This window comes from Mustela nivalis, assembly GCF_964662115.1.
Source record: "Mustela nivalis genome assembly, chromosome: 2".
Classification (NCBI taxonomy): domain Eukaryota; kingdom Metazoa; phylum Chordata; class Mammalia; order Carnivora; family Mustelidae; genus Mustela; species Mustela nivalis.
The window spans coordinates 81,776,094-81,848,182 of record NC_139021.1 but is presented as its reverse complement, the minus strand read 5'-3'; the positions used below and the strand labels follow the sequence as shown (position 1 = coordinate 81,848,182).

At 39.6% G+C, this 72,089-nt stretch overlaps 1 protein-coding gene and 1 pseudogene across 2 annotated transcripts; both read right to left on the bottom strand.

The window, feature by feature from the left end:
• Nucleotides 1-3,981: 3,981 nt before the first annotated feature.
• On the bottom strand, nucleotides 3,982-9,423 carry PENK (proenkephalin). The gene is made up of 4 exons (XM_082719005.1): nucleotides 9,006-9,423; nucleotides 8,865-8,921; nucleotides 8,183-8,323; nucleotides 3,982-4,977 (listed from the first exon to the last, which is right to left on the bottom strand). The coding sequence occupies exons 2-4, from the start codon at nucleotides 8,901-8,903 to the stop codon at nucleotides 4,315-4,317; spliced, it is 843 nt and encodes a 280-aa protein (XP_082575131.1). The 5' UTR covers nucleotides 8,904-8,921; nucleotides 9,006-9,423; the 3' UTR covers nucleotides 3,982-4,314.
• An 11,768-nt stretch (nucleotides 9,424-21,191) lies between these two features.
• On the bottom strand, nucleotides 21,192-34,568 carry LOC309859305 (small ribosomal subunit protein uS8 pseudogene; annotated as a pseudogene). Its single transcript has 2 exons — nucleotides 34,185-34,568; nucleotides 21,192-21,274 (listed from the first exon to the last, which is right to left on the bottom strand). The product of its transcript is annotated as a small ribosomal subunit protein uS8 pseudogene (transcript).
• Nucleotides 34,569-72,089: the final 37,521 nt, after the last annotated feature.

Below are 72,089 nucleotides of genomic sequence, written 5' to 3'. Positions count from 1 at the left end.
AGAATGGGGAGTGACGAAAGTTGTTTTACTTGGCAGCAAGGAAGATTGAAACACATCAGCTTATCTTGCCATTTACCTGCTCTCAAACATGAATTGTTTTCTGTTGAATCTAGTCTACTAAAACCCAGAGCCCTGGAGGCCTCTTAAGTCTCGCTCCTCCAGTTACGCACGTGTTCCCATTCTGGGACGTTGCTCTCATTGTTCTCTCAGTCTGGAATGCTTTTCCACCAATTTTAATGTAGTCAACTGTATTATTTATTGAATGAATGAAATGACTCACGTGGGGCACTTCGGTATACTTCGAGAAAAAAGCCTGTAAATATTCACCATAGTGATAGTTTCAAAGCATTAAAGCTGTATGCTCTTCCTTCACCTTCTCCTACGAAGAAACCTCTGGGGGCTCCTGGATAGCTCAGTTGGTTAAACAACTGCCTTTGGCTCAGGTCATGATCTCAGGCTCCTGGGATCCAGCGCAGTATGGGAGGAGGGGGGGGGAAGTCCTTGGTCAACGGGGAGTCTGCTTCTCCCTCTCCCTGCTACTCTGCCTGCTTGTGCTCTCTCTCATCAAATAAATAAATAAAAATTCTTTAAAAAGAAGAAAAGGAAGAAGAAACCTCTGTAGCTCAAGACTCAGTTTCTTCATGCCTTTGATTTTGGGGTAACTTTCTCATTACACAGGTTTTCCATGTTTGTAGTAGAAGATTGAGAAAGTGAAGATGAGTATTAAGGGCCACTGCAATCCTTCCTGCTCCGTGAGACACAAACCTCAGAAGAGAAAACACTGTTGTTGGGTTTTCTCAGGCTGTCCTCAGACCAAAGCTCACAGAGAGTTCCCCATCCCCGACAGTTCTGACAGAGCACCTTATTCCTGAGAAGCCCAGGATGAGGCAGGGTGGGGTAGGGAAAAGCCCAATATTTCTATATAAGAACTGGGAGTTATCCCAACCACCTAATGAGGGAAGAGCTTCAGATCACACAGCTAGCTGGAATTTCCACCTAGGCAGCCTGGGTCAGAGTTGATGCACAGAGTTCGTAGAGCTATCAACTCTCAGAAGGAACCCAGACCAGGACTAGGCTTCAGGTGGAACTGGTGCCCCTGGAGTGAGCAGAGGGAGGTGCAGGGGAGTTGGGTGGGGCGGAGGACGGAGGGAAAGCGGAGTGCTCGGAAAGGTGACGATGGAGCAGCAGCGCCCTCTGCAGGGAGTGTGCCCCTTCACGCTAAGGGCTTGGAGAGTTTCGCCACTTGAACTCCAGGTGCAATCAGGCTAGCTAACCCTAAATGCTCGTCCTATGCTAGTTCTAACCCTAGTCTCTCCCATGTTTCCGGACCCCTGAACACCTGTGTTGAGCGCACATTGAAGTCGACAGTCACAGTTTTCCGCGTTATTAGTTCACCATCCACAGTTCTCTGCATTTAAAACACATCCCTCATGACTCAGGCAGAGGCTGCTGGGAATCTAGTTAGTACATTTTTTTTTTTTTTTTTAAGATCTTTATTTATTTGGCAGAGAGAGAGAGAGCGAATGCAAGCAAGGGAAGCAGCAGGCTGAGGGAGAGGGAGAAGCTGACTCCCCACTGAGCAAGGAACCTCAGCCGAAGGCAGATGCTTAACCAGCTGAGCCACCCAGGCATCCTTAATTAGGACATTCTTGAAAATCAAAGCCTTTAAGGGTTAAAGCACAAAATTCTAATGATGGATTTCAGACAGCAGACCAGACAATGTGAGAGATATTTGGGTACACAAGAAGACCTGTAGAGCACCCCTCGAGTCATATTTCCTGGACAACTGTGATACTTACTGTGAGGTTCTCAGCTTCATTTGATCTTTCATGCTGGAGCAGGCAGCCCCATAAGCAGCCAGAGAGAAGGTGTCCTCACGGCTGACCAGCTTTTCCTCTTTCTTTCTTCTTTTCCTGTTTCCCCTCCTTCTTCTCTGTTCTCTTCCTCCCTAACCATTTGTAGCACATGCTCTAGATTCTTCATATTCCACTAGGCATGAGGAGAGGGAAGAAATACAAGAGTGAGTCATACTGTCCCGCCCCAGGCATTGCTGGCCCCTTAGCCAAGGTAACAGGTGGCAAAAGAGGTGACAGGTCTGTTAACCACTCTGAGAGTTTTTGTCTGATCTACACAGCTACCCCAAAATGCAAAAGAAGGGGCTCCTACTTAAAGAACTGTTCTTTGTTTGAAAAATACTGTGTTCATTTGATTGTGAAAATTGTGATTTTTCTCAAACCCTATTGTATGAGGTGTTTATACGTATGGATACACATTGTATTATTACAATAACTATGTTATTTTCTTACCACAGAGGGAGAAGGACATTTTACTCTTGCCATCTCTAGCGCGTAGGTTGGATTCCTGTTTCCAAGCTTTGGGAATCCTTTGCTCTAGGGGAGAGAATTAAATGACTTTTTTTTTTTCTCAAAAGACTAGCCCCATGTTTCTCCAATCTGACCTGCAGATGGGTTTTATTTGGTCCACATGGTTTTAAATGGAATTAATGACCCAAATTAAAAACTTGGGCTATTACTTCAAAAATTTGGGTTTTAGGTTTCTTTGGAAAAGCTTGGCTATATGGTCTTGGCATTTCCCAGGGAAACAATTGGCTAAGGCTGAGTGGAGACCTAGTACCTCCAGAGTGCTACAGACTTACCACTCCTTATTGTTCACGACACTGGTTTCCTAGAGTCATGACACTGGTTTCCTAGAGCCAGCTGCTCTTTATCACCTTTCTCCTGATTTGCTTCAAACACTTCCATTACTCCCAAGTCTAGGTCAAAAGGAGAAGGCTCTCACCTGGAAGAAAAAGTTAGTTTTCCAGGGATCAGGAAGATAGTCTGTGGTGTGGCTCTGAGGGGTACTGACTAATACCTCTTGCACAGATCAGGAGGAGAAGAGTCTTCTAATAGTGCACAGCCATGTATGGTGTCCCGGGAACCTCAGTAGGGCTGGACTTAGTGGGACAGACTGCCCAGGACAGAGGAGCTGCCTCATCAGAATGGAACACACAGGCTTGCACACTGCTGGACTGCAGGACAAAGACCCTTCCTCTATTTTTCTGAGTTGCTAAACTCTGAATTTGGGGGGAAGCACACCAAAAGAGAGAATAGCGGAGGGTTCTGGAGAAATGACCTAGTGGATGGGAGTTTAGCTGCAGGTGGTTTCTATTAGAAAAAGGAGGACATGTTACTTTTTTGATTGTTGTTCCTGAATGTTGCCCCAAGTGGTTTAATTAATATGAAGTAGCCATAAGCGTCTTTGTGTGATAATTTGCTTTCTAAAACATCTATAATATCTTTTCCAGTAATCTGATCAGCAAATTCCTTCATTCTTTTATTCACTCATATGTCCGTTTGTCAGATACTGGAGAACCCACCATTCATGGTGGTGTAAGGATATACACTAGTGAACGAGATACGGTCCCGAGTTCTTCTAACTCTTGCTAGTGATCTGAGTGAGAGACTGGGAGTGGGAGTATAAAGGACATTGCTCAGGAACAAGAAGAAGTTTGGGGTCTTCATTCTATTTCTATCCTTCAACTGCTGGGCAACCTTGGTTCAGCAATTTAACCTCTCTGGGCTTCATCTGCATTTGTGAAATGGGGCTAAATTATCTTTCGTTTCTTACTAACTTGTAAAATACTTTGCTGAAGAAAACAGACATGTACCTCTGGATGTAAGTACAGATTTCCTTCTGTATGAGGGCATAGTTTCTTTATTAGGCTTTAGTTTTTCTTCCTGTATCTGATTTCCAGAAAGAAGAGTGGAAATACACTGTACTTTGCTCCAAGTGTTCACTCATCTAGGACTTATAAGGAATTAAATGAAAAATGCTTTTGCAGCCTCAGCTGTTGGAAGTGAAGGATGCCAGCGATGACTCTGCCCAGAGCAGAGGGCTTCAGTATCTTCAACTTTAGGATTGACCGTGGGAACAGGAAAGCCAGCGAGGGCCTCGGAGAAGAAGAAACTTACAAGAATGTCATGCAGCTGGGGTAATGGGTTTATTGTCTCTATTTACAATTAAGCATTTATTGGGGTTTTGTTAAAAATAAAGGACAAGGGAAGGATAGTGACTGTAGCATGAAAGCGACACAGCTGCAATAGACGGATACTGAGCAGAAACACTGTCAAGCGAACACAGAACCTGAAGCGAGCACCTTCAGGTTGTATAGTTAGTTATCCAGACAATAAAGGCAACTCTACAATGCAAGCAATGCAGATAATAAGACACTATTGACCTGGGGCGGGGAGGGGTGGAGGGGAGGGGGAGAGGAAGGCTTGCTGGGGCCTGGGGCCGCTGGCTGCCAACGGGTTAAAATCTCATAAATCCTCCATATCTTTTCTCCATCTCAGGAACTTCTTTGGAGTAGCTTTCCCCTTCTTCTTCAGAGGGCAGAGAGTCGGCAAAGCGCTTGAGGAAGCCCCCGTACCTCTTCTGGTAGTCCATCCACCACTCGGGGCGACCGACTCTCCTCATGAAGCCCCCGTAACGCTTCTGAAGCTCTTTGGCGTCTTCTTCCAGTTGCGGGCTCCTCTTTAAGGCTCTCATGAAGCCCCCGTATCTCTTGCTCACTTCTTCATCCTCACCAAACTCTGAGTGGGGGCCGCTCTCTCGGTTCTCCCCGGTTCCCAGCAGCTCTTTGAGCAGGTCTGAGGAGTTGGCCAGGGCATCCTCCTCCTCCGCGTCCTTCTTCATGAAGCCCCCGTATCTCTTGGCCAGGATTTCCCCTCCATTGGCCTCTTCTTCCTGCTCCTGAGGATAAAGCTCGTCCATCTTCTTCATGAAGCCGCCATACCTTTTCATGAAGCCCCCGTACTTTTTGGCCAGCACGTGGTTCTCCTCGGGCTTGCTGCTCTCTCTGAGGGCCGCGGCGCCATCCTGGGGAAGCTCCAGCTTGGACAGCTGCAGGAGCTCCTTGCAGGTTTCCCAGGTTTTGGGAGAGGGCAGCTTCCCTTCACATTCCAGGGTGCAAGCCTGGAAAAGAATTCCATTTAGTGAGAGCAAGAGGCTTTTCTGATTTCATTAGGTAAGCACGTTTTTGTGAACCGCAGCATGTGTGCTGTGATATGGAAAGTCTCATATAATAAAGTAATTACCCTTTTCTTAGGACAACTTTTCAATATAAGGAACAGACAAATCAAAGGACAACGGAATCACTGTGGGTAATTAATTGAATCAAGTTAGGATTTTTTTCTTTGAATTTTAACAGATTGCATCTGCCGTGCCATTTCAATATTGTAAAAGACTTTTCCCACCTAGTTTTAACCTAGACTGGCTGCAGGCGCAATCTGATTTCACTGGATAATTTTCCACTGTTGATCGCATTTTGTTTGAACCTTTTCTACCCAAGAGGGAGAAATTTCTCTTTATCTAATTAGGGATATCATCCCCAGATCCCTTTTATCTTCTTGTCTTACTGATACAGTCAATATTAATAATATAAGGTTTGTTTACTTTCTTATGTTACTATTCTACCTGGAATGGCATCGAGTATTCTTGCAAACACTTCCATTCTTTAAAGAAAAACAACAATTTCAAAGTAAATTGGAAAAGAAAGACATTCTAAAACTCAGTTTAAGTCCTGTGAATTATTTGGATTATGACGTACTGATTTGCTGAATAGAGAGATGCTTTGCTCCTTCCTTTGATTGAAAACAGATTAAAACAGATTTAATCACCTTGAACCAAATGTTTGTAATGATGAGCTCTGATATGAAATTATCATATGCAAATGTTCACATATTATTCATGTTTCTTAACATTTAGTTATTGGTGTACAAGAAGTTTTTAATTTTTCCCAATGGAAATCATATTATTTGACAAAATGGGAATAAGAAATGATCTGTATATAATTTTTTCTTTTTATTATATAACAAATTCTAATTATTGTAGAATTTAGGCTGTATGTTCTAATAATCTTGTTAAGATTCTCTTCTATTTGACAGATCACTTGGGTATGATAAAAAGAGAACTAATATTACATGAGTATTTATAAAATTTATATAATATTTCTGGACATTTCAGGCTTTTGATAGCCACTTGAAGTATACTTATAGAACGCAGGTTACAGACACTTGATTTAGAAAAATGAGGTCCTTTCTTGATATTTAAAAATATATTGGTATATTAATTTATATAAGATACACACATAATATTTTCCCAATGCAAGAAAGCAATTTATGAGCACAACAAAACTCCTTAGGGTATTTTAATCAGCTCTTAATAATTATTTAGGCTTTGTGCCTAAGAAAATTAAATGTATGCATGTATAAACATCTAAAGATGATGCAGTGATGCAGTTAAAATGATCCCATGTTATTCTTGATATCTAAGAAATAAAAACATTGTTAAAAATGTGAGATCTTCAGGTGTCAATCACATTTACATTCTAAAATGAAATGTAAATGATTTCCTTGCCAAAAATTACCATTGAATATTTTGTGTACTATTACCAGGAGGCTTTTTAATAAGTTGGGATTCCTTCAAAAAGAAATAATGGCAAATAAACAGAATAAAACTAAACAAGTCAAGTTAACTTATAAGCTCCTGTATAAGTCTATGCATTTTTTGATAGTATTTATCACACTCTGTGTTCTGTGGTCAAGATCATATCAGAGAGCAAATTCAATTTGAACATCAATCATGGCATGCCTGCTTAGCTTTTCATCCACCAGAGAACTAAGCACAGGTGTCTTTCAGGTGGTAGAGGTCAATATTAGTTACATTCATTCTACATAGTTTGAGTTAGGCGGCCTCATTTCTCATGTCTTCTGCATCTGAGCTGAAATTCCAGAACTGCTATAATACCAGCAACATAGTCATTAACAAAGCATTTAGTCATAGAGAAAATAACAACCCTACATGTAAGCCCCAATAAAAAGACAGTCAGCTAAACAAATCAGAAAGACAAAAGATACATGAAGGGGATTGTTACCCCTATTTAAGTTGCAACATTTCATCACCATACTTTAAATATAAAACCCTACTGTGTGTCTTCTCTTTAGGGCCATGTTAGTACCTGCACAAATGGAATGAAGTTAGATCAGGTAACTCAAATGAAACAAGCAAACATTTAACCTGGGATGTATGCTTTGGCTTTTGTGGAATTCTTTCCTTAATTTTCATCCCCATTTTATGCATCTACATCACAAAATTTCTTCAGAGGCTCAAATGAGAAGCTTAACTCCTTGGATTAATACATTATTCTCCATTGACCCTTTTAAGTCATCACACAATTTCAACAAATTGAGAAGACAGTGCGAAGGAATTGTTGGAGGAGTGAGTTAAAATGAAACTTCCTGGGGTCCCAAATTCAGAGATTCTGATTCTGTTTCAGGGGTGATTCAAGAGCAGGACTCTGATCAGAATGAATATTTTTTTTGTTCTCAGCTTTCCCTCCTCCCACCCCCATCTCAGGTCATGTAGTTTATCTTTTCACTGTTGTCACCTCTTTGGACCTGGCCACCTCTCCTGTGCCTATTTCGTAGCCAAATTAAATTGTTGTCTTAGTTGCTATTACAAAAGTACATCCAAGATAAGACAGAAGTTGAATTCCAGTGTCACTTGCCTGTAAGAGGTGCTGATCTCTTTCTCTCCGGTCTACTGCTCCTCCCCCCTCCCCCTTCCTCCGGATCCCAATCTTTTGCTCTCTCCTATCCAAAGGTGAGGGGAAGGGCTTGAAGGATCTAAGGATGAAAGGGCTAGAGAAATGAAATCCAAAGAAAGATAACGAAATGTCACTAATAAAAAAATGACATTATTTGCAGGAAAGATGGGAGGAAAGATTGTGTGGAAGGGGCCCTTGGTGAGATATGTTAGGAACTGGGGTGATAGAGCGTCTTCCTTGGGACAGGTGAGGCGACAACCTAGTGCTCTCCAAGATGCCAAAGAGAGCATATCTCCGGGCTCCTGCGTTCCCAGGGTTAAAACGAACTTGGTCTGTGCGGCAATACTGCCGCCCTCAGTCGTCCCTAGATGGTCGCGGGTCCCCAAGCTGAGAGCTAGAGCGGGACTTTCTTTCGTCGGCGTTCGGGGAACAGCGGGACACTTGCGTCACCAGAGATCGTCGCCGCGGCGGCGGCGGGATCGATGTTAGTCCAAACAGTGCGCCCTGCGGCCTCAGGACGGGCTGTGTGCGGACTGACTTCGCTACCAGCCCACCCACCGCGGCTGCACTCACCAGGGGGTTGATGTCGGTCGGGCGCGCCAGGCGGTAGCTGCACGTCGCGCAGTCCTGGCTGCATTCCGCCCTCACGGTCGCCAGGAGCCCCGGGCCGAGCGCCAGCAGCCAAGTGCAGAGTCTCAGGAACGGCGCCATGGGCTGCAGGGAGAAAGGGACGTGAACTCCGAGCGTGCCGGCCGCAAAGCGGGTCCCTCCGAGGGACCTCTCGCTGGGACAGTCCCAGCTGGGGGTTTTGAGCAAGAAGTCCCAGGGATGCTCTTTCCTGAGCCCCTGTCCGCCCGGCCGACACCGCTCTTGGAAGCCCAGAGGCAGATCGCCTCGCGGTTTCCAGGTTGACACTGCCATCCCGAACACGGGGATGCCGGGGAACTCGGCTCTCTTTCTGGACTTCCACTGCCTCAGAAGGGTTCTGGAGAGAATACCCGAATGCGAAGACCAAATGCAAGAGAGAACGGGAGCCTTGCGGGGGGGAAGGCTTTCACCCGGGTCACAAACAGAGACCAGAAGAAAGTTGGGGTACCCCATGCAATGAATGAAACGCCGGAGGGGGGAAAAACTTAAAAAAAAAAAAAAAAAAACCAACCAACCAACCAACCAACCAAACAAACAAAAAACAACCGAGCAGGTGGACGGCCCCAAACGCACACAGCAAAGGCGCGATTTGGACAACTTCACTCACGTTGACGGCGATCGGATGGCGCAGGCTGGTCGGAGACATCGGGTCCCAAGCACTGCTCTGGAAGGGAGAGAAGAAGGCAGGTGTGAGCCGGGCGGGCGTCGGGTCGAAGCGACCGGGTGCGCGGGCAGACAGGGGCCTCACCGTCGCGGTCCTCTGCGTTTGCAGGGCTCAGAGCGCCTGCCTCGACTGGCCTCGCTGTCCCGGGGCTGGTGGCTGCGGGAGCCACTTTATAATTAGCCCCCAAGCCAAGGAGGCGAGCGCGCCCCAATCGCCAGCGGGCTGCAGCTGACGCAGGCCCTACGCCAGCCCCGCGCCGACGCCCTCGTGGGAGGGGTCCGTCCCATCACCGGCGCGCGGGCCGGGGATGGGGGGCGCAGGGTGGCTCAGCTAGCGTCTGGGTGACACACCGAGGCAGTTAGGACATGTGGGGAGAGAGTAGGATGACATCAAGTATCCCCTCCTCCCCCCCCCCCCCCCCAGTGAGGTCACTGAAATTGCACTCCCTGGGGGTGCGGACTCCAGGGAGATAGCCAAGGTGGAGGCGTTAGGAGGGGCAGGTGGATGGACTTAAATTTCTGTAATGTGCTGGAGACCCTTCGGGCTAGTGAACCTGCCCTTTCTCCGCCTCCTCCTGGGGCGGTGGGTGGTCGCGGGACGTGCCAAGTAAGGCCGTCCCGAATGTCATTTATCCACCGGTCTTTCCGCCCGCATCGGACTCCCAGTTCCCTGCTGCCGCGTCAGCGTCCGGTACATCGTAGGCCCTCAGTTAAGGGTTAAAGGGGGGGGGGGATCGAAACTTATCGGGAATCTTAAAATCTTGGGACTGAGTTTCCCCTTGCACGTTAGTGAGACCCCTTGCCAAGCGTGGACGCAAACAGCGTTCCTCCTAGAAACGCTTCAGCCCCCGCCGGAGGAGACCCGTCTTTGCTCCCTAGGCGGGCTTCCAAGTCGAGGACCATTCTGCCTCAAGCGCGATGCCTAGGATGTCCTGGGGGTGTTTGATGAGTGAGAGGGGGTGCAGGACGGGTGTGTTGTCAGCGTGCCAGGACTGCAGTGGCGAGGGAGACCAAGGGACGCGGTACACTGGCCACCTGGGACTTGGGGGCGCACATGCTTTTGGCAAGGAGAGAGCCAAGAGACAACCGTGGGGTCTGGGGCTGTAGATTGAGACCCACTCCGCCGCTTCCTAGCTCAGCGAAAGATTGCCAAGGTGCAAGTTATTTACCTGGGTAAGGCCTCAGTTCTCTCACTTGGCAACTAGGAGCAAGAGGGAGTTAAGTCATTCCTAAGAATCCAGAAAGACGCAAATGAAATAATGGGAGAAAGCCTTTAGCCTGTGTCTGGCATGTAGAAAGTTCTGGCAAAGGGGCATCGAATCATCTATCATCTGTCATCCACCTACCTTTCGGTTTGTCTATCACTTACCCGTCATACATCTTGTTTATTTATCTACCCGTGTTTTTCTCAATCCATCCTGGCCCTAAAAGGGAAATCACAAACCGTCCCAGAGCCCATGCACCGGGAGAGCTCGGGTCTTTCCCCGCCACAGGCGCTCTCCGCAAGCACCGGCCACAACCTCAGCCTTCGCAGGTACCAGCAGCCTCAGCGCTCTCTGAGGCTCAGGCCGCGCTGCATCTCCCATTTTGGTCGCTAGAGGGCAGCGCTCTCCTGCATAGGTCTGGGAGAGCAGAGAAGGGGGTCTCTGCCTGCTGGGCACCCGCACCCCAAGTGACCGCAGAGCTGCAATGGTGCACGGCCGGCCTTCTGGGCAGGGGGAACTCTGCAGCCGGGGACCTGGAAAGGGGAGCTCTGGGGTGCCTAGCCCTAACTAAGAAGCCGGCACTGACATCTTGCCAGAAAAACACAACGTGCCCTTGGGACATTTTAGGCATTTCACCGGAGTGGGCTTGGTGGTCTCTCTCGGGCCACTTAACCCTCTCTGCAACGGAGAGGAGAGCTTACATCTGTGAATGAGATTTCTTCCAGTAGCCTGCGCTTTGTAAAGGCAGCGGACTACACTGCAGTACCCCGTGCAAAAGGAGTGCAAGAACAAATCCTACCCCAAAGGAAAGAAATCTTGCTATATGGGCACCGGCATGCCTGGCATCACGGGAGAACTTTAAATACACAATCAGGACGAGAGACTGAAACGTGTATGTGTGTGTGTGTGTGTGTGTGTGTGTGTGTGTGTGTAATGATCGCACCACGTGTGGCTTCCTTAGGATATGCAGTGCCAGACATGGAAAGTCTCCTTAAGGTTCAAAGGTGTTTTAGGAATCATTTATCCCAACCCTCATTTTATAGGTGGGAAAAGTGAGGTCCCGAGCGTCCGAGTGACATCCAAGTGACCAGCCCAGACAGTGGCAAAACCAGGTTCTGCCATACTTTTCTGGTAGGCCTCCTTCCTGGCATCTACCTCAGGTCTGCTTTGTTTCTGTTGGAAAAACCAATGTCTGCTCTGAGTTCCTTTCTCCTGGTGAATCTGCGTCTTTCTCGGCAGATTTTTAAATGTCAGAAAAGAGAGAAAGAGAAGGGGAAAAAGAGGGCTTCCCCCAGGAGGAGTTCAAGGGCACTTAGTGTCCCAGTACCCAGCCAGTGTTTGGGACACAGTGGGTGCTGTGTGTTGCCTGACTGTTGGAAGATATGAGGGAACAGCATTGTTTGCATGCTCCAGGAATGATCTCTTCCAGTCTCTTCCCCATCTACCCCGGAGACTAAATGGCATGCATTTGTGTATTCATATCTCTCTATTTGAATGGGGGTAGTGGGTTGCATGGAATTTACCTTTCCTGATCCTGTAACTATTTATTCCAAACTCTTAGATATTGCAATTACCTTCTGAGAAAAGCCTGCTCTAGAAATCAGACTTCAGAAAAGGGAAGAGAACCTTCTCTTCAGGCCTTTAACCCAGAGAATTCTGATATCCATGTCAGGATCAAGACCACTCCTTCTTCTGATCCTAAGGTCCCAAACTTTAGATGAAAGGGATTTACTCCAGAGACCATAAAAAGGTGATTTTAAAACTTTGGTGATGAGGGGTGCTCTGGGAGCTGTAGGAGGGATTTAAAAATCCCTTGCAATGTCTTCTTTCATCATTTTCAGGATGGAAGATGCCTAGTTTGAATGATGTCCTTCCGGTGCCTGTTTCTCCCCTTGCGACCCCTTCCCCCCACCCAGATAAGAAACTTTATTATGGAACTTGCTATCCCTCTGCCCCAATCCCTAACATATCAGTAGTGGGACCACAGCAGTTCTGCACTCCGCACTCAGGGGATTGTGCAATGTTTCAGCATAAAAGCACCACGTTCTAACATTTCAGATGTTTGGAGTCATGTCCGAGGCAGGGTAAACTAGCCTGTTTTCTGTTACAATCTAAAGTACCTGCTTTGAAAGCTAGGATTCTGTGAGTTAGGCACAGTATCATGAAGGATCCTGTTAAGGAATTCTTCAGCCTGGCTCAGGACATAGGTCACAGAGAGGTGGTAAGTGGGGTTGGTTGGAAGAAGAGGCTTTTAGGGTGTGATAAATCCCCACTTCAGGGAAAATGAGTGCGGGTACATTCTCATTCTCAAAAATCTAGGAAACAAAATAAACCCTTCAGAAGAAAAGTGAACTGATACATACTTGCTCATGAGTAAGTCTAAACAATAGATAATAGGCCAGTGTTTTGGAGAAAGACAAGGGAGAGAGGAAGGGGAACTAAACTCAGCACATCAAGCATAATGTATACATATGTGTAAACTTGGAATTGAAATAGAATTCCTAAGGTAAGCTTTCAGGTCTCAGACAGGAAAAAATAAATTTAAGTATTAAGCATCAATAAAACAAGTTAGATGATGACTCTTTAGATTCCAAGAAGATAGAGTTCAGGATCCAATCAATATATAAATGTTTTCTCCCCCGCCCCCTCCCCCCAGGGATCTGAATCTTAATTTTATTTCTTACTCTAATAAGGAACAGACAACTTAATTTTAAGCAAGTTATGTTTTTTAATGTTAATAAAGTATAGAATATTTTTAGAATAAATCTTTTTTTTTTTTTTAAAGATTTTATTTATTTGACAGACAGCGATCACAAGTAGGCAGAGAGGCAGGCAGAGAGAGAGAGGAGGAAGCAAGCTCCCTGTAGAGCAGAGAGTCCAATGTGGGGCTTGATCCCAGGACCCTGGGATCATGACCTGAGCCGAAGGCAGAGGCTTTAACCCACTGAGCCACCCAGGTGCCCCTAGAATAAATCTTACAAAAGAGGCACAGGGCTTTAACAGAGAACATTAAAAAATGTTAATGAAAAACACTTAAACCTAATAAATGGAAAACACAATCTCTAGTTTAATTACTTCCTGTGATGTCATTTATCTTGTTCCTCTATCTCCTGCATTTTCTAGAAACTGGAATATATATCTTAAGTCTTGATAGATTCAAATTAAATATATTTTGGGCTAGATTATGTCATTAGGTGATATTTCAACTTTATATTCCATCACATAAACATATCTAGCTATCCCCACCATGAGTGAAGCTACAAATAACCACTGAATTAGGGTGATTGACCACTTGATTGGAATGATCTTCAGGTTCTTATTAGTTACTATTGGTAAGAAGTTATTCGTATGCTCCTTATAAAATTTCTTTTTTTTTTTTTAAAGATTTTATTTATTTATTTATTTGTTTGACAGACATATCACAAGTAGGCAGAGAGACAGGCAGAGAGAGAGAGAGGGGGAAGCAGTCTCCCTGCTGTGCAGAGAGCCCGATGTGGGGCTCCATCCCAGAACCCTGGGATCATGACCTGAGCAGAAGGCAGAGGCTTTAACCCACTGAGCCACCCAGGTGCCCTGCTCCTTATAAAATTTCTAACAAAAGTAAAGAGTCTAATGACATTTCCCTGTTTTCACTGACAAATATCGTCTATTTCTTTTGCTAATACAAAAATATTTCAAATTCAGGCTTTTCATATCATGTGTTTAAAAAATAATGGTGATCCTCTAATTCACAGATCATACAACCAATCCCATGCAGCCCGTTTGTAAGAATTAACTCACATCCTCCACAGAGAAATAATTTTCCCATATTTTGAAGATAGAGATTTGGGGCTGTAGTCTGGCTTTTGCTTCTAGGACCCCTGATTAGCTCATCGCCCCCTTCTTGCTCCTGACCAGCTTCCCTTTGGGTTGTGACACCATGCTCACTGGGCATAGGGAAACCACCCCTCCAGGACCTCCATGTCCCCTTGTCCAACAGAAGTGGCATGTACTGTATACTGGCTGCTCAGTAATGTCCATGTGCTAGAACATTCTCTTGCCAACCACACCATACTGCAGTGTTGCTGTGAGTTCTGATTGTCACTCATCTGGCTTTCTGGTTCTGGGCTGGGTTGGGCATGCTGTCAGACTCAGCCCAAATCAGATCTTAAGAGGAGCCAGAGATGGGGGCGCCTGGGTGGCTCAGTGGGTTAAAGCCTCTGCCTTCGGCTCAGGTCATGATCTCCGGTCCTGGGATCCAGCCCCGCATCGGGCTCTCTGCTCGTCAGGGAGCCTGCTTCCTCCTCTCTCTCTGCCTGCCTCTCTGCCTACTTGTGATCTCTGTCTGTCAAATAAATAAATAAATAAAATCTTAAAAAAAAAAAAAAAAAAAAAAAGAGGAGCCAGAGATGAAGCTGTGCTCAGTCTGAGGTAACCATCCTGAGGACTCTGAAAGCCTCATGTCTTGCCCGGCTGCCCCACAGTTGGAAGACAGGAGTATCTCCTGGCATACAAGTCATTGATGGCAACCTATTTGGGAAGTTATAAGTTTGTGCAAAGGCTGCAAGCTGAAAAAGTTCAGGTGTTTGAGGGACTCCTGAGTAGTTTGACTTTTATTTTATTTTACTTTATATATTTTTTAATGTTTTTCAAATCCTATTTAAATTCTAGTTAGTTACCATACAATGCAATGTTGGTTGCAGGAGTATAATTCAGTGACTCATACTTATGTGCAATACCCAGTGCTCATCATCACAAGTGCTCTTCTTTATCCCCAGTCCTCCACACCCCTCCCTCCATCAACCCTCAGTTTGCTCTCAATCTTTAAGAGTCTCATATGGTTTGTTTCCCTGTCTCTTTTTCTCTGTTTCTTCCCCCTCCCATATGTTCATCTGTTTGGCTTCTTAAATTCCATAGATGAGTGAATTCATATGGTGTATTTGTCTTTCTGTGACTGACACTGACCTATTTTGCTTAGCACAATACATTCCAGTTCCATCCACGTCGTTGCCTATGGCAAGATTTCATTCCTTCTGATGGCTGAGTAGTATTCCATTGTGCGTGTATGCCACATCTTCTTCATCCATTCATCAGTCGAGCAGCTTGTATTTTTTAAAAGTGATTTTTGGAATTGTCTTGAAGAAATTTGACAGCCACACCAGAGAACTAGTCATGTTAGAAAATAATATTGCCCCTTTGGACTTAAACCTTATTTAATAACCTGACTTTGACTTGTTTTTGGTTGTTTACAAAATCAAATCACATTTCCCACCTGCAGGACCTGCAGAGAAGGCAAAAAATATTAATTGAATCACTGCATGAAAACATCCACCAAGGAAACAATTTCCACAATTGAGGCAGTGCTAAAGGAGAAATTTTAAATAGGTTTTGAGCAACAACAAATCCCTAGAATAAATGCACACGCTCCAGTTTACCTGGAATTCTTGAGGGAATTCCTTTGCATATGACCCACAGCACAGAGCTGTGTATGGATACACAGTAAAATTGTTTTTAAAACAATTGTGTTTGTACTTACTTGTACAAGTACAATTGTACTTATATCTTCCATGGCTCCCATGTTCATGGGATGGGCTCAACAATTTAAAATGTTGCTGTAAAATTATGTAAGAACCTAGCAAAAACCCTTCAGACATTCACTTCTAACTCTATCATTCTTTTAGTATGTACTTTGTTTTCTATAGATATTAGAACTCCGAAATTTTTTTTAAACATGCTCATGAAAAATCCATCTAGAGATGGTGGTCTTGCTTGGCACAAAATGACGTAATAGAACAATAAGGTTGAAATGTATACCTTTTTCCAACTCTGAAGCTCTTATCTGATAATACATTTATTGGAAGATTAGACCCAATGAATATCTTAGCAGATATCCTAGAAACTAACACACTGTAAGATCTTATGAAGAAAAGCAGTTACATTTCTATTAAGAATTAAAGATCAGAAAATGCTCATTTTAATTTTTGTCCTGCTATCAACTGAATGTATTGAAATGAATGTGAATTTCTTGAAATTAATTGAAATGAAAGTGAATTTCTAAACCCCATTTTTCTTATCTGTACAGTAGAGATGTACATTTATCACATGGATTAAGTGAAAAACTAACATACATACCGTGTTAGGTATTGCATTTATATTAATGACTATTTTTATTGTGTTGTGTGAATTTATGAAGCAAAATGTTTTTTCTCAGTTCCTGGATTGTCATGTTTTTGGCTTCTCATTTTCAAAGCTGTGATTTGTTTGCCTTAGTGCCATGTTCAAATAATAGAAAGCAAGTGAGTATTTTGATAATGGCTGAAGGAAACGGGTTTTATCTACCTGGATCCAGTGCTCCAAATTAAAAATTGCAATGATAGAGCAATTTATTATAGCTGTAGGTAGCAAACTGCTTCATAAAATTGTAAAAAGATATTGCTGGAAAAGATGACTTGTGGATAGCACAGTCTTAGCAATTGTTATTTTATTTGGCATATATTGTGTAACATTAATCTCCAACATTTCTATGTGTAGCTGAGCAAATTAGGGGAGGTAAGATGCAATAGAAGTGCTTAGCCTAGGGCACTTGGAGGCTTCAAAGGAGGGCAGAGTTGGAACAAGTGGAGAAGATAGGAGAGAGAATCCTAGGACAAGGCAGAGAGACAGGAGGGAGCCCGTCAGTGAAGATAGCCATCAGGGTGCAATGTGGTGTGACTGTGGAATTGATCTGCCTTGAGAAGTCTCTGGTAGTGTGGGTCAGGGGAAGCGGGAGTGAGGAGGAAGGAAGGGGACTGATCAGCCACATGAGTTGGTGGGAGTGGTTGTCTTTGGGAAAGTTGCTGGTCACTCAGGGTAGTGTGACACAGGGAGCATTGACTTTTATATGCCGCCTTGGTTCTGCAATGTCCACTCGCACAGGGAGCTAGATGCCTCCAAGAAGACTTGTGCAGAGATGTGGTGAGAAGAAATTTTTTTGTTCTTTAAGTATAGTGTGTTTGTTTTTTAACTTCACATACCCCAGACAACATGTGGGAATCAGACAGAAGGTGAGCATGTTGGGATCATCACTATCACTTGCCCAACCCATTGTTGTCCCCTAGAGGATGACACACACTCATTCATTAGTTAATGGACACTCACTTAGGACAAGTTCTTCAGCTCCTTGCTGTATGACCTTCAAATCGATTTGCTTCTTTCACTTCCAGTGTGTCTGATTTTGCGCAGGACATCTTGCCAAACCCTTAAGGAAGCTTGTTTCATTGACTACTCCTTTCTCCAATGTACTGTTAGTCTTTGCCTCTCAACTGTTTCTTTGTCCTCATATTGCGTTTCTAAGCATAAAAGCTTGCTTGTTTTCTCTCTTGTGTTTAAAAGAGCACTTTCTTGGGGCAGCTGGGTGGCTCAGTCAGTTAAGCATCTGACTTTTGATTTCATCTTAGGTCATGATCTCAGCTTCGTGAGACTGAGCCCCACATCAGCCTTTGGGTTCATCAGGAAATTTGCTTGAGATTCTCTCCCTCTCTCTCTCTCACTGCCCACTCCCACTCTTTTTCTCTCTTTAAAATAAATAAACAAATCTTTAAACAAATAAAAGATAAAAGAGCACTTTCTTAAATCTGTAATAACTCTTCTCTCTGCCCAACTTCTCTCCTAACTTTATCTTATCTTCCCAGTTAAGATTGTTGAAGAATGGTTTAACAAGAATGGTTGGCCTTTTCTCATCTCCTATGAATTCTTATTCCACTGCCATTTTGATTTTGTTCTTAGCACTCTAGGGAAATCATACTTGTTAAAGTCAGCAATAACTTTTTAGATGAAAAGCCAAGAAACTCTTTTCAGTCCTTATATTACTTGTCGTGTCTGCAGTATTGGACGCTGTTGACTGTGCCCTCTTTCTAGGAATTGTCCCTGAAATTTTTTTCTTGCCTTTCCATTGTTCCTTCTTACTCTATCTCCTGGGCTTTTCTTTCTCCACCTGTCTCTCAAATGGTGATATTCTCTATGGTTTTGTCTGTGTCTTATCTGAGGTTACACATCTACTTTAAGACTTTACCTTTATTCATCTATCAATTATTCCTAAATCTTTATTTTTAGTTCAGGCTCCTCCTCTGTCTTCTTGAGCATATCTCAATTTGTATGTGCTCCAGGCACCTCTAACTTAGCCTGTGTTCAACTACTTTAGTCATCTTCTCTTCAAATCTGCCTTTGCTCCTGTATCCACTCTCAGGGACTGACAGATATCTGGAAATTTTCCTTTTTAAATTTTAAATTTAGCCATTCTAAGGGATATGCAGTGGCATCTTCTAATTGAGTTCATACTTCCCTGATGACTTAATGATGTTGAACTTCTTTTCATGAGCTTTTTGGTCATTCATATTTTTTGTGATGTGTCAACTATTTGATTGCTTATTTTTATTTTTTTTTTAAGATTTTTATTTATTTATTTGACAGAGAGCGATCAAAAGTAGATAGAGAGGCAGGCAGAGGGAGAGGGGGAAGCAGGCTCCCTGCTGAGCAGAGAGTCCGATGCGGAGCTCAATCTCAGGACCCTTGGATCATGACCCGAGCCAAAGGCAGAGGCTTAACCCACTGAGCCACCCAGGTGCCCCTGATTGTTTATTTTTTATGATTGAATTTTCAGAGCTCTTTTTATGTTCTGGTTATAAATCTTTCATCATAAATACATTCTGTGAATAGTAAATGTTTTCTTGCAATGTCAAGTTTGTCTTGTTATTTTCTTAACCATGTCTTTTGAAGAGCCAAAGATTTGTGTCTTATCTAAGAAATCTTTGTTTACCCTCAGGTAGTAAAGACACGCTCCTCTTTTCTTCTAGAAGTTTTATAGTTTTAGTTGTTATGTTTAGTTATTTGCTGTATACCAAGTTAATAGTTAATATTTGTGTCTGTGATAAGTGTCAAAGTTAATTTTTTTTTCCCAAAATGGATATCCAGTGTTTCAAAACTATTTATTGAAAAGACTATACTTTTCCCAATGGATTATCTTGGAAACTTGGTCAAAAATCACTTGGCTACAAAGATCACTTGGATCTATTTCAAATTCTCTATTTGATTCTTTGTTCTGCTGATCAACATGTCTATCTGTAAGCTAACATTTCACACTGTCTTGATTACTATAGCTTTATATTAAGTCTTGAAATCAAACTATAAACCCTCTAATTTTGGTCTTCTTTTTATGTAATTGTTTTAGCCAGTGTGGGTTCTTTACATTTCTATATAAACTTTAGAATTAATTCATTAATTTCCACAGAAATGCCTGCTGGGATCTTGATTGGACTGAATTAAATCTTAGAGGAATTTTGGGACAATTGATATCTTAATATCTGTCTTCCAATCCATGTATCTGGTACATCTTTCCATTTATTCAGGTCTTTGATTTTTCGCAGCAATGTTTTATATTTCTAAGTGTGTAGGTATTGCGCATATTTTGTAAAATTTGTTCCAAAGCATTTAACCCATTTTGATCTCTTTCAAATCATATTATTTTAAAGCTTATTTCCCAGTTGTTTGTTACTACTTCTATTTTGTTTTTAATAGAAGGACAAACTCTCATACTGATAGTGCATTTCTCCTCTCCTAGCCTGTAGGTGACTTTCCAGAATTTTCTTTTTATTCTTCTTCTTATGTAGGCACATGTATTTGTGTATAAAAGTCACTCAATAAAAGTTTCTTGAATGAAGATATCATTTTCAAGATCAAGTTCATTTTGGTTTAGTTTCCAAAGACCATTAAAAAACACTCAGAATTTAAAACTCTGGAAATTCTCCTAGCTTGAGCTATATCTGAAAAGCAGAGTGAAGTGATTTGACAATTACTTGACTGGTTTGAAAAATGTGGACATATCTCCAGTTGATTGGCATCCAAATTATCTATTGTTCATCTTAACAAGATAAGTGTCAAATCGCATCTCACTTGTGTTATCTCAGGAGAGAAGCCTGAAAAAGATAAAAGGGATGGTAACAAGTGATTCTAAATCCACAGTACTGCACACAGATGTAGGGAGTAGGGACTGATGTAGCTCAGGACCATTATAGCAACTTCAGGGTAATAGAATCTCAGGGTAGAATTAGACGTGTAGTTGGTTCAGACGAAAGTAGGTTCCTTCCCAATCTTGAGTTTCCATGGTTGTTGGACGAGATTATAGATATATCTTAATTAAAAACCAAAAACCATCAACTAGAGAGAAAATAATTTTTTATATTTACTGTTTTAATTACTAACCTCTTTATTAATATATTTTACCTGCTTGCTCCCCAGAGTCATAGGACTTTGCAAGCTCTAATGTCTGGGAAATCAAATTAGAAACTTGCTTGTTATCTGTGACCACCTCCATCTTTTCAGATCTCTACCTCCCATCCATCATCATGTCCTGGTGTGTCTACCTTTTCAGCATCTCCTGAATTCCTCACCTCCTCCCTTTCACCATCCTCACTGCTTGTATCCGGGCCCTTGATGCTTCTTGGATGGATCACTTTCACCAGCTTGCTATGTGTCATGTTGTGGTCATGTTCCAGAGAAGACAGAAGCAAGGCAGGAGAGCAGAGGTGGGGAGGAGGAAATCTTTCTGCACAAAAGGCAAGAACGATATTTCGGGAGCAAAATAGAGCTGGGGCCCCTGAGGACCATGCTTGCATCCTTGGCATTTGGACTTCGCACTTTATTTTTAATTCTCTTTCTCAGTTTCAGCTTTGATTTTCTTTTTTTCTTTTCTTTTTTTTTTTTTTTAAGATTTTATTTATTTATTTAACAGACAGAGGTGAGAGAGGGAGAAGCAGGCTCCCTGCTGAGCAGAGAGCCTGATGTGGAGCTCGATCCCAGGGTCCTGAGACCATGACCTGAGCCTAAGGCAGAGGCTAAACTCACTGAGCCACCCAGGTGCTCCTACAGCTTTGATTTTCTTTCACCACTTTATTCCTATCAGTGTGCAAGCAGTTTGCCACCAGTTTGCCACCGCAAAGTTTATAGTTTAAATAGTATAACTTTTCAAATCTTTTAAATGGATGTATTTGGGAGAGGAGGGTGCAGAAATTTCAGTTTGACACCTTAAACTACCTCCTGCTGCAGAGAACTGCTTAGTCAAAAGCACCTAGGTTTGGAAAATCTTCATTTGCAACATCCGTAATAATTATCTGTGCAATTTCAGAGCTGCAATGGCCTACCAGTCAAACAAAGAGACCTCAAATTTATTAACCATTTCAAACATTTTAAAAGACAGACACTGTTTCTTTGACTTGTGGGAAGAAAAACCTTAGCTATTGGCAGTACACAGCCACATATATAGAATTAGAACGTCCAGAGTGATGTTATGTGATCATAAACCTCAACAAAAGAATCTAAACATCCCTTGGGTAAGGCTTCATATGCTTGTCAAAATGAAAATCAATTTAGAAGCTGAGAACATGATAGTGTTTTACCTGTATGTGTACGTGTGTGTATGTACATGGATATATGGTGATAGGGAAGGCCAAGGTTCTTTTTCTATCACTTACTCAGTGCAAGAAAAGTAAGAGAAAATTGGGCTATGCCCAAATTATTTCCCCTTGTATCATGAGTATATGGATACATATAAGCTGAACCTGATATGCATACATCTAACCACAGCCGGTAGCCATGGATCTTGAATAGGATTGTATTCACCTCAACGGGGGCACCTGTTAAATAAATGTGCAGATCCTAGGCCTGTGCCCACACAGTGATGCTGGAGATCTGGAGTGGAGCACAGGAGTATGCACAATAATGAGGTCTCCAGCTGATTCCCCTACTGTTGGACCATCTGATTATACTTAAAGAAATGGTGTATCTACAGGAAACACACACACACACACACAGATGGATGCGGCCTGGTCTAATGATCTAACCTCTGGACCTTTGAGTACATGGCTGCATCGATGGCCCTGAATAGAACCTTGAAAGTCACACACACACACACACACACACACACACCCCATACTCACACACACCAAATACACACACCACACATATGTGCACACATATATACATAAACACCTACACATACATCGACACACAGCACACTCACACACATCAAAACATCAGCCACACACATAGACACACAGCACACACATACATACCACACACATACTTCATTTGTCACACACACATAGACCTAGTACCCCCATATGCACACACACACACGTGCATTTTGTTTTTTCATTTAAAATACGAGGAAAACACCACTCATCACCAAACAGCAGAATGTGAGAGAATAATGGTCATTTTCAAGTCTCTTGACATCCCTAAAAGGAAAGTGCAAATCAAGGAGATGAGCTCATCTCTGAGCCCTTCCCAGAACCTGCTCATTTTTATCCTAATGAAGGACAAACTCTATTTTTATTATAATGAAGACAAGGCAGATTCCAAAGCTCTCTTTAAAATGTTAATATATGTCCTACAGATGCGTGGTCTTATTTCACATTTACTCTCTTTGGGGTTGGGGAAACTAAATGGTGCTGCAGTGGGCAAAGAAAAGAAAACTGGGTGAAATCATGTCAAACAGGAGGTAGGAGCTGGAGTGAATTCAGAGCAGGGCTCTTGGGCTTTGTGGTGGGACAATTGGGGTTGGATTCTTGGTCCTGGCTCTGCTTCTTATGGCCTTGACTGAATGCATAACCTCTCCCATCTTCTTCTGCAAAGGAGCCTAATTGTAGTACTTCATAAGATTGTTCTAAGGAGCATACTTGTAGTACTTCATGCAGGGCTAGAAGCAGGGCTAGAAGCATAGTTAAGAGTAGGCAGATTTTTAATAATAAGTAGAATGATGCCTGATACCACTGAAGCTCCATGACTTTTTCAGCAACCCCTGTTTTCCCCTACCACACCTGTCAGCTTTCTGAGTGCAGGTGAGTGACCAGAAGAAGAGGGGGAGGAGCTGAGAGAGTGTGGTTATAGAGAGGATAAGACAGAGAGACTGGGGGAGGAAGGAGAAGTGTCTTGGTGCGGTCTCCTGCTCCCCCTGGATCACTGGGTATGGCCTCATGCTCCGGGGGGCGGGGGGGGGGGTTGCTTCAAACCACATCACCTGCAAATAGATCCTGCCAATCGTGGTCTTATTGGGGGGCCAGGCGGCCAATTTTATTTGCTGTAATCTTCAAAGGCACGAATTGATCAGTTCTACAACTCCTGCTTTTCATCAGAATAGCAGTGAACATTTAACTTCAGATGGCTCGAGTATTAGAAGCAGCTTTGAATGCAACTTCTTTTCTTTCTCGGAATTCAGGGGCCATAAAAACTGGGCAGGAGGAGCCCTCTGATCCAGTTCTTTATAGTAGAGTTCGCAAAATAGTGACCAGCAGTTGGAAATTAGCCCACAGAGATGTTTTGCTTGGTTCCTAAGGTATATTTTAAAATTTTAATTGGTGTCCAGTATTAAAGAATAAGAAATCTTATGTAAAAGTATGAACTTCCAGCTTATTTTGGAAATCAGATCTGGCTCTTGTCCAGGCTCGCATTCTTATTTAGACCTACAGGTAGGGGCCGAGTTGTGGCTCTCCTGGGAGGGACATGGGTCCTTCAGGTGGCCAGGCCCTGCTGGGTCTGTGGTATACATTCTAATCTTCCTGAAGTTTTTGGCACTCTAATGCTGGCTTTACAAGCTTTTTTATTTTTATTTTTCCCAACTGAGATATGACTGACTTATACTAGTTTCAGGTATACAGCAAACATTCTGAATCAGTAGTTGTATTTATTGGGAAATGATCACCACAATAAGTATGGTTACCATCTGCCAACTTACATAGTTACAAAACAATTTTTTTTCTTTTGATAAGAACTTTTAAGATCTATTCTCTTAGCCACTTTCCAATACGGGAGCATCATTGGCTATAGTCCCCATGCTGTATGTTACATTCTCATGACTTACATGTTGTATAATTGGAAGTTTGCCCTTTTTTTGACCCTCTTCACCCATTTCACCCTTCTACCCACCCACTCCCTTTCTGGCAACTACCAGTCTGTTCTCTGTAGCCATGAGCTTGGTGTTTTTTGTTTTTAATTTAATTTAATTTAACTTAATTTAATTTTATTTTTAAAGATTTTATTTATTTATTTGACAGAGAGAGAGAGAGAGAGATCACAAGTAGGCCCAGAGGCAGGCAGAGAGGAAGGGAAGAAGGCTCCCTGCTGAGCAGAGAGCACCATGTGGGGCTCAATCCCAGGACCCTGAGATCATGACCTGAGCCAAAGGCAGAGGCTTTAACCCACTGAGCCACCCAGGCGCCCCTGTTTTTAATTTTAGTTTCCACAAGTGAGTGAGATCATACAGTATTTGTCTTTCTTTGCCTGACTTACTTCACTTAGCACAGAGCCTTCAAGGTCCATCCATGTTGCCACATGGATGTGTGACAATATTTCATTCTTTTTTATGACTAATGTTCCATTTTGTGTGTATGCTGTACATATATATTTATATAATATATTACTATATATAATAGATTTATTCATCTATTGGTAAACAGTTAAGGTGTGTCCATATCCTGGCTGTAGTAAATAACATCCCAGTAAATGTGAGGGTACGGATGCCTTTTTGAATTAGTATTTTTATTTTCTTGGATAAATGGCCAGAAGCAGAATTGCCAGATCATGTAGTAGTTCTATTTTTAATTTTTTGGAGGAATCTCCATACTGGTTTCTTCATAGCTACACCAGTCTATGTTTATGTTGACAGTGTGTATACGGGTACCCTTTCCTCTACATCCTCACCAATACTTCTTATTTGTCTTTTTGATGACAACCATTTTAAGAGGTATAAGGAGATATCTCATTGTGGTTTTGATTTGTATTTTCTTGATGATAAGTGATGTTGAACATCTTTTCATGTGTCTGTTGGCCATCTGGATGTCTTCCTTGGAAGAATGTCTACTCAGCTCCTTTACCATTTTTTAATCAGATATTTTTCTTTTGTTGTTGAATTGTATAAATTCTTTGTTTATTTTGGATATTAACCCCTTAGGATATTATCAGATATGATATCATATCAGATATGTAATTTGAAAATATTTTCTCTCATTCAGTAGGTTGTCATAGTTAATTTCATTGATGTTTCCTTTGCTGTACAGAAGCTTTTCAGTTTGATGTAGTACCATTTATTTATTTTTGCTTTTGGTGTCAGATTTAAAAAAAAAAAAACACATCCCCAAGACCTATGTGAAGGAGCTTACTGCCTGTATTTTCTTCTATAAGTTTTATGGTTTCAGGTCTTACATTCAAACCTTTAATTCATTCTGAGTTAATTTTTGTATAGGATGTAAGATAGTGGTCCAATTTCAGTCTTTTGAATGTAGTTGTTCAGTTTTCCCAACTCTTTTCTTTAAGACTCTCTTTTCTCTATTGTAGATTCTTAGTTCCTTTGTCTTAACTGACTAGGGATGCCTGGATAGCTTAGTGGGTTAAACATCTGCTTTTGGCTCAGGTTGTAATCCCAGGGTTCTCGCATAGAGTCCCCCATCTGGCTCTCTGCTCAGGTGGAAGCCTGCTTCTCACTCTGATGTTTACTCCCCCTGCTTGTGCTCTCTCTCTCACTCTCTCTCTCTGTTTGGCAAATAAATAAATCAAATATTAAATAATAATAATTTAACTGACCATATATGCATGGTTTTATTTCTGGGCTTTCTATCATTTTCCATTGATCTGCATGTCGGTTTTAATGCCAATACCATACTGTTTTGACTACCATAGTTCTGTAATGTAGTTTGAGGTCAAGGAGTGTGATGCCTTCAGCTTTGTGTTTTTTCAGAGTTGCTTTTGCTATTGGGTCTTTTGTGGTCTCACGCAAATTTGGGGATTATTTGTTCTACTTCTGTGAAAAATGATATTGAAATTTCAGCAGGGATTTCAGTGAAATTATAGATTGCTTTGGGTAATATGAACATTTTAACAATATGAATTCTTCTAACCCATGAGCATGGAATATCTTTCTATTTATTTTTGTCTTCCTCAATTTCTTTAATTAATCCTTTAGTTTTCAGTGTACAGGTCTTTTACTTCCTATTTTAAATTTATTCCTGGGTATTTTATTCCTTTTGATGCAGTTGTTAATGAGATTGTTTTCTTAACTTCTCTTTCTGGTAGTTCATTATTATGTCTAGAAATGCAATAGATTTTGGCATATTGATTTTTTTGTCTTGCTACTGTACTGAACTTATTTATTAGTTACAACACTTTTTGGTGTCAGTTTATTTATACAGCTCTGACTAAATGTACTTCTTTACTTTGAAGAAATTATTTAATTTTCTAAGAATTTCAGCTATTATGCTTTGACTACTATCCCTTCCCATCCACTCTGTTCTTTACCTGTGTAACTTCAATTAATGTGTGCTGGAAATCTTAGTTCTATAGAGTGTTTACAAAGCCAGAAAACATAGTATATACTAATTTTAAAAAAAGATATCAAGTTCATTAAGGAATACATTATATTCTCTTGGTATTTTGTTTGATGAGTTTTGACAAATATTTGCCCTCATGTAATTGCTATGACAGTGAAGATGTAAAAAAATGCCTAGCGCTCCAATAAATTTCCTCATGTTCTTTTCTATTTAATTGTTTCCATGACCCTGAGCTCCTGGAAATAACTGCTGTGGTTTCTATCTCTATCCCTTTACCTTTTCGAGAATGTTGAAAAACTGAATCATAGAGTATGTAGCTTTTTGCATTTGGTTTCTTTCATATGCTTTTGAGATTCATCTAAGTTGGGGCCTATATCCATAGTTAATATGTTTTAATGTATTGCCTAGTGTCTTCCATTGTGTATGAGTGTATCTGTTCATTTATGCATTCACCAGTGATGGATGTTTTAGTTGTTTCTGATTTTTAATGAATACAAATGAAATTGCTGCAAACATTTACATACTTTTTTTTAAAATTGCTCTCAGTTAAATAAAATTAAGAATAGGGCTGCTGGGATATTACTGTAACTTCTCAGGTGTGGGATGCCTTATGGATGTTATAAGAAATCAATAAGCCATTTTCCAAAATAGTTATACCATTTTCTTTTCCCATCAGCAATGTAGGAGACTATATTTGCTCTGCATCTTTGCTAGCCCTTTGTATTGTCAGTTAAAAATTTAAAGCAAAAATTATTCGGTAAATTATTTAAATCTTTTATTCATCTTTAAAATGAGTGAAATGTTCAAGGGCACTTGGGTAGCTCAGTCAGTTAAGTGTCTGACTCTTGGTTTTGGCTCAGGGTTGTGATCTCAGGGTCTTGAGATACCCATGTCAGGCTCCTTGATGGGTGTGGAGCCTGCTTAGGCTTTCTCTCCTCTGTTCCTTCCTCCTCCTTCTCTCAAATAAATAAATAATCTCTCTTTAAAAAAAGTAAAATGAGTTGTTCATGTTCTTATTATTAAATTGAAATAGTTCTTTATATGCTTCATAGCCATGTCCTTTTCTAAGTATATGTTTTGAAAATATTTCCTCCCAGTTTGTGAATGGTCTTTTAATTTTCCTTACAGCATCTTTTAAAGAGCATAACTTTTGATTTTAATGGAGTCAAAATTATTAATTTTTTCTTTTTTGTGCTTTTTGTTACCTAAGAAACCTTAGTCTGACCCAAACTTATTTTTAAACAGCAGATTAGTTATATCAAAATATATATGATTGAGCAGGTGGGAAAAATATGTGACTCATATGTTTTTCTTCAACCTCCGGACAGACACATTTTCAGGTTAAAAAAATAATCTCTAAATTTAAAGCAATGAGTCTGATCTTTAGTCAAGAAAGAATGCAACATATATGCTGTTTTTCTTCTATGTTCCCAGGTTTTGGGGACAGTCAGGTGTATTTTCTTTGCTCAGGCTAACAATTGACCTACTGCTTTATATTTAGGAATGCATCTCAGGTATGTAGTCTCCCATTTCATAACCACACTTTCATATTTTCTATCGTTTTTATCTCTTTGGGTTCCATCTTGTACCATTTCCTCAGAGTCCTCTTCCAAATTGCCCACTCTCTTTAGCTGTTGTATTTTGTTCACTGGATTTTTTTATTTTTATGTTAAAGTTTATACTTTGTTTTTCATTTGGAGGATTTTTTAAGGTTTCCTTATTCATTTTTTCAAACTGTTCTGTTTGCTTTTTAAAAATTTTCTTAAAGATCCAGGTTATTTAATTTTCTCTTTAATCACTTAGAACATTTTTGTTTTGGAATCTCTTTTAGGTTTTTCAATGAATTTGAGTTCTTTGGGGGACAACTTATATTTCATGAAATGTTCCCTATCCCCCTTCTGTGACCTGTTTTTTCATATCGTCTGTAGCGTTTTATAGTGAGTTGATTTGTTACAGAAGCATTTATTTGTATATTTATGTGTATGTGTTTATTCTGTGGAAGTACTCTAGGCTGGGAAAGTGACATCACACAGCATTTTTGTGCTAGCTTGCCAATGGGTCCTGGTGGTATCAGTGGTCCCAGAGTGGTGTTTATCTTAATTTATTGATTTATTTCTTAAAATTTCTGTGCATGCAGGGATCTCACTGGATTCTCCTTCCACCTAAGATGGACTGGAGGCAACACTTCTTCCTGTGTGGGTGTCAGAATTCCCATATGTGATCTAAAACCTTTCCTATGCCCCCTAGAAACACCACGTTCCCCTTAGTGTTTGGATTTTGATTTCATTCTCAGTATTGGACAAGTAAAGAGTTTCCTGTATTTTAAACTTGATTATATATTTGAAAATACTCTTTAGATACTTATCTCATATTTTATGTGGTTTTAGCAGAAACCAGGGACTCTACAGGGTTGGTTTGCCATATTGCTAAAAATCCACTCTTCTTAAAGATTCTGTTTTCTGATTAAAAACACCCTCAGAGTTTGGTCTCTAGATTTCCTTGTTTATTTGTTTGTTTATGTCTTGCCTCCAGTGTTTTCAATCAAGTGCTGGATTGTTTTCCAGAAGAGGGAAAGATGAATCCTCCTGTTTGAAACTTGCAATTTTCATGAACTCTAAATAAATTCTTTAAAAAAATTCTCCTCCAGCCCATTGCATCCCCGCCATCTAAATCTCTATCCTTCAATTCACATCTCTGTTCCCAGTTAAATAGTTTAAGCACTTTAGGTTTACTCATTGACTCTACCTTTATTTTCTTGTGGAAACACTCCCCTGCCTTATCAGAATCACTAACCCGGCACAGCCTTTCCCTGCATATTTTTTCTTCTTCTTTCCTCATCAAATGCTTACTGTGAAAATATCATCATAATCTGCATATTGGTTATACACTTGGAGATTTGTAGAGAAAAGAGCATTTTTATTTGAGTACTTCTTGTATATCTGATTCCACTTCAGTGGAATGCTGTGTAACGTACTCTGGAGTAACATGTGGGAAAGTGTGGAAGATGCCTCCATCCATAAGGATCTTAGCACCCAGTTGAAGAGGAGAGCTTTTAAAGCAAAGAATTTTATAACCATATGAGACAACATGTAATCAAGTGCTACAACATTGAAGATAAGCACACAAGGAAAGGGGAGGGCCCTACAGAGGTGAGAGGTTGAGGAAGGCTCTCCAGGAGCTGAGTTAGACCTGAAGACACTGAAGGGTTTGGGGGTGGCCAGTTCTCACATTCTTACAGGGAGAGTGACGCATTCAATAGGGTGTGTGTGGAAGGCTCAGTAAAGAAACTCAAACATCTCCCACCAGAGCCCCAGAAAGTAAACAATACCCAAGGAAATCACTTCTGCAAACAAAACAACTCCGTGATTCTCTTGAGTAACTCCATAAGGAGTACTTTTGCAGCTGGTTTAATTGGCAGCTACATTTTGTTTGGTGAAACAGAAACCAACAGGCAATCATTCTATTTACTGATATTAACTCAGAAAGATCTCTAACCATAACATTTTCACTTTGTCTTACACGTTTTAAGACACGCTAAAGTGGACTTTTTCGTTATAAAAGACTTTAGAATGTACACTTATAAATCCTTTTTTCTTCTAGGTTAAAATCTAGTACTTGTTTGGGAAACAAAATGCAAGACACATGCAGGTTGCTGAAAGGGAAAAAGGGGCAGTACAAATCAGACCACTCCAGCTGGGGCACCTGGGTGGCTCAGTTGGTTAAGCAGTTGCCTTCAGCTCAGATCATGATCTCAGGGTCCTAGGATTGAGCCCCACATGGACTCCCTGCTCAGTGGGGAGTCTACTTCTCCCTCCTTCCTTCCTCATCCTCCTCTCTCTCTCAAATAAAATAAAATCTTAAAAAAAAAAAAAAGAACGCTTCTTCTTCCCAGAACTTCCTTCCTTCCTCTGAACTCCTCTTCCAAAAATTATTTCTCTTTTGCCAGCCATTGGAAATTAATTTTGCTCTCAAATAAACTTAGTTTTATTTGCATTCTTTAAGCAGTCTCAGGTTTGGTGGGAGAAGATAAGCATTTGTAGAGACCAGCATGTTTCCCTGCAAAGGGTTATCCTTAGGATTTCCATGCCATTCCTGTTACTACCATTCATATCTCTGTATATCTTGCTGAAGCCAAAGGGAGTTCCACATTCTGCCCTGGATTTTGTATGAGTCTTGTCATTCAAGAGCAAGAGCAAATTGCTGGCAAGCTGTGATACACATGTTTATAATCACTGACATTTACAGTGCTACAAATAAAAGATGCATTCTTTCTACACACGTATATTGAGGATGGTTAGAAAAATCTGTTTTGAGTTAGGCTTCCTCCCTTTGATATGTGTTTCCAATTGCTAACCAAATGCTGCTTTAATTTTGTTTGTAGGAAGCTGAACTGACACCAAATGAAAACAGCCCGTTGTTTGGACTGTTTCCTACACTTGGCTTTCCCTGAGGTTGGTATCACCAACATTCAGAAATTCAGGAATAAGCCACCTGTCAGATGAAGAAAAACCCAGCAAGATGCTGCTACTATGTTTTTCTAATGCGCTGGCATGGAGACTTAATTAGTGTATGGAATGTGCTTTTGCATGGGAATTAAAGAAATGTATCACAAATTTAGGAACCAGTGTGACATGTGGCAGCTGTATAGTAATCGTATAGCAAGCCTAGTGGCCTTTTTCTTTTTCTTTCTTTCTTTTTTTTTTTTTTTTTCTTATGGATGGTCAGTTTTAAGCAAACTTCTACTGCTTTCTCAGTTTTCTTTGTTCTCTTTTCGTGTACCCTTCTTGCTCACAAGTAACTCATTTTCTTAGGAAATTTCCCAGTCATGGGTCTGGGCACTTAACCTGTTTTTTTGCTCACCTTCTCCCCTCCATGTTCATCTCTTCATGTCTGGACCTTACACCTCCCAACATTTTTCAGAGACTGCTCTCCGCCTAGCTGCCCATCCCCCTGGCCAGGGTTGACCTGGCTCTGTGTGCAAGTAATGTCTTACTAACTCCTTCCTAATCATAGCAGAGGCACCCATCCATCCGTAAGTTCTGAACTTGGATTCCTAGTCTTTGTTCTTCTACTCTTCTTCATTACCCTGTGAATTCTACTCTTGAGGTTTCTCTGGTGGCTCATTCCTTCCTGTCTTCTATAGAGAGTGGAGGGATTAACACAGGCATATTTTACTTGGCATTTTCCTTCTTGTTTTTCTTCAGTGACTTCTTCAGCATGGAAACATCTTAGTTTTTCTAGCACTGCCCCATAGATGACCACACTAATTCCTGGGAGTTGTAGCAATTCAGGGCATGAAGGCCTCACATGGAATCATCAGTTTTGATTCTTGATTGAGATAGCAAGTCTCCAGAAGAGTTTCTCTGAAGTCATTTGGGTTTTAATGAGGTCAAAATAACCAGGACATGGAAATTGATACTATTGTCATAAATAAAGAATAGAACGCATTTTGGGTCTTATTAGCAAGTAGACAGATGGACTGTTCTTTGTCATAAAACAAAGAACCTTCCTTTAATCTTTTTCTTAATTGTATTTTGCCTGAACTGTTTTGTAGCTATTTTTATCTATAATCTGTATTAGGAACTAAATACATCTATTTCAATCTCTTAACTAAGATTTATAGTAAAACAAATTTATTTCTTATTAGTTTGTTCTTTGATTCATTGCATACTATTGGAAAGATGACCTCCATGGTGAGTCATTCTCTACATACCCATTCGGGAGGCACTGTGGAAGAACACTGAGCCATTATCAAAAAGGGGCCACAGTTTCTCTTTTTCTAAGCTGATAATCCAATTCTCAAGTCCAAGACAGGAGGAAAAAAAAGTAAGGGATCTCTTTCCCTTGCCCCAGCCCCTCACCATCTCTATCCCTACCCTCCAGTCTATAGGTTGGGATAGGAGAGGATAGAAGTAAGATGTAGATTTCCAATTTTTTATTCACTTATTCCAGTTATTCTAGGCCAACTGATTATTATTGTGTGTAGTGTTCTGTGTTTTCTCTATAAACCCCAGTTCAGACTCAAGTGCTCAGTCATCAGCCTGTCTGGATAGCAAGTTCACTGGAAGGATGCTCTTATGTCTTCCATATGCTTGGAATAGACTCATAAATAATGGATGCTCATTAAATATTTTATGTTATTGAGGCCACTGAGGTTCCTAGCATGCTAGTTACTAAAGCCTGCTCACTGCTTACAATAGCTCTGTTACTACGTCAGCCAAGTCCAAGGCTCAGACCTGCAGGTTGGGCTCTAATCAGCCTGTTAGGTTGGAGCTGCCACGTCTTTCCATGTGGCTTGACACAGAAGAGAAGACAGGAAGCAGTAGTCAAAGTGTCAGGACTGAAAGCTCAGAGGAATGGGTGACTACTGGCATGAACTCCGGTCCTGGGTTCACACAGGGTGATCATACCAACGGTCACACACTGGTTCACACAGGGTGTTCATACCAACTCCAAGCCCTGCCTCCTGCCTGCTCTTCTTTTTCTTGACTGGCATTCTGGGGTAGCACTCCTTGATTCCTATCATAGCAGTCTTTCAGCATCCTCTGGGCTCTATGATTCAGGCCCTGAAGTTTATTTATTAGCCTTTTTTGTTTCTGCACGAGTTTAAAAATTAAATGTCTTGTGACTTTTTTTTTTCTTTCATTGAAAATTTCTTTCAATGCAGCCTGACCTATTAGGAAGAAAAAACTAAGAAATCTAACTTATATTCTTGGTTCTGTTATTAAATGGGCAACCTTAGAAAAATCTTTCCTGGGACACCTGGGTGGCTCAGTTGGTTAAGCCGCTGCCTTCGGCTTAGGTCATGATCCCAGGGTGCTGGGATTGAGTCCCGCATCGGGCTCCTTGCTTGGCAGGGAGCCTGCTTCTCTCTCCGCTTCTGCCTGCCACTCTGCCTGCTTGTGCGCTCTCTCTCTCTGACAAATAAATAAATAAAATCTTTTTAAAGAAAGCAGGATGTATGATATCCTTGTCTTAAAAAAAAAAAAAAAGAAAGAAAGAAAGAAGGAAAGATCTTTCCTAAGGAAAACTTTTCTACTCCTGGAATCCATATTGAAAAATGACTTTGGTGGTGTGAAATGGTTAATGAGCATGTATAATATACTGGATACTGTGTGGGGCATTTTCATGTTTAGGGTCTTCTATCCTAAACATCTGGAACATCTGCAACAGGATCAGAACTTGAATAGTGCAGGCTGATTCCTGAGAGCCATACCATATATTGTCTATTATAACCTTAGGATACTCTGAGGCCAGCAAGATTGGGGAAAAGTTTTAATTAGAGCTTTACTATATAGATGAAGATATTGAAATGCAGAGAAAGAAATGACTTGCTTAAGGTTATACAGATATTTAGTGGGAGATCAGGGATGGGAACACAGTGTCCCAGCTTCTAGCCTAATATTTTTTCCACTATGCATCTTCCCTATGATTCTGAATAATTTTGGACTATGCAGCCCTGTCAATGGATATATTGTGCAATATATCTTCTTACTCATGTGCTACGTAATCTATGCTTACTTTAAAAATTTTTAATGTAAATTCTTTCAATCATATATGAAAGTAGAGAATAGAAAAATAAAACTTCATATGTGGAATATCAGCTTGAATCGTTACCAACATTTGGCTTTTCTTTGGTTTCATTTATTTTCCTTTTTTCATTGTTAAGTTTTTGTTTGTTTGTTTGTTTGTTTACATTGAGACATTTTATTTGCCCGGATGCATTACATCCTGAGAAAAAAAATCCCAGGATTTTCTGTCTTTTGTGTTTTCATCTTGCTTCTTCATGGTCCAAGATGGCAGCTGGGGTTATCAGTACAATGAAACCAAAGTAGCGGGCTGGGAGCAGATTGTTCTGTTGTTTTTCTTTGAGTTGATCATTCTACATTTGTTTAACCTGCTGAAGGGGTTCACAACAATTTTCCCAGCTCTGTGATCATGAATGATTTCAAATTCACCCATGTAACCTTGCTTCATCATCACAGCTAGATACCAGATGATGACTTTGGAGTACGGACTAATAAGAACCTAGCATTTGCCTCTATTTTCAGCACTGTTAATGCTTCTGAGAGCATCTGCCAGGACATTCATGGGCACCATTATGGCGGCAGGGAAAGACGCTGATTTTCAAGTATTTTATTTATTTATTTATTTATTTGACACACAGAGAGAGAGACCACAAGTAGGCAGAGAGGTAGGCAGAGAGAGAGGGCGAAGCAGGCTCCCCACTGAGCAGAGAGCCCAATGAGGGGCTCCATCCCAGGACCCTGAGATCATGACCTGAGCCGAAGGCAGAGGCTTAACCCACTGAGCCACCCAGGCGCCCCGATTTTGAAGTATTTTAAAACAAATCTCACACCATATCATTTCTCCTACAACTACTAGTGTATGTATTTCTAACAGTTACGAGATACCATCTTCATACTTCATAAAATAAAAGTTATCAATATTACCCAATATGCATTCTATATTTAGTTTTTCCTCAATTTTTCTCTAAAACATTACTTGTAACAGTAACAAATTAGAGTCAAAATAAGGAGACTTGCATTTCATTTGCTGTGCTATGTTTTATAAAGATTTTTTTAAAATGTTTCATAAATCTCCATGCTTATTTTTTCCCTGCTATTTATGGGTTAAAGAAATAAAGTAATTTTTTTTCTGTACAATTTCTTGTACTGTAGACTCAGTCAATTGCAACCTGGAGATATTGTTTAATATATATTCCATATATGTCCTATAAACTGACAGATGTATCTAGAGGCTCAATTTGATTACAAGTTTATTTTGGGGGAAAGACTATGTTGTGGATGTTGTTATGTACTTCCAAACTGCATCACATGAAGTGATAGTAACAGCGAGTATACCACTTCTAGTGATGTTAAAATTGGCTGATGAGTTTAGGTAATGTAAGTCTGATCTAACCATGATAAAGTTCCCCATCTGTTTCTCACCCAAGGGTTTTAACTACCTTTGCCCAAATCAATGATGTCAACAAGGATGATAAAGTTCTGATTTTTTTTCTCCTGCATTGACTGATAAGAACTTTTACGTAAAGAACTTTTCCTCATCAACTATTTGTCTCCTTTAAAATACAATACATACAAGAAAGGCAAGTTAAATGCCTTTATTTTCAATTTTCATAATAATAAATCAGTATGCTAGCAATAGTGTTCAATGAGACATTATCATTTTGGAGTTTTAAGAACTCAGGGAGCTTACATATTTAATGTGTTTTAAACTATGCATTAGTAATGTTTTTGGTGTTCAAATTGTCAATGGCTAGCAAAAGCTCCCTCAAGTTAGTCCTGTGTTTGACACAACCACCTGTATCTTCTTTGCCTTCTGGCATAATTGATGTCTCAGAATCTTGTTGTACATACGCTGTCTTAAACCTGAAATTGACCATTTCTCCAAGGAGTCCTAATTCATTTTAGTGATAAACACTACTCAGAATGTGTTATTAGTTTATAAGGGTCATTATTGTCTCTATTTTTTTTTAATAAGCAAGAATTAGAATGATATTATTAATTTATATAATAGATTATATGGTTTTTACTTAACTTTCAGGAGTTTATATCTGTATCTCTCTTTCTCTTTTTACACACAAGAATCTTGGTATCTGATGCTTCCATAGCTCATTCCTAATCCTCCTGGCAGTCAACACAGAGGAGACTGGGAACTTTTTGGGATTCTTCTGAACTATACTCATACCTCTCTTTTTCTGGGTCCTTAACACTATGTTCCATATGCAACAAGCACTTGATTCTTTGTTGAATTGAACTGGAGTCCAAGTTTTTTTTTTTTTTTTAAGATTTTATTTGCTCTTTGAGAGAGAGACAGATGGAGCACAAGCAGGAGAGGCAGAGGCAGAGGGAGAAACAAACTCCCCACTGAGCTGGGAGCCGGATGCGGGGCTTAATTCCACAATCAAGGTCTGAGATCAAGGTCTGAGATGAAGGCAAATGCTTAAACAACTGAGCCACCCAGGTGCCCCATGCCAAGTATTTTTTGAAAGACACTCTTTGCTGAGGCCCTGGGACATAGGGGCCATGGAGTTCAAGCATCCTAGCTATTTTCTAGTTCATTCTCTCATTCACCATTGAACAAAACTGAGGCCAGCTTGTGGAAGACATGTGAACACTACTAATGGAAAGGAACACTTATCAGCCAAATGTAAACCACACCCACAGAGTAGTTGACTGTTTGTTTAGAGCTGTGCAGCTAAGAGATAGCTGGATTCAAAACTCTTACCAGCACCCTTAAGGGCTGCCTCTTCTATGTCTAAGAGGGAAAAGGACAGAAGGAAGGAGAGAGAAGGAGGTGGACTTTTTCTCCCAGGGAGGGAGAGGGAGGGATTGGTGGAGGGAGAAAAATGGGTGCTCAGCTTTTGATGGGTAAAATGCCTGCAGATTGTTTTTTGCTCTGAGGCAGCCTTGTTCTTCACTTGTAGAAGTATGGGAGCAGGCTACTCAAGTTTGAGCAGAGAATGGATGCAGGGAAGGGGCAGGGAGTTATTTGTTTTCTACCTCCCAGAGGTCTCTGGCAAGCTGATGCGTAGGGAAACATTTGATTGAGTGGATGGATGCATATCCGTCATATGGTCACATTTCCAAAACTCCAAGTTTATTTATTTCTAGTAATTGGTCCTCTGCTGACTGAAAGGTAAAATATTTAAGGAAAACAAAACAAAACAAAACAAAACAAAACAAAAAAAGACCTTGTAGAAAACTGGCCATACTTTTTTTTTTTTTTTTTTTTTGCTTTTGTTTTTTAGAAAGCAATATAGTATTTTGCAAAACACTGCCAGTAGCATCCAAAAACTTTTCCTTGGGTTTCAGCTAATTGAGCTCAATATAACTCAATCAATAATCATTGACTATTTGTAAGACATTTATAATGGAATAAGCATCCTGTTAGAAGTGGTTAGTGAGAATATTCACCTGCAAACAAACAAATACGTTTAGAAGCATATTTTCTGTGCCGCTAGAATCATGTCACTACTCACGTTTAGAAAACAACCTGATAAAAATGCATCTTCATATACTTTCTAGTTTTTGGACAAGCACAGGTGTTGCTACTTAGTTCTTGAATAATCTTCTGAGGGGCCGACACATGTCCTGGCATTCGGCTCTCTGCAAAACATCTATTTGAATTTCAGCTTTGTCTTTGAAATAGCAGCCTGACCATGTTTCCAAAGAACACGTCAGCAGTCTGTGCCAATTTTCTTCTGTACTGTGTATTTCGTCATAAAAAGATAAAGCACTAGCATTTTTTTTTAAGTAAGAAAACACTTCTCCAAGAAAACTTAACTAAGACCTCTATACAGAGGAATAGGTGGAGCAGGTCCAGATAAAACCTCAGTGCTATTCACCAAAAATCAAATTGGAATGGATGTTAACTACACTTACGGTGGTGATTACTTTGCAGTGTACACAGTGATCAAATTGTGCTGTACACCTGAAACTGGTAGAATGTTCCATGTCAATCCTGTCTCAATTAAAAAAAAATCACATTGGAAATAAAACTAGAAAGAGGTTCAAAAGCAGCAGGAATTTTCTTTCATCTAAAGTTGCTTCTCAGGGATGCTGGAGTGGCTCAGTTGGTTAAGCGTCTGCCTTGGGCTCAGGTCATGATCCCAGTGTCCTGGGATCAAGCCCCAGGTTGGGCTTTCGCTCAGTGGGGAGCCTACTTCTCCTTCTCTCTCTGGCCCTCCACCCCTGAGTGCACTCTCTCTCTCTCTCTCTCAAATAAATAAAATCTTTTTTTAAAAAAGGTTAAAATGTCAAATTTTTAAAAAATGTTGTTTCTCACATTCCGGAATGGTATGGAATTTCCACCCCTTTGCTGACTTCTTCATCCTGTATCAGTAACAAAGTCCAAATCCAGGCGCATTGTTATAGAACTGTCAAATTACATAAGTTAGCTCCCTGTGTGCAGGCCTACTTAGTACCGTACCAGCTTGTGCATGGCTGTGCCCTCAAGTACACCTCAGTGAGACCTAGAATAATAAATCGAAAAGAATAAGAAATAAGAATCAGACACTGAAAAAAAAAATGTTACCTCATCTGAAAGCAAAGTCTATTTCACCTTTATGAAAACTGCCAAACTCCTTAGAGGTAAGCAGTTTACACAGAGTTGCTCCAGGCATGTGATTACGGCTAATGAAGGAAGGGTGCCTCACGCATCTGCTGTTCTTGGTAGCAAAGAAGGAAGGGAGTATAACTGTACCTTTCATCGGTGGGAGTAATAAGGAACTGAAAAATTATATGGCAGATGGTATCAAGTGGCTTTGTGAACTACTCTGTTGCATTTTCCCTTGAGTGTGACAATGTTTGTAATGTAACCGTGTTTTGCCTTTTGCTGCACTAAAACCCTGAAAATGAATTTTTGATGGTTCTAAAGGAGCCCTGTGAGGAAAAGTTGTCAAATATGATATGAGGAGTTCTTACAACACATCTCTTAAAAAGTAGAATGTGTTTTGGAAGAAAGGTTTTCTTGGGCTTTTCTCGTCACAGGTCTGTCTGGGTTTTTACTCCCCACTGGAAAAACAATTCTGCTCCCTTATGGCGAATCCTTCAGTTCTGCTGCTGCAACCATCCATCCACAGCCGCCACAGGTTCACGGTTCCTGATCACAGATTTCTGTGCTTCTGCCACTGTGGGCTTGAGGCATGGGATGGTATTTGGAAGGATGTAAACAAGCCTTGTGATAGGCCAAGATGGAGAACTCCCTCCAGTGGCATTGGTCAAAAGCAAACTTGGATAATGATCGGTGGAGAAAATAAAGTCTTTATTCTTGGCTACTGAGAGTGATGCCATCCAGAAAGCTGTTCTTTGATTTTACTGCTCCGGTGAGTCTCAGTACATCTCACACCCTGAGGGGATAAGCACAGTTGAAAGACTCCATACTTGAAAAGAGCAGAAACCCTAAAGTTACAAATATGTCTATTTGGGAACTATCAGAGCATTCCATATTTTAGAGGATTTTATTTTCCAGTTCTCCTTCAGTTCATGTAGAAGCCCTACTTCCTCTTTCTCTTTCTTGGCCAAAGGATGGGGACCTGGGCAGGAGTTCTGGAAAGGCCCATAGTGCCCTGGAAGCTTCCCATTCTGGTGGTGGCAGCTGGTGGAGGCTTATGATGTTATGCCTGTCGGTTTAATCTCACAGTTCCGACTAATGGGCACCACATTGTCCAGCAGCGCTTTTCCTGGAACTGTCTTAATGACTGTGAATGTTATTTTGAAAGGCCCAACACCTGATCTTCCATCAACAGACCTGGCTATTTTGCTTTTAAATGTCCCCAAGAACCAATTATCCTGAAAATCCCCAATTAAGTGTACCAGATTGAATTATAGAAGTGCACATTTTAGGAAATTCCCGTTGCATTCTAAATTTGTCCAGTTGAGGTAAGATGTTTATGGTGAGAGCATTTCCTTCTGACTTTTTGTACTTTGCCGCATTTCGGAGTATTTGCTTGACAATGTCTCTTGTCCTCAGAGGGGAGGGGGTCCTGTATTGTCATTCAGCATCCACATATTCCAATGTCCTTATTGGACTTGTAGGATGAAATACACATAGCAAAATGACACCTGGTTGCTTGCTGTGAAGTTATATAGTGCCACTGGACTGTAGAGAAGGCCTAATATCAAAATTACTTCAGCTCCATAGACAGAGCCATATGGGGGACTGAGTTGTTACATCCCTGATAGCGACATCAATGCTATGTTTATTGGCAGAATTGGACACCATCATAAAGAAACTAGAAACTCCAGGTTTAGGTACAAAGAAATAAGAAATGTACAGTAATAATATTAGTTGTGAAGAGGCCGAGGGAAAATAGACAGCCATTGAAGAATTTTAGGAAGAAACATTTCTAGCTTTTGAACTGTGTTCAGGAATAGCTGCTGAATAGCCCAGTGGGTAGGACTTAAGGAAGACAGTTTAGCCTCACAACTGACCAATTTCTGAATTCATCTGAACTAAGAATTCATCTGGGCTGTAAAGAATTTTATATAGATCTTTGTTTCTGTTTATTTCTCCTTATACCTGTTGTAGCTAGTGGTGGAATATTAGAGGGACAAAGTGGGTATACTGTTTAGGTATTTGGATTTTTGTCATAGCTGCCAGAAAGAATAGATTTTAAATCACATTTATTTTCCATGAACAGAGTTGAGCATCTGGTTATATGTTTAAAGGCCATTTGCATTTCTTTTTCTAAGAATTTTTTATTGTTACCTCTTGCCCATTTAAAAAAATCTGATTGTTGGTCTTTTTCTTCTCTACTTTTAGAAGCTTGATATTTATTAGGGGCATTAGTTGTTTGTCTTTGTCTGTGATATGTATTGCAAATCTATCTCCCTAGTTTGCCATTTGTCTTGTACTTTACTTCTGCAAGTGTGTTTTAATTTTATGTAGCTAAATTTATCAATACTTTCCCTTCTTGCTTTTGTGTTTTGAATCATAATTAGGGAAGCTTTGTGCATTTTCAGGTGATGAAGGAATTCCTCCTTTTCTTCTCATACTTATGTGGTTTTATTTCCTATATTTAAATCTCTAACCTATTTAAAATTTTCATGGTGTCTAATGTAATGAACAGATTCTATTTTACCATTTCCCCCATAGCTCTTCAGTTATTCCAATATTACTTTATTAAGAAATCCATCCTTTCCCCAATGCTTTGAGGTTCTGCCTTTCCCATATACTAAATTTTCAGATGCAACTATGTCTATTTCTGGATTTTTCTGCTTTGTTCTAATTAGTCTGCCTTGGTATTCATGAATCAATATCATCCTGTTTCTAATTATATAGATTTTATGATTTATACTCTAACAATTATTTATAATATTATTTAATATATAGTTGGAATAGTTTCCCCACTAAACCCAGCTCATTGTGCTCCGTTTTCAGGGTATTTGTAGTTATTATAGTATTTGTAGTATTTGTAGTATTTGCTTGATTTTTCTTCCAAATGAACTTTATATCCACCTTGTCTAGCTCTAGAAAAAAAATATCAGTTGATATTTCCTGAGATGGCATTAAGCATATAAATCACCCTAGGGAACAGTGATGTCTTTATAGCTCTGAGTGTTTCTACCAAGGTACACTGCCCATCTCTCCATCTTTTTTTTCAGTAAATCTTGCAGTTTTGGGGAGTGCTTTATGATTTTCTTCATATAGGTTTTATATACTTAATCTTGTTGAGTGTATGTGTAACTTTATACAGTATCTTATTTTCTATTATATATTTTAATTGGTGCTTGTTTTATATGTGGGAGCTATTTGAAAAAATATCAACTAAATTAATTATTGTTGGCTCAATTCTCTCAGTGTTGGCAGTGGTTTTCTATTAATTTAGTTATGCAGACGTATAATTCTATCACATGCATTCTATCATATGTATATTCTTCTTTTTAATCCTTATGCCACAATTTCTTTGTCTGGTTTTATTACTTTGGCTCAGATCACCAACACAGTGTTCAACGTGTAGCTCTGTGGCTTTTCAGAAGGAATAAAGTTGATCATTTGGGTGACCCTGTCCTCTTTGTCTTACTTTTGCTCTCCTTCTAGTAGAGATGTTACAAATGGAACAGTTCGTAACCTTCGTAAGAAGGTTAAGTGTGAAGGAGACACTGGGAGTCCAGGAAGCTGGATAATTTACAATTGAGAATTCGGTCCTTGGAATACCTATGATTCACACTAAATGTATCATTTAACTGCAAACATGTAAATGCCTCATTTCTTTGGGAGTTGCTAAGGTAATTAATTGTCAAAAACCTGTGTATGCGGCAGGGATGTCCATTATCACCACTGCTATTCAACATAGTACTAGAGGTCCTAGCTTCAGCAATCAGACAACAAAAGGAAATTAAAGGCATCCAAATCGGCAAAGAAGAAGTCAAATTATCACTCTTCGCAGATGATATGATACTATATGTGGAAAACCCAAAAGACTCCACTCCAAAACTGCTAGAACTTATACAGGAATTCAGTAAAGTGTCAGGATATAAAATCAATGCACAGAAATCAGTTGCATTTCTCTACACCAACAGCAAGACAGAAGAAAGAGATATTAAGGAGTCAATCCCATTTACAATTGCATCCAAAACCATAAGATACCTAGGAATAAACCTAACCAAAGAGACACAGAATCTATACTCAGAAAACTATAAAGTACTCATGAAAGAAATTGAGGAAGACACAAAGAAATGGAAAAATGTTCCATGCTCCTGGATTGGAAGAATAAATATTGTGAAAATGTCTATGCTACCTAAAGCAATCTACACATTTAATGCAATCCCTATCAAAGTATCATCCATCTTTTTCAAAGAAATGGAACAAATAATGCTAAAATTTATATGGAACCAGAAAAGACCTCGAATAGCCAAAGGGATATTGAAAAAGAAAGCCAACGTTGGTGGCATCACAATTCCGGACTTCAAGCTCTATTACAAAGCTGTCATCATCAAGACAGCATGGTACTGGCACAAAAACAGACACATAGATCAATGGAACAGAATAGAGAGCCCAGAAATAGACCCTCAAATCTATGGTCAACTCATCTTCGACAAAGCAGGAAAGAATGTCCAATGGAAAAAAGACAGCCTCTTCAATAAATGGTGCTGGGAAAATTGGACAGCCACATGCAGAAAAATGAAATTGGACCATTTCCTTACACCACACACAAAAATAGACTCAAAATGGATGAAGGACCTCAATGTACGAAAGGAATCCATCAAAATCCTTGAGAACACAGGCAGCAACCTCTTCGACCTCTGCCGCAGCAACATCTTCCTAGGAACAACGCAAAAGGCAAGGGAAGCAAGGGAAAAAATGAACTATTGGGATTTCATCAAGATCAAAAGCTTTTGCACAGCAAAGGAAACAGTTAACAAAATCAAAAGACAACTGACAGAATGGGAGAAGATATTTGCAAACGACATATCAGATAAAGGACTAGTGTCCAGAATCTATAAAGAACTTAGCAAACTCAACACCCAAAGAACAAATAATCCAATCAAGAAATGGGCAGAGGACATGAACAGACATTTCTGCAAAGAAGACATCCAGATGGCCAACAGACACATGAAAAAGTGCTCCATATCACTCGGCATCAGGGAAATACAAATCAAAACCACAATGAGATATCACCTCACACCAGTCAGAATGGCTAAAATCAACAAGTCAGGAAATGACAGATGCTGGCGAGGATGCGGAGAAAGGGGAACCCTCCTACACTGTTGGTGGGAATGCAAGCTGGTGCAGCCACTCTGGAAAACAGCATGGAGGTTCCTCAGAATGTTGAAAATAGAACTGCCCTATGACCCAGCAATTGCACTATTGGGTATTTACCCTAAAGATACAAATGTAGTGATCCAAAGGGGCACATGCACCCGAATGTTTATAGCAGCAATGTCCACAATAGCCAAACTATGGAAAGAACCTAGATGTCCATCCACAGATGAATGGATCAAGAAGATGTGGTATATATACACAATGGAATACTATGCAGCCATCAAAAGAAATGAAATCTTGCCATTTGCGACAACATGGATGGAACTAGAGCGTATCATGCTTAGCGAAATAAGTCAAGCAGAGAAAGACAACTATCATATGATCTCCCTGATATGAGGAAGTGGTGATGCAACATGGAGGCTTAAGTGGGTAGGAGAAGAATAAATGAAACAAGATGGGATTGGGAGGGAGACAAACCATAAGTGACTCTTAATCTCACAAAACAAACTGAGGGTTGCTGGGGGGAGGGGGTTTGGGAGAAGGGGGTGGGATTATGGACATTGGGGAGGGTATGTGCTTTGGTGAGTGCTGTGAAGTGTGTAAACCTGGTGATTCACAGACCTGTACCCCTGGGGATAAAAATATATGTTTATAAAAAATAAAAAGTTAAAAAAAAAAAAAAAAAAAAAAAAAAAAAAAAAAGAACAGATGATTTATATCAAAACCACATGTTGGCCTAATCTTATACAATATTCATAAATCTCACTCAGAGCCTTGGACATTTTTATTTGTTGAGTCTATATGGTACTACGGACATTCATCTTTTTTGACCTCATAGCTTCATGTATGTCTATACTTTTGAAAATACATACATCATAGTTCCATTGTAAAATGTCTGGGTTATAAAATGTGCTATGCTATCAAAATGGTAATAAGAACATACAAATGACCTGATGTAATGAACTGGACCAGATTGCCAGATATCACATTTCATACCAGAAAGATTCAGTGGTAAGTTTTAAAATGGCCAGCTATACTTCGACTGAATTATAACTCATTTAACTTCTTTCTTTGTGTACAGTATTATACATTAGTCAGTATGATAGTAAATAAGTACTTTGGACAGATGTAAATATGCTGTAATAAAAAATGTTTTTCTTCTTTCAAAAAAAAAAAAAAAAAAAAAAAAAAAAAAAAAAAAAAACCTGTGTATGTACAGAGATATGTAACTTGAATCCTTTGCATACATATAGCACATGAGGCTGAGGTCTGGAGATGTTATGTCACTTACTCAAAGTTATACAATTCATAGGAGGTAGATGGGGGCTTAAAACCCTGGATTCTAGACTGCCTCCTACATGCTCTAGGTCTCTCAACTATGGCCCTTTGTTTGGATATAAACATGTGCTGACAATAAATTATCTTCGAGCAAGTTCTTCCAAGGTGTGCAAGTTTCGTGGATGCTCCTAAAATAATCACCAGTTATCTTCAAGTGATCACTGGCATTAACATTATTAAACAGTCAGTCAAGTTTAAGGATCCATTTGGCCATGTGGCTTTGTCACATCTGCTGATAGCAGAAAATGACTCAGTCAATTACCCTGAAGAATTGCAATTTAATATTTTGAGGAAGATATTCAAGTCAGAATATTGTCCCCACTTTTGCTCCCATGCCACATTTCTGGCTTTACTGCAATCCATTTTTTAAAACTTCCAACAGAACAGGAAAAATTGGCATGCTTTAAAGCTTCTCTCTCTGCTTCCACCTGAAAGTAAAGCTTAGAAAATTGTAAAAAAAAAAAAAAAAAAAAAAAGAATAGACTCAAGAATGAGCTGCTGCCGTTTTTAGAGAATGAACTTCACATGCCTCTCATACTCTCTCTTCCATATTAAAAGCAAAGTTATTTTTTAATACTCTTTATGCTTTTATGAAAATGTTATGTGCTTTTAAAAGTATTATGCATAAAGACAATAAAAAAGTTTAAATAAAATCTTTTTTTTCCCATTAGCAGGTATTCAATGATGTGTCAGATCTTGATAGAACCTAATTTGTCTTCTGTCAACTTTACTTTTGGGTTTCCTGATTCTAATTTTTTGAAAGTTGACAGACGTCATGTTATTGTCACTAATTTCTCCCACTCAGCTCTCAGAAGTTCATTGTTCTGTGGAAGAAATTGTCATCATCTCTCTTCCCTCCACTGGTTCTGCTTAAGAAAATGAGGATCTTTTATATGTGCCACAGTACAAACTGATATTTGATTTTAGAGTGTCCAGAGTCCTGTTCTAGAAAGTTCTGATTTGTTTGCTCTTCAGGCCTCATAACTACTCTGTGGTGAAGGAGAGAGGGTAAAAGGGTGAGTTTGCTGTGTCCCAAAAGGAGAAAGCTCATGAGTCAACACTTAGCTACTGGGAGATAGCTACTGTAACACATGTAGTTAAATGCCAGCTTTTGCAACTGACAGAATTCAGCTTCATCCACAGAGCAGCCCAGCAAACACACTTCAATGTTGGGCCATTACACATACTTAGCTAATGCTTCTGTAACCTTCCCTTTGACATACAGCTTTTTTTCTGAACTACTCATTCAGTGACATTTAAATGGCTAATTTAGTGTAACCCAGTTGGTGGGTTACACTCTCTTCACCATTTAGTTTGGAGTTCATCCCTGGGGTGGGCAGGCTTCTGGCTGCTCTGACCACCTCTGACAATCATGGTCTGAGAAAATCATGAATTTGGAGGAGTGACATTGGCATGTTGGAAAAGCTTTTGTGTCTCTGTGGTGTGAGCCTGGCCTCATGCCTTGGAGTCTGGAGGCAGCTATGGAGAAGGATCAGCCTCATGAGCAGGGAAGTATCTAGGCCTTGTGCTCATGTGACTTGATAGAATTCCTTTCTTACTTTTTCTTCTTTTACAAAATCTAGGGCCATGTGAGTACATGGCTAGGAACTTGGAAGGGGTCTAATGAATCCTCTGTGCCTTTGTGGATTTTTGTAGTAGCTCATCTCCGGCCTTAATTTCCCCATCATGTGATCTCTCCCCCCTCTCCTAACTTCTCGGTTATACACACTTACTTTGAGGAGGCTTTCTCCTCATTCCACATTCTTTATTGTTAGGTGATTGTATGAGTGATTTGTTAGGATGGCTCAGTTTAGGATATTCTGACACAATTATTAATAACATCATTCTTCACTCTCGAAACTGACCTAGTTTGGATGATAAGGCTTGTCACTTCCTTATTGCTTTCAGTGAGTTTATTATTACATTTCATTACACTTCGTTATTACATTACATATTGCTCACATGAAATTGCTTAGTTTATGACCATATTTACTTTTCCTCCTAACCTAATTCTGGCCATCCGCAGTCCTCCCTAAATACAGTTAGTGTCTGAGTGGGAACCATTTGGGGCTGTCCTGGGAGGTTTGTTATCAGTATGCCCTACCAGCAACGTGAGCAAAGTATCCAGACTTAACTGTAAAGCCAGCAGCGCAAAATGTGAACATCTATCCATGTAATGGTTATTCTCTCTCAGGACAAACACTTCCCTGAACCTGAAAACTGACCTTCTCCATATTCTTCCCTATTTATTACCTCATAAAATTGTCCATGTTAGATAATTCCACCTATCATGACAGAATACATGGTTTGGGAAGAAAAATCTCAATGGTTTATTTCTTTTAAAGGTGACTATTTATGGTCTGTTTATATGACATATACCTCAACAAAATGGTTTCTATAAATGGGATGTTCGTCTAAACCGCTAGGTGTGTGATGGGGCAAGTAATAAAGAGATGATAAAGATTTCATCCAAAACTACTGGAGTCTGCTAAGCTCATTTCATGTTTGACATGGTACAGTCCACAGTAGAGGTGGCTGAAAGCCTCAGGCACCCTAGACATAAGGAAATATGGGTTATTGCTGGGAAGTCAGGCTTTGGCATCAGACCTGGGTTTTTATTTGTTCTTTGCTTCCTAAACTTATGGTGGTCTAGAGGCAGTTGATGTCTCTGAACCTCAATGTCCCTCTCTGTAAAACTGGCATAAAGATACCATCTACCCCCTAGAATTTTGTAAAAACCCAGGAGATGCTATACACACAGCATGAAGCATGTCACGGTAGCTGCCACCACCATCAGCTTCACTTATCTCACTGTCCTCTATTCTACTGGCATTTCTGGCATCATTGAGGAAGAGTGGAGTTGTGGTTATGGGAAAACACTAGGGGGTAGACATCAGAACCAGGAGGTTTTTATAGGAAAATATGGAACCCAGGAAAAAGAGTCTAGGCTCTTCACTGACTTGCTCTGTGACCATAGACAAGGGGGTGATGGAATCATACACATTATGTAAATGTGATGGGTCCATTGCTGTTGCTTGTTGTTATGAAAATTATGGACCAAAGGAGCTCTGTATATGCACCTGGTGAAAGACACAGTATCCTAACTTACCCACCCCTAACCTCAGCTCTAGTGCTGTGGTCAAAGGACACAGCTCTACCAGCAGCACAGCATTTACATGTAGGATTTTGGAGGTCAGTTGACGTCTCTAGACATCTGCCCTCATTTCCACAGTGAGGAGTTGACGTCTCTGACATCTCTGATATCAGTCTAAGTGACACTAACTTGCCTGGAGTCCTGCAGGTCTTAATTGATTTATCTAATCTTACTGCCTCTACAACCCCTTCCTCCATATCTCTTCTTCCATCACAGGTCAGTCTTCTCCAGTGGCCATCTACAGTGTCTTCCTGTTACCTTTGGGATAAAGAGAAGCTCAGTCCTCAGGCCTCCACACTTGTTTGGGTCTAGCTTGCCTACCTCTTCACCTTACCTTGCTTTGTCACACCTCTCTAACTACAATAACTTCTTTCAGACACACTCAAGCCTCTTTGCGTGATCAAATCTTACTCACCCTCTGTCTCTAGCTCAAGTGCTACTTCCTCAGGAAAGCTTTCCCTGGGACCACTGACCTGAGCAGACCCCTTCTTCCCAACTTTGCCAGCATTAGGTCTCTCCTTCATAGCTCATGCCAAACACTGCAAATTTATATGAGCTCACTGACTGCTTGATTCCTCCCTGTCTCCCCACCCTGAACATAGCTCTCTGAGGTTAGAAACCATGTTTATCTTTGTTCACTACTTACCCTCATATACTTGGCACATGGAGGTATTGAATAACTGCTTTCCGAGTGAATCCCAAAGTAGATGAAATACACATAAACTATTACATAGTTTTAAGAGTCCCACATATTGGAACCGATTCTATGTTTTTTTATTCATCAATTCAGGGCTGTTTGGATGATTCTTATATGGGACGTCCCAATAAGGTCCCAGTCTCATTATTTCTAGGCACCTAATTTCTAAGAAAGTAACTCTAGGGATTTAATAAATTAAGTGGATGTAGGTATTTGGGGATTCTTCCTGAGATTTGAAATATGAGTCATTTAGGTAAAAGAATCAGAATCTAAAGAAGCCGCACAGAAGTGACGGTGAGCAAGGCTTCTCTTTGGGTCCACCCCTGGTCAAAGATGCCCGAGTTCCCTGCTGGGATAAGACCGATGTGATAACTCCACAGAGAGTTTGGCTCTTCACGAGTCCATGAGCTGTAGGTCCTGCAATGTTCTAGTCATCCTTTCAGTCTTGGTTCTCCCAGCCTCTCTTTCTTCCGCCACAGTTCTGGGCTCTGATGCATCTGAAAGTCCACTCAAGCCCCCTTGTGCTTATTAAGTCTGTGGCTTCCAGAAGGCAGCCTCTTCTGGATTCACATCTCTCCTGAGCTCCACTGCGTTTTGGTATTCAGCTCTGTCCTCCTCATCAGGTCCGCTGCTCCCAGCAGGCCTGCCTTTCAATTCCCCCGTGACTCAGCATAAGGTCACCAGGGGAATTCATGAAGGTCTTCATTTTGATGTTTTCAATTGATGCAGGCTTTTAAAAGCCTCTGTCTTTATTGACAGTGAAGGGGGAAAGCCCTCTAACTCAGTGAAATACATCATCTGAGGCTTAAGCTACATTAAGAAACAAGGTTCCTGACACAAAAAGGAACTTGCTTTCTGTAAGAGAGAACAGGTAATAAAAGAGTCAATAACTTGAGGGAGAATTCCCCATAAGGCAAAATTAGACAAATTTAAGGCAAGAAGACATGTTTCTCAACCCTGACTATATATGCAGATAACCTACGAAGGTGAAATGTGGACTTCAGGGCTGAGATCCGGCACTGCTGATTTCAGTAGGCCCAGGGAGCAGGGGCCAGAAACTTAGGACCACTGGTCATTCAGACACAGACACCCAGAGACAAAGCTTTAAACTCTTCTGGAAGCAGCAATACTCACAGCCAAAGCATTTTGCTCTGGAGTCATCCTCAGGGATGAACAGCCATGCTAGAGGGAACTGATGGGTGAAGACTGGTCATGTAGGTCTTTGTAAGATACCACGGTGATCCGACTTCCTTGGGTGAATGAAATGCTCATGCAATAGACATTTAAACATGACACATTCAGTGTGTAATTTTAAAGACTATTTTGATTCTACATGTTGCTTATTACTCAAATGTTTCTGATGGCATTATTGGGAACATAATTTTCCTTTTTAGATGAAGGAAGAATCATGTAGAAAGATCCAATGTTGTACTTATTTTAAGTTTTTGAAGGGAACTCTGGGTCTGTTGCTAGTATTTCTCTGTAAGCGTCTTCCATCTTTGCTTTGTGTTTGGAGAATGGAAATGGTTCCCATTCCCTAGCCAAGGGCAAAGGCATTTTTGCTGTATTATGCGGAGACATTTCAGCCTCAGCTTTGTTTGTCACAGCACACTGTCTCTACCACACTCCAGGGTGGGAGCATGTGAGCCTATGAGGATGCAGGAGGCTCTGGTTATGTGCACTGGGATCAACGTATGTCACCCTGCATTCCCAGCCAGCTGGCTTTCACGGTCACTAATGCCTAGCAAGAGGGACGGCTCATTTGCTAGGAAAGCAATGAGTGAAGAGTTATGAGATATTCATGTCTAGACAGAGTAGGATTCTGGATATCAAATTAACTGGAGGCTGCTTAACTGTTTTCTAACTATAAACATACACATGCTTATTGTAGAGAATTAGAAGATATTTAAAAATATGAAGAATAAAATCAAATTTCCTTATAAACCAACTTCTCAGAAGTAACTTTAGCAACATTTTGAATTTTGCATCTATCATTCTAATATGAAATATATATAATATGTTATTCCAAATATCTATCAACAATTTATATCTATCACACACATATGACATTTACATCTTAATATATATTATGTATTTAATAATGGGGAGAATATCACAAAATACTGATAAAATTATTTAGGTATTATGTATTTATATGTTCACACAAAAACACAGAAGCAGAGACATAAATTACTTTAAAATTTGAATATTACGAGGTTTTTATCTAACATTATGTTGTGATATTTTCTCATGGGATTCAAGATACTTCAAATACATGATTTGTAACAGCTATATGATCCATAATACTATGATCACAATGAATTATTACCCTAGTTTGGGTCATTGATATTCTTTCTAAATACTTATTATTACAAAGGAATTCTTCAGTGAATAATCCCGAGCTTACAATTTTATCTATATCTTTGATCTTATTACTTGTGGCTCCTTTAATAAGACCAAATCAGGGAAGACTGCTTTAATTTAGTGTCTCACTAGAATTGAGTCAAGAAACATTTCCAAAATGAACTCACTGAATTGCATTCCAAACCTACTGCTCTCAGAGGATGGAAAGGAACCTGAGAAAGCCCCTTCTCTTCCTAGCTTTACAGGCACAAAACTCTCTTCTCTGTCTGTTAACCACCTGGAGAGTCTGTGAGAATCCTAATTAACTCTGGCCTTCAGGAAGGGGACAACAGACAATACTATGGCTACCTTAGTGGTTATTTCATCAAAGCTTTTCTGTGTGACATTCATGTATCTCAGAGGATGTAACTTTGCTCACAGAGTGTTTGGCTCTATGTACAAAATTTTGCTATGCAGGAGCTCTGGAAAAGAAACATACCCATGGGGTTAAGAAAACAAACTACAGAATCTCAACAGGTAGGACCTCATGCTTTGAAAGAGCTAAAGACCGATAACGATTAATGAGACGTCAGAGTCACTGAAGAGATGAAATCACTAATTACTACCTAGCCTGTTTTTAGATCTAGTAGACTAGAGTTTTACAATTTCCAGCATCATCAGCCTTAGTCAGACCATGACATGAATGCAATGTGTAATTTCCATAACCAGAATTTTAGCAATCAGCTCCATTTAAAAAAAATAAAAAAATAAAAAGGAAAAAAAAAAAAAAGAAAAGAAAAGCTCTGGCACACTGAGAAAACTTATAAATTTAGTTCAATTTTAATCTTGGGGAATGAGAATTTGGTCATGACTTAAAGTTTCTAAGAAAAGGAAATCCAATAGTGATATGATTCAATGTACACTCCTTCCTTCACCCAGTGCAGTGGGCTAGATGTTCAGGGGTTGTCTCCTGACAGCTTATGTTGCGGAAATCCGTGCAGTGCCTGTCTTCCAGGCTTGTTTGGAGGAGATCTTTGTGATGTCACTGGGGTTTGGGTGGGCACCTTTTGCTGCAGTCAGGCCCAAATCACTGGACTGGGAAAAGCAGAGCCAGATTATGGAAGGTCATGAATCTTAATCCAGTGAAGAAAGCCACTGGTTAGTAGGAAGCAGTTGTGCGGTCTTTAGAAAGGAAATGCTATGATATGCTCTTAGAAGACTTATCTGGCACCAGATTTCACTATAAATAAAAAAGGAAATAGATTTAATCAAAACCAGATTAGATTACTTTTTAGAAGACTACTTTTGCCAACAGGCTATTTCTTAGATTATAATTCTTGAATACCAGGAATGATTACTGGGCCTGCTTGATAAACAACTCCCCTGCTAGGAACTTTAGGCAGATTAGAACACAAGGGTAAGTGTTCATGGAATAAATGGAAGAGGAATATGCATCTTGCCTTGATGCACTTTTAGCAACTTTACACTCTTAGTGCTGCTAACTCTCAACATTTGATAATCTTTGATAATTTGAAATTGTGTGTGACACAAAGTAGCAGAAAATTAAGTTAATTGTTTGGGAGGCTGGTTTGATAGTGCTAAGCTGCCTACATTATATCTCATACTTAGAGGGTTCTCTTTCTGGTATCATGATAACCCTTTTTAAAAAGCAGTTAAAAGTTCTCTGTTCAGTCTTTAATGAAGCTAGGAAGCTTGATTCAGGTTTTTTTTTTTATTCTCTTTCTTTCCTTTTTTCTTTCTTTCTTTCTTCTTCTTCTTCTTTTTTTTAAAGACATTTAATTTAGGAATCCGTCAAAGTGCTTTTCTGAGGTTTTTGTCAGCATAACAGTATGACAATTTAACTAAAGCAGAAAGCTGCCGAGAGCATAGCTCAAACTTGGTATTAAAATTGATATTATGTGAATATTATAAAATTATTATCCACAGATACCAATGACTATCTGCCCGATCATTCTACTTTTCCTGAATATAATAACGTTTCCATTTTCTTTTTCTGCAAATTGTCAAGTCTCAACTGTGGATCCTGGGATTATTATATAGAGGATATCATTAAGAGATGTATTTTCTTTTGAAAGAGTAAGAAGGGAAGGGGAAGGAGGAGAGAAAGAGAGAGACTCTTATGTAGAGTTAATCTCATGACTCTGATATTATGAGCTGAGCCAAAGTCAAGAGTCTGATGCTAACTGAGTTACCCAGGTGCCCCAATAGATCTCTTATATATAATTATGCATAAATGAAAGATATTAAATTATTAAGATAACTGGGAAGAGATTTGTATCAGTTTCCTTTCCTTTACACTAAATTAATATCTCACTTAAGTTTTAAATACTTAAGATCTAGAATTGTCAGAAGTATTTATATGTTGCTAAAATCTAAGCTACGTTAAAATTCTATTTACCACCAGAAGACATTTTGACCATTTATTATCTAGAGCTACTGAGTCTGCTTTGAAGTTGGCTGAGGAAGGGAGAGGATTGCATTCTAGGGGCTGATCCTTGTCAGGAGCCCTTTGGTGGCCTCAGGGTGAGGCCATACTTCATTCCAAAGCTCCACAGGCTTCACTTTACTTAACTAAGGAGACATTAAGTGTCTAAGAGGCATGACGTGGGACAGTTTTATTGTGATGATTCTATTTCAGTGGGTGACAATGCTGAGGCTATTTATTGCTTGCCAGTAGGCATTTTAAATTTTCTTCAAATACTATTATTTTTCTCCCAGCAGGCATCCTGTCTTAGCACCAACTGCTATAACAAAACATCACAGAATGAATGGCTTAAACAACAGACATTTATTTCCCACAGTTTGGAGGCTAAGAAGTCCAAGGTTAAGGTGCCAGCAGATTTGGTTCTTGCTGAGGTTTTTCTGGCTCACCAAAGGCCACTATCTTTCTGTAGGCTGCCATCTCTCTGTGTGCTCCTGTGACCTCTTCTTTGTGTGAAGGTGGACAAAGAGCTCTTATCTCCCTTCCTCTCTGTAGAAGAATGCTAAGCTCATTATTAGTACAACCCTCATGACCTCACCTAAACATAATCACCTTCTAAAGCTTCCAATCATTGGGGGTTAGGGCTTTGATACATGAATTTGTGGGAGACATACGTGTTTAATCCACAACACACCATTCCCACTCCTCCAGCCTAAACCCCTCTCCTCTTTCTCTTTACTATTCCTGTTCTGATACTAAAGAATGGAAAATTTCCTGAAATGGCTTCCAGGTTATAACCTTACTTTTTTGTTTATTTTTTTCTATGAAAAAAGAGTATTTTAGAGTAGTTGTAGTGCAAAGCCAGCAAATCTTTTAGAGGACTTTAAAGCCAACTTTTCTGAGCTGTGCCTCATGATACGGGCAACCACATTTTGCTTGTATTATTTTTTATTAAGGTATTTTGAAATCTTTCCCACATAAATGGATCAGTAGGGAGATAATAGATCCAATTACCAATAGATAACCCAATTGTTTGGAACATAAAATAGGGAACTTCAATCAGGTTTTGCTGTAGCTGATAACAATACTCCTGGTGGCATAAAAGACATCTTGCAATTAAACAAACAAAGTCCAAAAAACAACCACAGTTCCCGAAATAGTAAAGTCATGGTGGAAATATTAATTTACTTAAAAAAAATTCCAAAGGACATAGCCATCTCAAGAAGTGGTCTCAAGAATTGAAATAGGCACATTGTTAATTTATGTGGGTTTAAAAATACTTTGTATTTTTAATGATAATTTTAGCTTTTAACTTTAGCTCAGGAGTTCTGCAAATACCTGAAGGAATTTCAGTGTTGCTCACCACCTCTCCTACACACCCTTGTCAAACTGCAGGACTGCTATTGTTCTACGTTTTAGTATTCATGTTATTTTGTATGTGGAGGCAGAATTTAGAAGTGTTGCTCTTTTACTACCTTGTTTGGATAATTCTTCCTCTTTCTGGAGGGAAGGATGACAATAATCATATTGAATTTATGGTCCAATTTTGTCTCCTTCCGTTAGAAATTTTCATCCAAAGGGCAAAACACCTGAAATAGAATGAAATCTCGGTAGAAAAAAAAATGATAGTTGGGATTCCTGGGTGTCTCCGTTGGTAAAATGTCTGCCATGGTTCAGGTCATGGTCCCAGGATCCTGGGATCAAACCCCATTTTGGATTCCCTGCTCAGCAGGAGCCTGCTTCTTCTCTGCCCCTCTCCCTGCTCATGTGCTCTCTCTCTCTCTCTCTATCTAATAAATACATAAAATCTTTAAAAAAAATTGATGGTCTGTTCGTGGGTGCTGGTGGTACAACCTATCCCCAAAGAACAAGTTCCTATTCAGGAGGACTGACCTATGTGAAGCTCAGATGAGCTTCTGTATTGATTTTTCTGCATTGTACTGCATTGCATTGGTCAATGCACCGCACTGATTTATCATGGAGTGATGTCTAATGTAGTGATGCTCTGGGAATGAAGCCATAGTACTTACTCCATATAAACCTGGTATCAGTTCCAAACTCTAAGATTTTGAAACATGAGAGTTTGGGAATGTGGTTGGCTGGGAGGGATTAATGCAGCTGCTACTGGATGGGATAACCAGAGGGCTCCAAATGCAAGCTGATTCTCCAAATAACTCTCTTTGGTGGAATGGTGGAAACATGCTGCATACATGGCATTAAGTCTCCACTTCCCTTCTTGAGGATGCCTCCCTTTTCTTCGTCCCAAACACTGACCACCCTGAGGCCTTTGCCAGGTGTGTTTTTCTCAGCTCTTAGAGGAACTCTGTGTCTGGTGACTTCCACCTACAGAGGGGGAATGCCCTGAACAGGAATGTAGGGCCTGAAATTGAGCACAGGAGACCTACCTTTTTGGAAAAAGGCATGAGGATGTTGGTTTTTGTGGGTGACTACATCATTTTGTAGTTGAGTGCTTGCCTACTCTCTGCCAGGCCTTGCTCCACACCTGAGGGTGCTGGACAATATGACAGAGCCAGTAACTGTCTTGGATGACCTCATGACTCATTGAGGGAGCTGACAATATGCAAAGAAACAATGGATAACAAAGTTACTGCAGATAGTGATTACAGCAGTAAGGACAACAAACAGGATTCTAGAAGAGAAAAGAATATTGTTTCAGACTCATTTTGGGTAAAGTAATTTGGAAAGTCCTTTCTGAGGACCTGATCTGCTTGTAAAGTATGAGAAGAACCCAGCAATGAGTAGAACCAGAGAGCAAGCATTTGACACAGAAGGAATAGCAGCTACAAAGAGGTTGAGGTCCTTTTCACTCTGGACATGTACTGATTTGGTTCACTGTTGAAGAGAGGACATATTTTTTTAGCTACTTAAGTGTCTTTTAGACACTTACTCTCATGAGAAATAATTGGTCCCGTTTGCTCTTGATTTTGACATTGGGTATGGATAATGAAAGGGCTGCTTTTCAAATGTTATATCCTAGACTGGATGAAGAAAGTGCTAAGTTTTCTGTTTTGTTTTGCAATTTGTTGTTTTTTATCATGGAATTATTTCTCAACCATAAGCAAAATGTGGCTATAGTGTTAAAATCTGATTAATAAAAAAATGACGGTCTTCCTTTTTTTTCTCTCTGTTCTACCCAAGATCATGAATATGGGCTTATTTTAAAAGTATGTGTGAAATGTAAACACAGATGTCACAGGAAAACACATACTTTCAAAGGTCTATAAGCCTTCCCTCCCCAAAGCCTAGCAGTTGAATCCATTTTATAATGAAGAAGTCATTCTTTACTTTGTTGTTTTTTTTTTTTTATAAATTCTGAGTAGCTTTCAAAATAAGGTGGGATTTTATTCTTTTTGACCAAGCCAGTAAACACACTTCTTTGAGTTTCAAAGTATGATGGTTTTATTGCTCAGACAAACTTCATTATTTTCTGAAATAACAGAGTTCTTTATCTTTACCCTAAACTCTTATAATTGGAATATGGAGTTTCTTTAACAAAATAACACAGTTAAAAATAATTAAAACTTTAGAAAATATGAGCTAATTGTTAAAGACATCCTTGTATTTATACTTAAATTATAATAATTATTAATGTCACACTGTATGTTAACTGGAATTTTAAATAAAAAGTTGGAAAAAATAAATGAGAAAAATTAGTCTGTGCTAAACTTATTAGATACTATTAGTAATAGTATCTATTACTATTTGTAATAAATCAATATTTATGATTTTGGCAATATGGTGAAATCTACTTTTCAAAATATTTCCATTTTGGACTGTCATGTTAAGTAGCAAAGAGCTTGAGGACACACATACATGGTTGTGAAATCTGAGTGATAACCTGGAAAGTCATCTTCCAAATGCTACTCTGTCAGAAGTGGTTTAAATCTTCCTTGGGTGCAAGGGATCTAAACCAGACCTGGTACATGGGATCATGCCACCAACATCTTTCTCTTCTGGAGGTCTGGCTCATCTTTTTATCTCTACTCTTTGTCTTACGTGTATGCCTGGAAATATGGAACTCCCTAGATGCCTGATTCCTGCTTAGTGAAAAGTGAGTCCCTCACTGGCATAACAGTTCCCTTAGAACCAAGTATCCTACTTGTAGTGGTAAAAATACTGATTCTGTGGAGATTCTGAGCCATTAGTACACCAAGGTGTCAGGTTACTCTGATGAAATCTTAAAAAGCAAGACTGAAGAGAAGATAATTTTCCTTTCTCTCTCCTCTCTTTCTTGATTCCTTGTTTCATTCTTCCAGAGAGAGAAGAGGACCTGCAAAGAACTCTCACTGGAGAGGCTAGAGATGGTTGCCAGAGGGCTGCCTGAAGAAAGGTGCTAGAAGGTGGAAAGAATAGGATTGGGAACTGAGTCAGGTCGGCCCCTTCTCCTAGGATGAACTGGCTCATTTACATTCACTGTTCGGTCACTCATGGTTTCTACTTTGTCAGCGAATAGCTTTCTTCAAAATTACATTACAACATGATTTATAATGTCATGTCATCTTCTATTTAAGGATGTCCTATAATTTACTTAACTGAGCCCCTATTATTGGGAATTCAGATTGGTCTTTCCAAGAGTTGTTAAAGTTGGGGCATCAATCCCCCATGAAGCACCTCCCAAGGGCTGGCTCACCTCTTAGAACAAAGCTCCCCAGCCATGCCCCCTATTCTTTCCAAGAAAGTCTGCATCTTGGTAGGCCATTCTGTGTCATTCAGCCTGTCTTCTGCTGTCATGTATCGTGGCCTGGACATTCTATTTCCTAACAATAGTTTTTTTTGGCTCTGGAACATATGTCCATAAGCACTGGTCTGTCTCTTGCAATATGAAATATTTAAGGGCTACATTTGTCTTAAATGCAGATACTCCTGGCACTGTTTGGGATGCCTTTATCAAGTATCTTCCTCATGCAGTTGACCCTTGAACAACAAGGGGTTGGGATCACTGACCTCTGTGCAGTCAAAAACCCAGGTATAGTTTTTGATTCTGCAAAAACTTAACTACTAACAGCCCACCAGAGCCTTACCATTTGACATTTATTTTGTATGTTATATGTATTATATACTGTATTTTTTACAATAGTAGCATCTATTTATTTATTTATCTAATTTATTCCTTTTTTTGGTATTTCTAGGCAATACAGTTTACCTGCAAATTTTTTCAAAGTGTTGTAAATCTCCAAAAGATTTTCCAGCATATTTATTGAAAAAAAAAAAATCCACATATAAGTGGACCCATGCAGTTCAAACCCATGTTGCTCAAAGGTCAACTTTATATCCCTGATTTATATGCTGGCCTATAATTTGAATTCAAGCAGAGATTTTCAGTGACATGTGGGGAGACAGAATTTGTCCAAACTTGGGTGCTTTTGACCAGGACTTATAGAATTAGGTCTGATCAATATAGTTCTTTTCCCACTCCAACTGGGTGAACTATCCTTTAATTCTAACTACCCAGAGTTAGCCTCAGATTGTATGGGTCCTCTACAGACAGCTGTTGAGGAGAAAAATTTTCCTCTACTCTTCAAGATTCTTTTAGCTTGTCTAAGGATTAAATTGACATGAGATAAGGAGAAAATCAAATTTAATGGGAAAAATCAAATTTAATTAGGCTCAAGAAATTTAAATCAATTTAAAAAGCCTCAATAAGAATATTGAGCCCATAGGCTGCCAGGCAGTTGAAATTTATGTGGTATCCAAAGCTAATGAGAACAGGGTAGGAGCCTGGGACTTCAAAGGGAAGGGAGAAAATTTACAGGAGGATAGCAAAGAATATATGGCTAACAAATGTTTGCTGGCCACTCAGAAATAATGGGACACAGAGGAATTTTAACAATCAGAATTTGCTAGGATTCCTCCCTGTCTACCATACCTCATTCATATTACACCATAGATATGTATGGTGATAGCTCCCTTCTTGGAGCAGACCTTCCATTTAAATTTTTTCAGGCAGTTTCAGGGAGGCAAAAAGAAAAACTTCTCAAATTTTCCGTTTCTTAAAAATAATAAGCTCTAAATAACCCACAGCTGCCAAAGAGGCACTTTTTGGAGTGGCGAATTTGCTCCCTTACACAGCCCTACTTCGGACATCAGTTCTGGGATCCCCAGGGCCACGCAAACTTCTGATTGTTGATCTTCTCAGGTTAAAAAAATCACTAGATTGCCTTGCAGAACTCAGAAAGTGCTGTACCTGTGCTTACAGGTTATTATAAAGGATAAATATAGGGCAAAGCCTGGGACAGATTGCAGAGATTCCATGCCTTCTCTCTGTAGAATTCAGACAACATCCTCAGGGTACAATCACGTGTACACCAATCAGGAATCTTCCTGGAGGCTAGGTGTATAGAATTTTTATTGGAGTTTCACTACATAGGCATGATTGAGTAAGTCCTTGGCCACATTATTGAACTTACCTCCAGCTCCTCTTCCTGAAGTCTGGTGGTTGAAAGTTCTAACCCATTAATTATGTGCTTGGTCTCTTTGGAGAACAGCTCCCAACTGGAAGTTATTCAGGAGCCCACCAAGAGCCACCTCTTTAGCATAACAAGACACTCCTATAACTTAGGAAATTCTAAGGCTTTTTGGAAGTTCTGTGCCAGGAAGCAGGAGTGGGGCTAGGGAGATGGAGTTGGTGTGGTGGGGGTGGGAAGACCAGCTGTATTTGTGATTATGCCATAGTCCTGAATTAAGTTGCAAGTGATTTTCCTGAATTAACTAAAATAAACTGAAGGTGGGGAAATACTGATTTTAGCCCATAAGCATCCCTGTATAGTTACTAATGCAAATATTGGTATAGAGGAATTAAAAGGAAGTTGTTTTTTTAGCTACCAAGATTCGACACAATTTGGAAATGACACTGGTGCTATCTTTTCAGAAGGATTTAAGAAAATTGCCTCAGGGTTCCGTAACTGGGCCAGGTTGTTCAGGTTTCCATTATATGGCAGAGAAGAGGATTCTGAGTGTTACAAGATCAGTGTAGGTGGGATCCATGAGGAAGAGGTGATGATAGGTATTCAGCTGGTTAGGGAAGGAGCTGGATAGAATTTACAGGTTCTTGCACCTCAAGTGGCAAGTGGAAATCCAAGTTTTTTGGAGAGTCAGGAGGTTTGGGTGTGTTAGGCTGATGGCTGCTAAGGTGGGGCAGGATGGGGTTCGGGTATTCTGGGCAGGTTGGCACTGAGTCAGACTCCTTAGCTTAGAACTGGGTGATCTTGGATAATTTTCACTATTTAGAAGTTGTGAAATCTTCTTAGCCTTTCTGTGACTCAATCATCTTATCTACAAAATGGGAAAAATAATGATACATATTTCATAGTGCTATTATAAAGCCTTGATATGGTAATTCATGTAAACTGCTTAGAACAGGGGTTGGCGCCATAAAAAGCAGTCAGTGAACATTAACTTTTATGGTGCTGACCTGGTGAGGAGACTCTTAGAACGCAGTAGACCTAAATTTCTTATTTGGAAAAAAAAAAAAAATATATATATATATATATATATATATATATATTTGACATAAAAATAACTGGCAATGTGAAAAAAAAACTATGACTAGGAAAAGAAAATTTACCTAGAGTCCCACCTTCCAAAATAAGCAAATTTAATAACTGGATGCATTTTTCTGGTCTTTGTTTCTATGCATTAGTTTATTTCACATGGCTGAAATAATTTTATTTTACAAATTTTCATTATCAGTGGGATGTTATGTTTGCCATTTTATTATGACCTTTATGAGCCTTGTTTTCATGATTTCACAATGTTCCAATGAGTACATTAAAACACATTTTATCTAATAATAATAATCAGAGAAATAACTACCATTACTTGAATGACATTTACATATCAGGCTCTGGGTATTTTACAGACATTTTCACAAATCTTTCCACAGTTCTGAGCATTTTGCTACACTCCCCACTTCAGAGGTGAGCACATGGCCCCAGCTCACACCTGCGGGAGCTGAGGCTGAACAGGGATTGTCTTTCTGCACAGGGGCCCAGCCACCACAGTTTATTATCTTTCCACTGTACTCTGTTATTTCAGTTTTCTCCACTTTAAATAACAAGGTGAAGTACACTTTTGTCTTAAGAATTCTATAACTTACATTTCGTGCTTTCCTAAGGATAGTTTTGGCACATCTTCTTGGAACAACATAATTATCATATCTGAAGAAAGGGTGAGATAGCTCAAGGTCTGATAGAGGGAGACATGAAGAAAACTGGGATTAATACATTCTTTTGGGGCGCCTGGGTGGCTCAGTGGGTTAAGCCTCTGCCTTTGGCTCAGATCATGATCCCAGGGTCCTGGGATCGAGTTCCAAATCGGGCTCTCTGCTCGGCGGGGAGCCTGCTTCCCCCTCTCTCTCTGCCTACTTGTGATCTCTGTCAAATAAATAAATACAATCTTAAAAAAAAATACATTCTTTTGGGTCCCAGCCCTGACAGGTATGTTCAAGTTCTTTTCATTCTCTTGTGTCTGTTATTAGCTATTGCTATGGTTATTATTATTGTTGTTGTTGTTACCCCTTTCCCTTAAGGGGTCTTCAGATCTTAATGGTGATGTCCCAGCAGAATTTCTACTAGAAGGTATTGTAAGTTGGGTTTTCACCCAAGCCAGTCTGCTATCAATTAGGCTGTGTCAACAAGCTGTTCTTTAGGCCCTGACATATCTCTGGATAGATCAAGCTGAGAACCTAAACTCTAAGGTCCAGAGAGATGATGGCACCCCTGCAGCCTAGCTGAGGTCTAGGGGAAGGCAGGGGAAGGCAATGGAGTGTGGATCTACCTTTTGGGAAAGTACAAAGTTGGTGATTGTCACACTCCGTGCAGGTAATTGTGTTTAATGCCAAAAGCAGCTGCTCCTTACTTGAATGAAAGAGAAGAAGGGACAATCAGACCATTCTCAAGACATTTTCCTCATGAGAGAAAACAATCCTTACTTTTATTTCCAGGGTTATGCTGTGCTGTCAAAGCCATACGCTTTTCATTTTACCATTGCAGAAGAAAAAATGAGTCAGCTATGGATCTGTTGTTATGTTAGGAATTCAAATAATCTACATCAGAAGAGAGGTAAATCTGAATAAAGGAAGAAAAGAAAAGAAAAAGAAGGTAGAAAAGAAAAATTGCAGCTTAAAAAAATTCAAGGACTGAACATTGAACTCTCTGTGGTATAATTAAAAATTATATCACAGAGAACACAGTTACAAAAACTAACTGTACCTGAATCTTTTGTGTCCAATTATATGATGTCATGCAGAAGATTAAAAAAAAAAATCTCTGCCCATTTTTATCCATGTGTCAAGGATTAACTCCCCTGTAGTATCTGTAAGGGTCCATTTTTATCGTTTCAGAGCAATAATTAAGACTCTTATAAGTAACTATCCCATAACTCAAAAACTCTGAGTGGTGTAAGCACCTGCTGATATATCCGAGACACAAAGTAATATACTGTCTTTATGAATACTGTCAATTTGAAATTATTTGATAACTGGTGAGATATCAAAGTGCTTAAGAATAAAATTTCTGGAACAAAACTAAGAACGACGCAGAAATTGCTGAACTTTCATTCACTGCTTTATTGAAGGATGTTCATGAGACAAAAGGCTAATTCATAACAATGCTGGTACACATTAAAGTACCTGTGTAATATTTAAGGCAACAGAACCTAGTTGTATAAGCTGGAAACTTGGAGAACCAAATGAAGCCTAATATCTCCGTGACAGTCTTTCAGATAAAAAAAAGGACTAAGGGAATCAGAAACTAAGAATTGGCAGGACTTTTCTGACTCCCCTTCAAAGCAATATCATTTGCACTGTATTCTTATATTTCTTTTAGGTGAAAAAGCATCTGGCAACATAATTTTGAACCAGGCTGCGTATACTGCCTTGTTTCCTCAAAATGACTGGTGAATTTTTAAATTTGATTTTCCTCAGAGACAATATGCCAAAATCTAGGTTTTGTTTGTGTTCAAAATTTCCAGCCAAATCAATAGGACAGAAGAATACACTGGTTATAGCTAGTGTCATCATCTGATGTGTGTATCAGTTCAGGAAGGATTTGGCAGCCCCCTCGTTGGCGAAGAGATGTTATTGAAGAGAGTTACTAGGAAGCAGAACATCTGGACTCTGGTTTCAGCTCTGTTACTCATCTATAGAGGGACTTGGGCATCCGTTGCTATTGTGTTAGCCTCATTTCTTCATTGTTAAAGAACACAATGATACTGGCTTTGGTGAATAATGCTTAAATTTAGATGTCATTTTATTGTCTTTTTAAAAATGGTGCATGTTGGGATCACATGGACTTTTTTTGTATATGAATTGGTAATATCAGTCTCATGATTGTTCTAGGTACACACTTCAAAGCACTTTGCTGGGTAAAATACTTACGAGAGGTCTCTGAGGCACAAAGCTATAAATGTGGAATAAGATGGTTCAGAAGGAGATAAACTCCCCAGTGCGGGAGGCTGAGGGACAGAATATCCAGATGCTGAGGAGAAGGCTCAAAGATCAGTCTGGTTATTGATTTGTATTGATCTGTAAGATTCTTGGCAGGCTAGAGGGTCTATGAAAGTGTCTTTGAACACTGAAAATGTATGAACTAAAATATTATTATTAAGGAAGACAAAGATTAAGATGAAGTCTTTTATTAGAAAAAAATACTAAAAAAAAGAATTTATCCTTTTTGTAATCCTTGAGAAAAACATTGTAACTGTTGGCTTTGGACAAGTAGCTGCATTTTTTTTTTTTTTTTTTTTTTTTTGCTATGCATTACTTAACAGGGTTCAGTTAAAAGTATAAATCAATTATTTCAATGTTTCCTTTCTTACGCTTCATATACCATTTCATATGCTCTTCATTCCTATTTGTTTGGCAACTTTTGGACATTTCATAAAAATGGGAAATTATATTGGTCTTCTAAGAAGCCAAACTCAGACCACCTTATAATCTGTGAAGATATGACTTTAGTCAAGCTGTTCTCTTTGGGCTCTTTCACAAAGGGCAAAAACCAAAAACATCAACTCATTGCTACCACTCAAGTATTATTTCTTGAAAAAAAATTTCTTGAAACTCTAGAGAATTAAATAAAAAATTTGGAAGCGATTACATTTTCTTGAAAAAGGGATCTGACAGAGGACATGCATTTTACAAGTCACAGATGGACCTTAGTCTCTTGACAGTGATACTTTATACAAAGTTCATGCCTGAGGAGGTGGATGACAGTCTATGTCAGAACATGGGGAAGAATTAGTTATGGATCCTACCATAAGGAAACCACTTATTTGTTTTGGATAATAGAGAAGAGGAGAAATTCAAAGTCAGATACCCTAGGTCATTTGAAATATTTTTTGCAAAGCCAGCAAGTATCAAATGCTTACTCTGTGTCAGGCATCCTACATGTATAATCTTATTTGGTCCTTCCTATAACACTTATTATTTGCAGACTAGAAGAACATTTTGTGAAAGGGAATTGACATTTTGTACTACTTTGGGAAGCAGTAGTAAGAATATTGGGTGAAAATTACTGGCAGTAATCATGTGGTTCTCCATAATAAAAGACAAGGAGTGGCCTAGCTGTCCAACTCTCTGTTCATGGCTAGTCTGCTGCTGTGGTTGGTTAGAACATGGTCCTTCCATGTGCTCTCTCACTGGAAGCTCTGCCCTCCATCAGTGACAATGACCCTGCCAGTGGAAAACTGATCAGTCAAGACCATTCAGTGCCATTTGTCCCTTGCTTGATGCCCCAGTTTCACCCACCATCAGTAGAAGGATTCAAAACCATAATTTTCCCCACAAGGAACTTCCTCATGACATAAATAATCTCTGCCACCAGCAGTCTTACAACAGCCTGAATTCTGACATAGAGCGGAAAGTGGGGCTAGATGATTTTTCCCTCCCCAATCCCATCTTAGTGTTTCTTGATTAAATTAGCTTAAAAGTGAAGGGGCTTTGTTATTTTAGAAGTATCCATCAGCCTCTTAGAAAAAGCTTAGCTACTCTCTGAAATGGTCTTATCAAGGCTCAAGCCTAATCATTTGCTGAGGCAAAGTGGCTCAGAAACAGATGAAAACAGATGAAAGTTACAACCAGGAAATACTATTTTCCTGCAACCTTATGGAAACACTATAGAAAACAACAGATCCTGTGCTATAAAAATCACACTTGAGAAATATTTATTTATTTATTTATTTATTTATTTATTTTTATTTTTAAGACTTACTATTTTATATATATATTTTATTTTTTTATAAACAAATAATGTATTATTAGCCCCAGGGATACAGGTCTGTGAATTGCCAGGTTTACACACTTCAAGCACTCACCATAGCACATACCCTCCCCAATGTCCATAACCCCACCAGTCTCTCCCTATACCCCTCGCCACAGCCACCCCCAGTTTGTTTTGTGACAATAAGAGTCTCATTTGGTTTGTCTCCCTCCAGATTCCATCTTGTTTCATTTATTCATTTCCTACCACCCTAGCCTCCTCCACTGTTGCATCTCCACTTCCTCATATCAGGGAGATCATATGATAGTTGTCTTTCTCCGATTGATTTACTTTGCTAAGCATGATACCCTCTAGTTCCATCCACGTTGTTGCAAATGGCAAGATGTCATTTCTTTTGATGGCTGCATAGTATTTCATTATATATATATATATATACCACCTCTTCTTTATCCATTCATCTGTTGATGAACATCTAGGTTCTTTCCATAGTTTGGCTATTGTGGACTTTGCTGCTATAAACATTCGGGTGCATGTGCCCCTTCGTATCACTGCATTTGTATTTTTAGGGTAAATACCTAGTAGTGCAACTACTGATCATAGGGTAGCTCTATTTTCAACTTTTTGAGGAGCCTCCATGCTGTTTTCCAGAGTGGTTGCACCAGCTTGCATTCCCACCAACAGTGTAGGAGGGTTCCCCTTTCTCTGCATCCTGCTAGCATCTGTTTTTGCTTGATTTGTTAATTTTAGCCATTCTGACTGGTGTCAGGTGGTATCTCATTGTGGTTTTGATTTGTATTTCCATGATGCTGAGTGATGTTGAGCACTTTTTCATGTGTCTGTTGGCCATCTGGATGTCTTCTTTGCAAAAATGTCTGTTCATGTCCTCTGCCCATTTCTTGATTGGATTATTTGTTCTTTGGGTGTTGAGTTTGCTAAGTTCTCTATAGATTTTGGATACTAGCCCTTTATCTGATATGTCATTTGCAAATATTTTCTCCCATTATGTCAGTTGCCTTTTGGTTTTGTTAACTCTTTCCTTTGTTGTGCAAAAGCTTTTGATCTTGATGAAGTCCCAATAGTTTAGTTTTGCCCTTTCTTCCCTTGCCTTTGGCATTGTTCCTAGGAAGAAGTTGCTGCAGCTGAGGTCGAAGAGGTTGCTGCCTGTGTTCTCCTCAAGGATTTTGATGGATTCCTTTCTTACATTGAAGTCCTTCATCCATTTTGAGTATATTTTCATCCGTGGTGTAAGGAAATGGTCCGGTTTTATTCTTCTGCATGTGGCTGTCCAATTTTCCCAACACCATTTGTTGAACAGACTGTCTTTTTTCCATTGGACATTCTTTACTGCTTTGTCGAAGATTAGTTGACCATAGAATTGAGGGTCTCTTTCTGGGCTCTCTATTCTGTTCCATTGATCTATGTGTCTGTTTTTGTGCCAGTACCATGCTGTCTTGATGATGACAGCTTTGTAATAGAGCTTGAAGTCCGGAATTGTGATGCCACCAACTTTGGCTTTCTTTTTCAATATTCCTTTGGCTGTTCAAGGTCTTTTCTGGTTCCATATAAATTTTAGGATTATTTGTTCCATTTCTTTGAAAAAAATGGATGGGATTTTGATAGGGATTGCATTAAATGTGTAGATTGCTTTAAGTAGCATAAACATTTTCATAATATTTGTTCTTCCAATCCATGAGCATGGAACATTTTCCCATTTCTTTGTGTCTTCCTCAATTTCTTTCATGAGTACTTTATAGTTTTCTGACTATAGATTCTTTGCCTCTTTGGATAGGTTTATTCCTAGGTATCTCATGGTTTGGGGTGCAATTGTAAATGGGATTGACTCCTTAATTTCTCTTTCTTCTGTCTTGTTGTTGGTGGAGAGGAATGAAACTGATTTCTGTGCATTGATTTTATATCCTGACACTTTACTGAATTCCTGTACAAGTTCTAGCAGTTTTGGAGTGGAGTCTTTTGGGTTTGCCACATAAAGTATCATATCATCTGTGAAGAGTGATATTTTGACTTCTTCTTTGCCAATTTGGATGCCTTTAATTTCTTTTTGTTGTCTGATTGCTGAGGCTAGGACTTCTAGTATTATGTTCAATAGCAGTGGTGATAATGGACATCCCTGCCATGTTCCTGACCTTAGAGAGAAAGCTTTCAGTTTTTCTCCATTGAGAATTATATTCACAGTGGGTTTTTCATAGATGGCTTTGATGATATTGACATATATGACCTCTATCCCTACACTTTGGAGAGTTTTGATCAGGAAGGGATGTTGTACTTTCTCAAATGCCTTTTCAGCATCTATTGAGAGTATCATAGGATTCTTGTTCTTTCTTTTATTAATGTATTGTATCACATTGATTGATTTGTGGATGTTGAACCAATCTTGCAGCCCTGGAATAAATCCCACATGGTGGTGGTGAATAATCCTTTAAATGTACTGTTGGATCCTATTGGCTAGTATTTTGGTGAGAATTTTCACATCTATGTTCATCAAGGATATTGGTCTGTAATTCTCTTTTTTGATGGGATCCTTGTCTGGTTTTGGGATCAAGGTGATGCTGGCCTCATAAAATGTGTTTGGAAGTTTTCCTTCCATTTCTATTTTTTGGAACAGTTTCAGGGGAATAGGAATTAATTCTGCTTCAAATGTTTGGTAGAATTCCCCTGGGAAGCCGTCTGGCCCTGGGCTTTTGTTTGTTGGGAGATTTTAGATGACTTCTTCAATCTCCTTACTGGTTATGGATCTGTTCAGGTTTTCTATTTCTTCCTGATTCAGTTGTGGTAGTTTATATGTCTCTAAGAATGCATCCATTTCTTCCAGATTGTCAAATTTGTTTGCATAGAATGGCTCATAGTATGTTCTTATAATCGTATTTCTTTGGTGCTGGTTGTGATCTCTCCTCTTCCATTCATGATTTTATTTATTTGGGTCCTTTATCTTTTCTTTTTGATAAGTTTGGCCAGGGTTTTATCAATCTTATTAATTCTGTCAAAAAATCAGCTCCTAGTTTTGTTGATTTGTTCTATTGTTTTTTTTTAATTTGTTTGTTTTGTTTTTATTTTATAGATTTCTGCTCTGATCTTTATAATTTCTCTTCTCCTGCTGGGTTTAGGCTTTCTTTGGTGTTCTTTTTCCAGCTCCTTTAGGTGTAGGGTTAGGTTGTGTACTTGAGACCTTTCTTGTTTCTTGAGAAAGGCTTGTATTGCTATGTATTTTCCTCTCAGGACCACCTGTGCTGTGTCCCACAGATTTTGAATGGGTGTGATTTCATTATCATTTGTTTCCATGACTTTTTTAAACTCTTCTTTAATTTCCTGGTTGACCCATTCATTCTTTAGAAGGATGCTTTAGAAGGATGTTTAGTCTTCATGTATTTGGGCTCTTTCCAAATATCCTCTTGTGATTGAGTTCTAGCTTCAGAGCATTGTGGTCTGAAAATACACAGGGTATGATCCTAATATTTTGATACTGGTTGAGACCTGATTTATGACCCAGAATGTGATCTATTCTGGAGAATGTTCCATGTGCACTAGAGAAGAATGTGTATTCTGTTTCTTTGAAATGGAATGTTCTGAATGTATCTGTGATGTCCATCTGGTCCAGTGTGTAATTTAAAGCCTTTATTTTCTTGTTGATCTTTTGCTTAGATGATCTGTCCATTTCAGTGAGGGGAGTATTAAAGTCCCCTACTATTAATGTATTATTGTTGATGTGTTTCTTTGATTTTGTTATTTATTGGTGTATATAGCTGGCTGCTCCCATGTTAAGGGCATACATAGATATTTAAAATTGTTAGATCTTCTTGTTGGACAGATCCTTTGAGTATAATATAGTGTCCTTTCTCATCTCTTATCATAGTCTTTGGCTTAAAATCTAATTGATCTGATATAAAGATTGCTATCCCAGCTTTCTTCTGATGTCCATTAGCATGGTAAATTGTTTTCCACCCCCTCACTTTAAATATGGAGGTGTCTTCAGGTCTAAAATGAGTTTCTTGTAGGCATCATATTGATGGGTTTTGTTTTTTTATCCATTCTGAAACCCTGTGTCTTTTGATGGGGGTATTTAGTCCATTTACATTCAGGGTAACTATTGAGAGATATAAATTTAGTGCCATTGTATTGCCTGTAAGGTGATTGTTACTATATCTTGTCTCTGTTTTTTTTCTTATCTATTACTTTTTGGGCCTCTCTTTGCTTAGAGGACCCCTTTCAATATTTCCTGTAGAGCTGGTTTGGTGTTTGCAAATTCTTTCAGTTTTTGTTTGTCCTGGAAGCTTTATATCTCTCCTTCTATTTTCAATGATAAGCTAGATGGATATAGTATTCTTCGCTGTATGTTTTTCTCATTTAGTGCTCTGAATATATCATGCCAGTTCTTTCCGGCCTGCTAGGTCTCTATGGATAAGCCCGGTGCCAATCTAATATTTTTACCATTGTATGTTACAGACTTCTTGTCCCGGGATGCTTTTAGGATTTTCTCTTTGTTGCTAAGGCTTGTAAATTTTACTAATAGGTGAAGGGGTGTGGACCTATTCTTATTGATTTTGAGGGGGGTTCTTTGCACCTCCTGGATTTTGATGCTTGTTTCCTTTGCCATATTAGGGAAATTTTCTACAGTAATTCTCTCCAATATACCTTCTGCTCCCCTCTCTCTTTCTTCTTCTGGAATCCCAATTATTCTGTTGTTTCTCTTATGATATCACTTATCTCTCAAATTCTCCCCTCGTGATCCAGTAGTTGTTTGTCTCTCTTTTGCTCAGCTTCTTTATTCTCTGTCATTTAGTCTTCTATATCACTAATTCTTTCTTCTGCCTCATTTATCCTAGCAGTAAGAGCCTCCATTTTTTATTACATCTCATTAACAGCTTTTTAAAAAAATTTCAACTTGGTTAGATTTTAGTTCTTTTATTTCTCCAGATAGGGCTTTTATTACTCCACACAGGGTTTCTCTATGCCTTTTCCATGCCTTCCATGCCTTTTTAAAGCCTGATTAGAACCTTGAGAATCATCATTCTGAACTCTATATCTGACATATTACCAATGTCTGTATTGATTAGGTCCCTAGCCTTTGGTACTGCCTCTTGTTCTTTTTTGTTTGTTGTTGTTGTGAGTTTTTCCTGCCTTGTCATTTTGTCCAGATAAGAATATATGAAAGAGCAAATGAAATACCCCAGCAAAGACCCCACGAAAATGTGCTTTAACCAAATCAGAAGAGACCCCAAATCATGGGGGCGGGTGGGGAAAGGGGGTAAAAAGAAGTCCAGGGGCGCCTGGGTGGCTCAGTGGGTTAAAACCTCTGCCTTTGGCTCAGGTCATGATCCTGGGGTCCTGGGATCGAGCCCCACATCGGGCTCTCTGCTCCATGGGGAGCTTGCTTCCTCCTCTCTCTCTCTGCCGCCTCTCTGCCTACTTGTGATCTCTGTCTGTCAAATAAATAAATAAAATCTTAAAAAAAAAAGAAGTCCAGAAAAAATATAAAATAAAAACAAATAAAGAAAATGTATAAAAACACGGTCACCCACTTAATTTTGGGAGTATTTTGGTCTCTTAGAAGAAACTAACTCCCAACATTTTAAAGGATGAAAAACATATATAAGGGTAAACACAATGAAGTGGTGGACTATGACTATAAAGATGAAAAAAGTTTTTTTTTTAATTTCTAACAAAGAAGTTGATAAGGTAAGTTGGTTGGGAGAATAAAGAAAAAGAAAGTGGAGAGAATTTGCTCAGGCTGGAGACTAGATCAAGTCCAGTGCTAGATTTAGGGTGTATTTTGATCCATTAGAAGAAGTTTTACCCCAAATTTTTTAGAAGAAAAAACCCTGTGTGTATACAAAACATAAAGTTAGATACAATGAAGGATAAAATATGACTATAATAATGAAGTTTCAAAAAAGATTTTTTAAAAATGAAAGGCTTTGAGATAAACTAGTTAAAAATGTTAAGAGGAAAGGGTAAAAGTTAAAAAAATTAGCAGAAGAAAAAAAATTTAATAAATTAATTAGCTTTGAAAGACTAAATATTCATGGGAGAAAGCCATGAATTCCATGCTTTGCTTTCTCCTCCTCTGGAATTCCGCTGTTCTCTTTGGTAAGTGAACTTGGGCTTGGCTGGATTTCTTGTTGATCTCCTGGGGGAGGGGCCTGTTATAGTGATTCTCAAGTGTCTTTGCAATACC

Coding starts and splice junctions, on each gene's coding strand:
- PENK (XM_082719005.1), bottom strand. CDS start 8,903: ATGTCTCCGACCAGCCTGCGCCATCCGATCGCCGTCAAC. Junction 8,324..8,864: donor GCCATCCGATCGCCGTCAAC/GTGAGTGAAGTT, acceptor TTCTCCCTGCAG/CCCATGGCGCCGTTCCTGAG. Junction 4,978..8,182: donor CGACCGACATCAACCCCCTG/GTGAGTGCAGCC, acceptor ATTCTTTTCCAG/GCTTGCACCCTGGAATGTGA.